Here is a 72,089-nt window from a genome sequence, read left to right on the forward strand (position 1 = left end):
CCTAGGACCCCTTCCATCGAGGGAGCGAGTGCGTCCTGAGCGCCACCTTTGGAGGGCACCGGCCCTGTCCCGACCTTGGGCCTCACGAGTCGGGCGGTTGCGCGTGAGGTGGTGCCTGTACCCGAGCCAAGGCCATCACTGGGGGGCGCATGCCTGCATTCCCGGCATCCTTCTTCTAGGGCGATCTGCAAAGCGCAGGGGCCATGCCAAGGGCTCCCCTGCTGATCCTTGTCGGTAGCTGGGCGCCATGCGGGAGGGCACCATCCTCAAACAGTGGGGCGAGTCCGCGTTAGGCCCCACCTCGGGCCGCAGGAGCGGGCGAGGGAGTTCCAGCCCCGGGGCTCTTGCTGGAGGTGGGCGAGTCTTCGCACGCCTCCCCAGCTGACTGGGGTGCAGAAGAAAGCCCACGCCGAGCGTTGGAGTCGGTCGATGTGTGGAGTAATAGTAGTAGATGCAGGCAGGAGTCGGTCTACTTGTCACGGGCGTGATGCCTATATTCATGATCATTGCCTTAGATATCGTCATAATTATGCACATCAATTGCTCAACAGTAATTCATTTACCCACCATAAGTTTTCTTTCAAGAGAGAAGCCTCTAGTGAAACCTATGGCTCCCGGGTCTATTTTCCATCATATATTTTCAGATCTATAAACCAAAAAACCCAAAAATACCTTGCTGCACTTTATTTATATTTACTTTAGTTTGCTCTTTTATTTATATTTTAAACGTACCTCTGTTAGATCTCACTCTTGTTCGTGACCATGAAGGGATTGACAACCCCTTTTTCATGTGGTGTGCAAGTGTTTGTTAGTTTGTGCAGGTGCATATATTGGGGACTTGCTTGTGCCTCCTACTGGATTGATACCTTGGTTCTTAACTAAGGAAAATAGTTATCTCTACTTTAATGCATCACCCTTTCCTCTTCAAGAGAAAATCAATGCAAGCTCAAGAAGTAGCCCCTACCTTACTCTAGGATGAAGACGCCAAGTCTTAAGCAAAAATTCAGGTGTATAAATAACCTGCTCCGAGCGGTGTTAAAACCTTACCAACTCTCCCCACCCACATCCACAATCGCCAGGACCTTGTCTACGATGGCTGAATAGGACAACGGCAAGGACAAGGCGTCAGTGCATACTCCTGAGGAAGTGGACTCCAACAGCAACTCCGGGTTAGGCTCGAGGCACTGGAGTGTTGCGGTTCCTCAAGGGTGTGTTTGGTTGCCCGCATTAGCCAGCCTGGCCCGGGCGGGAAGAATTTGGCCCGTTTGGTTTACTGCATTCACTGTGCGGCCCGCATCACATGAAACTTAAAGCATGTCCAGGCCTGGCCCAGGGGAAATGCACGATTCGGCAGTAGCTCGCGAGCCTGGCTCAAGCGAGGCAGGGGAGGGAAACGTGCTTCTCCCCTCGTGCAAGCAGGGGAGATGGCGCGAGCTCGCCGGCGTCGCCAAAAAATCGGCGGGAGGATTTCGGATCACCTCCCGCCGCTCCACCCCTATTTAGCCCCTCCCTCACCGCCCCAACTCCCGCCACCATTCTTCCTCCATTCGCACTTTCCCGCCAACGCGCATCGGCACCGACGAGCAGGTAAGCGGCGCATCTTCATCGGCCGGCGGTCGACGGCGTCGGAGCTCCTTCCCCGGCCAGCGTTCATCTTCCACCACCGTCCCCCCTCATCCTCAAGCTGCAGCCATGGCCTCTGTGAGTTCAATCCCCCTTTCTCTCTGTTCCTTCTAGCTAGATCTGAGCTGCAGCTAGGGTTTGATCTAGATGCATGGTTGATTAGTGGTCTAATCTGTGAGTTGATATGGTTGGTTGCTATGCTGCGGTTGCAATTTGTGGTAGGGCTAGATGTTCAAGCATGTGGTAGGCTAGATTAGTAGTAGAGTTTGAAGTTGAACCTTGTGCTTGTGTTGAATCATGCTTAGATCTGTGATTTGTAGCTATTGGTGGTCCATTTGTAGCATGTTGTTTGTTGTAGATGTATGTTCCTGCTCATAGATTGTCTGGTATGCTTAGTATGATAGTGATGAAGCATGTGCTTGCTATGATAGTGATGAACCATGTACATGTATGCTCCTGCTTTCATGGATTGTCCGGTATGTTGTGTGCTATGCTCACTGTCAATGCGTGCTACGATTGTAGGACATGACCACGCAGACGCAAGATCTTAGTCAGGCCCTTGTCGTGTCTGACAGCCAGTTTTCTCCATCGTTTGTCGAGGACTCGCATCCTATGTCCGAGATGGCACCTGATTCAGAGGTGTTCGAGTCTGATTCCCTCTATGTGCCAGTAGTGCTCGTTGAGCCAACTCCTGATGCTGCTGCTGCTGCTGCTGCCGCTGCAATCAAGCTAGCAGCAGCAAAGGCAAAGAAGGATGGTAGGTCCAACAATATGAAGTGGCAGCCGTTCATGTCCACGTTCGTGCTGAACAAGATGTGTGAGCTCATCTCTAGTGGAGTTAGGACTGACAAGGGCTTCAAGAAGGTGAACTTGCTATGCCGTATGATCATGCATGCTTTACTTCTCTTCTGCCCCATTGTTGTTTTTGTGTTACTTTGCTTGCTACTTGTGCTCCATTGATTTGCTGCTTCAACTCTTGCTCTTGTGCATTGCTAGGGCAAGTGGTATGACGTGTTCATCGGTGAGGTTCCAGGGGTTTATAGTTCATGGGAAGAAGCCAATGCACAAGTGGCATCGTATAGCAATAGCAACTATAGATGGTTCAAGACTAGGTAGGCAGCAGAACAAGCTTACTCCGCCTGGGTGCGAAAGCACGGAGGCAGCAGTGTCGACAGTGCCAAGGTTGGAGCTGTCAAAGTGGAAGCTGCTAAGGTGGATCGTCAGTTTGGCCTGAAGCTGAAGAACTTCACATCTTCGCCCAGTTCGTCACCATTGCTGTGTTATGGCATTGGTGTGCTAGGTGTGATCTTTGTGGGTAAGCTCACCAACTAGGGTACAAGGTAAGCACAACATGTACGCCGTATGCAACCAAACGCCATGTTCATGTGCCGCTAGGGCCAATGCAGCCAACCAAACAAAGTGCAGTTGGGTATTACCTAATGTAGGGACTAGGGATGCAGGCACCCAAACAAGTTGCATATGGCGTATTAGGACCTATTTTTCCTCAACCAGGCTGGGTTGAGAAGGGTATGCAATGCGACTACTGTTCCAAACTGGAACCAAACACGCCCCAAGGGAGCACGGTGACATGTTAAGCACCCTTGTTGGTCGGGGGGGGGGGGGGGGGGTAAACGGAGCACAGGAAGTAAGGTATGGTGAGAATGACCATACGGTTGCCCCTGTGTTCCACGTTAACATGGATATGCAGAGGTCGAATGGGGCGGAGTTGAACCTGGCTAGGCAGAGGGCGACCATGCGCTCAAGGTGGATCTTCGTCAGCTTGCTCTTCTCGGTGTAGATCTTTTGCATCGGAGGACTCTTCCATGAGCTCAAAAACATGTGGGGACTGATGGGGCGCCTCAGCGACACCTGCCTCCAGAACAACCGGTTCCACCTCGAGTTTGAGCGCTAGGGGGATCCCCGGTTCATCCTTAACAATGGTCCATGGACCCACAAGGGGATGCTTTCCTATGGCAGCCACCGCCCTATATTAGCCTCACCATGGAAGAGGAGGGCAGGAGGGCGACGACTAAAGACGACCATGGCAACGACGGCGGTCTAGTTTTTTTAGTTTCAAGTTTAGTTTGAATGTGTGGCCGTGAGACTTTGTGGACGTTTAAGTTTTAATGTAATATATATTGTTTTAGTTATTTGCAATGTTATTTTGGGTCGAAATTTAAAAGTCTAAAATGTGGAGACAAGTCTTAAATGCGGCAGACGGTTGGGCAAACTGATGACCGGACGGTCGCTTTCGGACGTTGTTGTTCGGTTTCTGACACAAATGAACACAACTGGACAAATCAAACATTACGCCAACTCCAACGCATGACCTCAAATCGTCCGACTTCATAAACTTGTGGCAAAACTTGGCCCAACCGACATACCCAAATGGACAACTTGCACTGGCGTCCGTTTATTGACTGACCCAACCCTAAATCTGGAGAAAATTTAAGCCACAAATGCGTCCGAAACGGGCAAAAGTAAACGCTCTCGTCGCCCGATGTGTCCGCCCATGTCCGCCCTGGGTCCACAAAACAGCGACCACACCCTCTCGTCTGGGTCCCCGCTGCAGGCGCCATCGAGCAGGCTGCCGTTGCACACGTCGCCGCATCTCGTCCCCGCGCACGTTGTCGCATCACATCCCGCCACCGCCATCACCGTCCTGGCCTGAGGAACATGAGCGCGGGCATGGCTTGGTAGTCTGGCCGGTTGCCGAGATAGGATTGTGTACTCCAGCTCTCTAAGGCGGGCGTAGCTGTCGTGGAACGGGAAGATGCGCCCCAAGTGGTTTAGCGGGTCACCGCCGAGGGCGATGAGCATGTCCGTGTGGCGGCTTCGAGGCGCGCCTCGATGTCGGTGCAGAGGCGGATGAGGCCGCCCCTCATCCTCGCAGGCTCGGGCCCCAGCACGACCATGTCGATAGCGGGGCTCAACGTAACACACGGGGCGAGGAGCGTGGTGAACAGTGTGTCAGCCTCGGGGAACAGGCTCAGCTACGACAACTTGGAGAGGTTGGCGTGGATGTAGGCGATCTTTTTCACCAGGGCGGCGACCTCCTTGCTCTACACCTCTATCTGGGCGTTGTGCTTATGTGGTAAGGTCGACACTGACGTCCAAAGCTCGGAGAAACTGTCCATGTTGGGCAGCAGCCATGCCTCGATGACCCAGAGGTCGAGGTCGATCCCCGTATAGAAGCACCGGCTTGGCCGACGAGGGCGACTCGTTACCGCCCAACGACGACATCGATGACGACACGGACTGGGGAGTGCAGCGTGCCACTGTGCTTGAGAGGTGACCGGAGACGCAAGAGTTGCCGGTTCGGTCCCCGCCGTGGCCAAGGAAGGGCAATATAAGAGTTGCCCATACCGAGGGGCTCCCTGGACTCCGCCTCCATTGTGTTCAACGAGTCGACGCGCCCGCCCAGTGCTAACTCTAGCTCGTCCTTCTCCGTCGCCACCCCTGCTGCCACCCGCCCAACATCCCGCCCACTCATGCACGTTGGGTGTAGATGCACCGAACAACCGTCTGCCCCTCGGATGCCCCCCCCCCCCCCCCCCCCCTCTCGCGATGCAAATGGAAAAATGTCCGCGTCCGTTTGGGATCTAGTCGTTGGAGTTAGCCTAAATCGGCGTCATTATTTTTTTAACGGAAAATCTTCTGATTTATTCATCTTCAATCATTATAGTACAATGAACACCAGAAAAAATAAAAATTACATCCAAGTCCTAAAACACGCCATTATGCTAACTTGACGATGTGGAGTACAGGATGAGCAACACCGCACCTGAAATGTTGATTGATGTGAGTGTACACTGGCGTGTCGTCTAGCCAAAAGCCAAGCATGAGAGCAACTCCAATGGGGCGACCCATTTCGTCTGCCGCCGTCCGTCTGGGTCCGCGCGAACGAAAGAGGAGGCCCAACGCGCCGACCCAAACCCAAATCGAGTCCGCTTCACGTCCGCGCTGAAGCATTTGCGGTCCAAATTTGCGCCCCAAATGTGTCAGCGCGGACGCGGAACGGACGCCACGCCCGCCTTCTCGGTGTCCGCTGCGGCCCCACCCGGCGATCGTCCAACTGCCTGCGGTCAGCCTGTTCAGCTTAATTTATGACCATGGGCCCATGCGTCAGCGGCGGCGATTGATACGTCTCCGTCGTATAACTTTTGATTGTTTCATGCCAATATTATACAACTTTCACATATTTTTGGCAACCTTTTATATGATTTATTAGACTAACCTATTGATCCAGTGCCTAGTGCCAATTCATGTTTTTGCATCATTTTGTATAATAGAAAATCCATATCAAATAAAGTTCAAACGTGATAAAAATTTACGGAGAATTATTTTGGAATTTATGTGATTTTTGGGAGGTGGAATCAATGCAAACGGGGGCCCACAGAGCCCACAACCCACCAGAGCGCGCCACGGGCCCCAGGCGCGTCCTGGTGTCTTGTGCCCTCCTCGAACATCGTTGGAGCCCTTCTTGTGGTGCAAGAAATATAGTTTATGGAAAAAAATCGTGTAAAAATTTCAGCGCAATCGGAGTTACGGATCTCCGAAAATTTAAGAAACCGTGAAGGGCCAGATCTGGGGGACGCGAAACAGAAGAGAACAGAGAGGGAGACCCAATCTTGGAGGGGCTCCTGCCCCTCCGCAGCCATGGAGGCCATGGAAAAGAGGGGGAACTCTCCTCCCATCTAGGGAGAGGCCAAGGAAGAAGAAGAAGGAGGGGTGGCTCTCTCCCCCTCTCTCCTGGTGGCGCCGGAACGCCGACGGGGCTAGGATCGTGACAGCGATCTACATCAACAATCTTGCTACCGTCAACACTAACTTTCCCCCCCTCTATGCAGCGGTGTAACACCCCTTCTCCTTGATGTAGTCTCTACTTAAACATGGTGCTCAACTCCGTATATTATTTCACAATGATATGTGGCTATCCTATGATGTTTGAGTAGATCCGTTTTGTCCCGTGGGTTAATCGTTATCTTGGTTGGTATGATTGTATATTTTATTTATGTTGCTGTCCTACAGTGCCCTTCGTCTCGCGCAAACGTGAGGGCCCCCCGCTGTAGGGTGTTGCAATACGTTCATGATTCGCTTATGGTGGGTTGCGAGAGTGACAGAAGCTTAAACCCGAGTAGGTGGGTTGTTGCATATGGGATAAAGAGGACTTGATGCTTAATGCTATGGCTGGGTTTCACGACCTTAATGATCTTTAGTAGTTGCGGATGCTTCCTAGAGTTCCAATCATAAGTGCATATGATCCAAGTAGAGAAACTATGTTAGCTCATGCCTCTCCCTCATATAGAATTGCAAGAATGATTATCAGTACTTGTTATCGATTGCCTAGGGACAAATGACTTTCTTGTTGACAAAAGCTATCCACTTTTATTTCCTTGCTTATTATTCGTAGTTTTATTCTCGCAAAGTACTCATAGTTTTATTCTTGCAAAATAGTTTCATACTTGTTCTAGGTAAAGCAAACATCAAGTGTGCGTAGAGTTGTATCGGTGGTCGATAGAACTTGAGGGAATATTTGTTCTACCTTTAGCTCCTCGTTGGGTTCGACACTCTTATTTATCAAAGAATGCTACAGACGATCCCCTATACTTGTGGGTTATCAGCGGTCGTACTTTTTTAAGTCAACAGTGCGGCAGGGCCATTCTCATTTGCTTCCAGCCAGCCCCCATCCCCATCTAGCCACACTCTGCTCCCCCATCGGCGGCAAACCCTAGCCATCCCAGCGAAGCTAGATGGGGCTCTTCTCCGGCCGGCAGCAGCAAGTCGAAGGGCAAGGCCCTCGCCATTCCTTTTCCCTCTGAGTTCCTCCCGCCTCCGCCGGCGCTAGCTCGCCGGCCGAGTGATGACCCACAAGTATAGGGGATCAATTTTAGTCCTTTCGGTAAGTAAGAGTGTCAAACCCAACGAGGAGCAGAAGGAAATGACAAGCGGTTTTCACCAAGGTAATGTTTGCAAGCACTGACAATATAAGTAACGAGTAGTTTGATAACAAGATAATTTATAACGAGCAAGTAACGGTAACGATAACAGAACTGCAGCAAGGTATGCCAATCCTTTTGAGGCAAAGGACAACCCAAAATGGTCTCTTATGATAAGAAAAGTGTTCTTGAGGGTACACGTGAATTCATCTAGTCACTTTCATCATGTTGGTTTGATTTGTGTTCGCTACTTTGATAATTTGATATGTGGGTGGACCGGTGCTTAGGTGCTTCTCTTGCTTGAACAAACCCCCTACTTATTATTAACCCCTCACAAGCATCCACAACTACGAGAAAAGTATTAATGATAAATTCTAACCATAGCATTAAACTTTTGGATCCAAATCATCCCCTTATGGAATAGCGCGTAAACTAGGGTTTAAGCTTCTGTCACTCTCGCAACCCATCATCTAATAACTACTCCACTATGCATTCCCTTAGGCCCAAGTATGGTGAAGTGTCACGTAGTCGACGCTCACATGAGACCACTAAGGGAATCACAACATACATATTATCAAAATATCAAAAACATATCAAGTTCACATGATTACTTGCAACAAGATTTCTCCCGTGACCTCAAGAACAAAAGTAACTACTCACAAATGATAATCATTCTCAAGATCAGAGGGGTATTAAATAGCATAATGGATCTGAACATATAATCTTCCACCAAATAAACCAAATAGTAATCAACTACAAGATGTAATCAACACTACTAGTCACCCACAAGCACCAATCTATAGTTCTGGTACAAAGATTGAACACAAGAGATGAACTAGGGTTTGAGAGGAGATGGTGATGTTCAAGATGTTGATGGAGATTGCCCTCCCCAAGATGGGAGAGTTGTTGGTGATGATGATGGCGATGATTTCCCCCTCCGGGAGGGAAGTTCCCCCGGCGGAATCGCTCCGACCAAGGGCAAAAGTGCTCCTGCCCAAGTTCCGCCTCGAGATGATGGTGCTTCATCCCGAAAGTTCTCCCCTTAATTTTTTCTCTAGGTCAAAATGACTTAAATACCAGAAGAGGGGCACCGGAGGTAGGCTGGGCTGAGCACAACCCACCAGGGCGCACCCTGGTGTCTTGTGCTCACCAGGTGGCCCCCTTTGGTAGTTATTCGCTCCATTATTTCTTATTTATTCCATAAAAATTCCTCTTGAAGTTTCAGCTCATTTGGAATTGTGCAGAATAGGTGGTCTGCCATAGCTTTTTCAGGTCCAGATTTCCAGCTGCCAGAATTCTCCCTGTTTTGTGAACCTTGCATATTATGAGAGAAAAAGCATTAGAATTACTCCAAAAAGCAATATTATGCATAACAACAGTATAAATAATAGTAGGTAAACATGATACAAAATGGATGTATCAACTCCCCCAAGCTTAGATCTGGCTTGAGCGAAACCGAAATCGAAAAACATGTCCATATGCTTAGAGAGAGAGGTGTCGATAAAAACAAAATACGGACATAGAAGCATCATGTAAATTATTATAACAGCAACAAACTTTAACATAAAACTTTTATCATAGAACTTTTATTATAGACTTCTCATGAACAAGTAACAATTCATCACAACATCGAAGTATAAAGCATAAACTCTATTGAAAACCAACAAACTATGTTCTTAGTCAACTTTGCAACTAAAATTCATCATCATCTTTTCACGAAGGGTCACGTGTCGGAGCCTTTTTTGGCAAGTCCACATACTCAACCATCATATAGTCTTCTATGATTGCTAACACTCACCGCATACACATGATCAAAACGTTTCAACCAGACACATAGAAAGATATGGGCTTATAGTTTTGCCTCCCAACATACTCACCTTGAGGGTGATGTCAACAATAATAACTCATGCTACTCATATCCAACTGGATATATGTGCCTAGATCTTTCCTCCACATGATGCTTGCCAAAAGAGAAAAAAAAGAATAGAGAGAAAACTTTGACTCTTGCATGAAAGTAAATACATAAAAGTAAAACATAGGCCCTTCGCAGAGGGGAGCAGAGGTTGTCATGCGCTTTTTGGTTGTATGCTCAATCCCTTAGTGCAAAAGAACGTCACATTATATTGCCCCTTGTGATAGCAACCTTTATTATGCAGTCTGTCGCTTTTATTCTTTGCCATCACAAGTTCGTACACCGCTCAATTTCCTCTTACACTAAATGATCTAACACTTTTAGAAGCAATTTTTTATTGCCTTATTGCACCGATGACAACTTACTTGAAGGATCTTACTCAGTCCTTAGGTAGGTATGGTGGAATCTTGAAAATAAGATTTGGGTTTAAGGGTTTTTGGATGCACAAGTAGTATCTCTACTTGGTGAGGATTTTTTTGGCTAGCAAAGATAGGGGGCAATCACCACATGTTGAAGGATCCATATCAATATAACTTCTGTATGAATGTGAACAAACATAAATCATTATGTTGTCTTCCTTGTCCAACGTCAACAATTTTGGCATATAATATTTTGATGGGGCTCACAATCACAAAAGATTTCCAAGATAGTGTATTTGCATATGAATCTTCTCTTCCCTTATTAATTCTTTCATGAATTGCATCATTGACCAATGATATGTTTGTCAATCTCCAATAAAATTTTCTACTTATACTTTTGCTTATGTGGTGTCATTACTTACCATAATATTAGCATATGATGCTTTTTATTTGTTTCCTTTCTTTTTATTGAAACATGAAAGTAAAGAAAGCAAAACTCAAACTAAACTTTATTACAAGGATATATCACCAAGCAAACTTTCAAAAAGAAAGGATTGAACTAAACGTTTATTCATCTAAAGAAAAAAGATAACTATGGATCGAACTAAGGTAAATAAAGGCAAAAGATAGTGGAGGTGATACAATACTGGGGCACCTCCCCCAAGCTTGCCACAAGCCAAGGGGAGTCCGCATACCTGATAATACATTTTCTTTGGGTGGTGAAGGAGGTGGTGGTGATGAAGTGGTGGCGATCTTGTCCTCGGGTTTCCATGGCAGGGGCTCACCATTATAAGAGGAGGAGTGAGTTTCTCAGGTCATTATAAAAGGAGGCCGAACTCATACCTTTAAACCTTGCCTCATATTCAAAGACTTTGTTTTGAAGGTCCTAGATCTGGCTCTGGAGGAAGTTGATTTGCTCATTGAAGGAGAAGACGATGTCCTTCATGGACTTGCCATCCACCTTGAGATCACGGGTGCAGTCCGCGATCATGAGGTGATTGGCATTGAGTCCACGTTCCACCATCCCCTTGCACCGGAAGACTTCCTGCTCCATAGCTTCAAGCCTAGCCTCCACGGATCCAGTCCCCTTGGGGCCTTGCACATCGCGGATGTGGAGCACCCCCTCACACATCTGGATAGCTTGAGGGTGCTGCATCACCTCCCGCAAATATGGGTTCAATACGTTCTCGAAGAACTTGTCCTTGGAGGAGCTTGAAGCAGCCATGGTCAATTAGATCTGTCAGAAAGCAGCAAGAAAAGAAAAAACAGAAGATTTCTCGGCGATACGGAGGCCAATAGGTTCGGGGGGTATATAAAGATTTTTTATCTTCGGAAAGAAGGAAACGGAATAAAAACAGAGTTCGGAAGGTACCCGAGGTGGGCACAACTCACCTGGGAGCGCCTGGCAAGCCAGGCACGCCGTGTTGTGATCTATAAGCCCAAAGTGCATCATCTAATTTCTTAGACCAATTCTTCGGGGACCTATTGACAGTCTTTTGTAGAATTCATTTTATTTCCTATTGCTAAGTTCAACCTGACCACTAGACTGAGGATGATAGGGTGATACAAATTCTATGGTTAATATCATACTTGGCAAGCATTTTACGGAAAGCACCACGGCTAAAGTGTGAACCACCATCGGTCATTAAATATATAGGGACTCCAAACATTGGGAAAATAACTTCCTTAAACATCTTAATAGAGGTGTTGTGATCAGCACTACTAGTTGGAATAACTTCTACCCACTTAGTAACATAATCAACAGGAACAAAAAAAACAGTATACCCATTAGAGGAAGGAAAAGGTCCCATGAAATCAAATCCCCAAACATCAAATGGTTCAACAGCAAGTGAATAATTCATAGACATTTCTTGATGCTTACCGATATTACCTATTCTTTGACATTCATCACAAGATAAAACAAACTTACATGCATCCTTGAAGAGAGTAGGCCAATAAAACCTAGATTGCAATACCTTGTGAGAAGTTCTATCTCTTGCATGATGTCCTCCATAAGCTTCGGAGTGACATGATACGTCTCCAACATATCTACAATTTTTTATTGTTCCATGCTATTATATTATCTGTTCTGGATGTTTTATGGGCTTTATTATGCACTTTTATATTATTTTTGGGACTAACCTATTAACTGGAGGCCCAGTGCAAATTGTTGTTTTTTGCCTATTTCAGTGTTTCACAGAAAAGGAATATCAAACGGAATACAAACGGAATGAAACCTTCGAGAGAATCTTTTGGAACAAACGCAATCCAGGAGACTTGGAGTGGACGTCAAGGAAGCAACAAGGTGGCCACGAGGTAGGAGGGCACGCCCAGGGGGGTAGGCACGCCCCCCACCCTCGTGGGCCTCTCGTGGCTCCACCGACCTACTTCTTTCACATATATATACTCATATACCCTGAAAACATCCAGGAGCACCACGAAACCCTATTTCCACCGCCGCAACCTTCTGTACCCGTGAGATCCCATCTTGGGGCCTTTTCCGGCGCTCCGCCGGAGGGGGAATCGATCATGGAGGGCTTCTACATCAACACCATAGCCTCTCTGATGATGTGTGAGTAGTTTACCACACACCTTCGGGTCCATACTTATTAGCTAGATGGCTTCTTCTCTCTCTTTGATTCTCAATACAAAGTTCTCCTCGATCTTCTTGGAGATCTATTCGATGTAATACTTTTTGCGGTGTGTTTGCCGAGATCCAGTGAATTGTGGGTTTATGATCAAGATTATCAATGAACAATATTTGATTCTTCTCTAAATTCTTATATGTATGATTTTATATCTTTGCAAGTATCTTCAAATTATCAATTTGGTTTGGCCTACTAGATTGATATTTCTTGCAATGGGAGAAGTGCTTAGCTTTGGGTTCAATCTTGCGGTGTCCTTTCCCAGTGACAGCAGGGGCAGCAAGGCACGTATTGTATTGTTTCCATCGAGGATAAAAATATGGGGTTTATATCATATTTCTTGAGTTTATTCCTCTGCATCATGTCATCTTGCTTAATGCGTTACTCTATTCTTATGAACTTAGTGCTCTAGATGCATGCTGGATAGTGGTCGATGTGTGGAGTAATAGTAGTAGATGCAGAATCATTTCGATCTACTTGTCACGGACATGATGCCTATATACATGATCATGCCTAGATATTCTCATAACTATGCGCTTTTCTATCAATTGCTCGGTAGTAATTTGTTCACCCACCGTAAGATATGCTATCTTTAGAGAAGCCACTAGTGAAACATATGGCTCCCGTGTCTCTTTTCCATCGTATATATATCTTTTATTTACATTGCATCTCGTTTACTATTTTGCAATCTTTACTTTTCAATCGATACAACAAAAATACCAAAATTATTTATCTTATTATCTCTATCATATCTCAATTTTGCAAGTGGCCGTGAAGGGATTGACAACCCCTTTATCGCATTGGTTGCAAGGTTCTTATTTGTTTGTGTAGGTACAAGGCGACTTGCGTGTAACCTCCTACTGGATTGATACCTTGGTTCTCAAAAACTGAGGGAAATACTTAAGCTACTTTGTTGCATCATCATTTCCTCTTGAAGGGAAAACCAACACATGCTAAAGAGGTAGCAAGAAGGATTTCTGGCGCCGTTGCCGGGGAGGCTTATGCCAAGTCAAGTCAAGATTTGATCTCTCGACAACTCACCGATTTCTGGCATCGTTGCCGGAAAGATCTACGCACAAGTCAAGATATACCAAGTACCCATCACAAACTCTTATCACTCGCATTACATTATTTGCCATTTGCCTCTCGTTTTCCTCTCCCCTACTTCTAAAACGATTTTCGAAAACCTTTGCCTTTTCTTCGCCCTCCTTTCGTTCGATCTTGTGTTACCATGTGCCTTCTTTTTGCTTGCATATTCGCTTGCTAAAAGTTTATGGATCCTCATTCCCTTGCTAATCTTTTTAAGAGATCCAATTATGATGAACCAATTTCTAGTGATTTGAATGCACTAGATTATCTTTATGAGGTTTTGCTTGAAATTCGTGAATCTGAAAATTGTGAAGAAGAAATTTATGAAGAGATTCACAATAGCTCCTTGAATAAAAAGCATGATTGCAATGATTTTACTATAAATTCTCTTGATGTAAATTGTGCTAATAATATGAAAAACCATAAGCTTGGGGATGCTAGTTTTGCTATGTCTATTGCTTGTTGCAATGATCATGATTGGGGTGATTCTTCTTATGATCTTGAAATTTTATTTAAGCCCCATGATGAATATGAGATTGATAATAGTGTTTGCAATAATATTGAAAGTGGGTTTGGAAGAGTGTCAACATTAGATCCCACATATTTGGAGAATGTTCAATCTTGTGAAATTTTTGATAAAAGTGGGTTTGGAGAGGTCATGACTTTAGTTAATGTTAATCCCACTATTTCGGAAGAGTGTCAACTTTGCATGCATGTGGATCATGTTGAAAATATTTTATGTGATAGCTATTTTGTTGAATTTGCTTATGATCCCACGTGTAATTATTATGAGAGAGGAAAATATGGTTGTAGAAATCTTCATGTTACAAAAGTACCTCTCGTTATGTTGAGATTGGTATTGTTTCTTTCTTCTTCCTTGCACATGGAGGTTTTTGCTTGTCTTGATAATTTGTTTGCCTATAAGATGCCTATGCATAGGAAGTATGTTAGAATTAGATGTGTTTTCACATGTTTTATGATGCTCTCTTTGTGTTTCAATTACTATCTTTCATGTGAGCATCTTCGAAATTATCCTTGCCTAGCTAGGGGCGTTAAACGATAGCGCTTGTTGGGAGGCAACCCAATTTTTTTTGTTCTTTACTTTTTGTTCATGTTTAGTAATAAATAATTCATCTAGCCTCTGGTTATATGTGGTTTTGTGTTTTAATTAGTGTTTGTGCCAAGTAAAACCTTTAGGATAACCTACGGTGATAGTTAATTTGATCTTGCTGAAAAACAGAAACTTTTGCATGCACGATATTAGTTTTCATAAATCACAGAAACGTGCTTTTCAGTTGATTCTTTTCTCAGAAGATTAATAAACAAATTACCTAGGACTTCCTAATTTGGTAGAAATTTTGTGGTTCTAGAAGAATTCGAGAGTTACAGATTTCTACACACTGTTCTGTTTTTCGACTGATTCTGTTTTTCGTGTGTTGTTTGCTTATTTTGATGAATCTATGGCTAGTATCGGGGGTATGAACCATAGAGAAGTTTTAATACATTAGGTTTAACACCAATATAAATAAAGAATGAGTTCATTACAGTACCTTAAAGTGGTGGTTTGTTTTCTTGCACTAACGGAGGTCATGAGATTTTCTGTTGAGTTTTGTGTTGTGAAGTTTTCAAGTTTTGGGTAAAGATTTGATGGATTTTGGAATAAGGAGTGGCAAGAGCCTAAGCTTGGGGATGAACAAGGCACACCAAGGTAAAATTCAAGGACAACCAAAAGCCTAAGCTTGGGGATGCCCCGGAAGGCATCCCCTCTTTCGTCTTCGTCTATCGGTAACTTTACTTGAGGCTATATTTTTATTCACCACATGATATGTGTTTTGCTTGGAGCGTCTTGTATGATTTGAGTCTTTGCTTTTTAGTTTATCACAATCATCTTTGCTGTACACACCTTTTGGAGAGACACACATGAATCAGAATTTATTAGAATACTCTATGTGCTTCACTTATATCTTTTGAGCTAGACAATTTTGCTCTACTGCTTCACTTATACCTTTTTAGAGCATGGTGGTGGTTTTATTTTGTAGAAATTATTGATCTCTAATGCTTCACTTATATTATTTTGAGAGTCTTTTAGAACAGCATGTTAATTTGCTTTGGTTATAAAATTAGTCCTAATATGATGGGCATCCAAGTTGGGTAAAATAAAAACTTTCATATGGAGTGCATTAAACACTATGATAAATTTGATACTTGATAATTATTTTGAGATATAAATGTGGTAGTTTTAGAGTCATGCTAGTTGGGTAATTATGAAATTGAGAAATACTTGTGTTAAAGTTGGCAAGTCCCGTAGCATGCACGTATGGTGAATGTTGTGTGGCAAGTTTGAAGGATGGGGTGTTCTTTGATTGCCTTCCTTATAAGTGGAGGTCGGGATCGTGCGATGGTTAACTCCTACAAACCCTTCCCTAGGAGCATGCGTAGTAGTACTTTGCTTCGAGGGCTATTAAACTTTTGCAATAAGCATATGAGTTCTTTATGACTAATGTGTCTATGGATTATACACACTCTTACCCTTCCGCAATTTGCTAGCTTCTATGGTACCATGCATTGCCCTTTCTCACCTTGAGAGTTGGTGCAAACATCGCCGATGCATCCAAACCCCGTGATACGATACGCTCTATCATACATAAACCTCCTTATATCTTCCTCAAAACAACCATCATACCTACCTATTATGGCATTTCCATAGTCATTTCGAGTTTTATTGCCATGCAACTTTTCACCGTTCCGTTTATTATGATATGCTCCATCATTGTCATATTGCTTTGCATGATCATGTAGTTGACATCGTATAAGCCACCTTTATATTTCTTTCATACATGTCGCTCTCGATTCATTGCATATCCGGTACACCGCCGGAGGCATTGACATAGAGTCATATTTTGTCCTAAGTATCATCTATTATATACTTAAAACAAGAGTCAAACAAGCCATCACGTTCGTCCACATATATTAAATTACCTCAATCGTCAATTTTATAGATTAATGGTTAAGATTTAAAAAAGCAGCATTACATACAAAAAAAGTTACATACAAACAAATAAGCATGTCACGTAAAAATAGATTGACACGTCTGTCCTTGAATCATATATTTTTGTATTAAAATAGTCTATCCAAGAGAATCACACCTGAACGTGCATAGCATTGGAAAGTACAGCCGCTAGCTCCCTTAGAACAAGACTCGGTTGTCAAAGAGCTAAAAAAAGCACCGCTCCCATACAAGGGAATGTGAGCGGCCAAAGAAAAAAGAAAAGAGTCCGATCACAATACTACTGATGATGTCATCTATGATTTGGGGGAAAATATTGGGATATGGTTTTAGCAAATTAATCAATTCAGGCTCCTTTTTACAGATAATCTCTGGATAACTACACTAGCACTCCACGTTATCATAACAAACTTTCTCTACCCATGACAAAAATCTTTCTTTATCCAATTAGAAACCTAAAAAAAATGTTCATTGTGTACGTACATGATCACATCCTTTCTCCACCCATGTGTACGTCGATGCGATGAGTGTGGGACAAACAAATTGGCAATATACTTTTGTTTAGTAGTATAAAAAGTATGCCTATAATAGTATGTTAGCGGCGCTAAATCATGAATGGACAGCCGAGACCCAAAATACATGTATATCTATATAAGGGCAAAAATATATTTCTATCCTCGCAAGTTTTTTTAAAATGAATTATGAAGTGTGTTTTAGTTACAATGGTTGACTATATGGTAATGGTGAAAAATATATGAAAAGGTTGTGTGAGAAAACGTAATTCTATGAAGTTATGAGAAATCTATACCAATAATTATATAACCTTAGAGGAAGTGCAATAATGCTTTTTTTAGCATCAGTACAAACACAAGCGCTCATATAAACGCGCATACACTCACCCCTATGAACGCACACACGGACACCATACCCCTATGAGCATTTCGGAGAGACTGAGCCGGCATATTATCTCACCAGGATTTGAACCCTGATGGGTTGGGGATACAACTATCCACTTAACCATCTCAACCACATGTTGGTTCGTTGAAGTCCAATAATGCTGAGATGTACATCTTGCCCATATTTTTATATTATACCTGATGTAAACTAATCAAATTAAAGAAGATCGGAAAAGAAAAAAAATCAAATATAACAATGTATAGCAAATCCAGATGCGCAAATATGTCTGCCATCTTATGGTTATCACTTAAAATAAGAGTATGACAAGCTACTATACAAATAGACTAAATTATGTCTACCATCAATTACGTGGGGTAAAGATTTAAAAGTCTAATACTTAGTACAACAATGTTGATGTTGAATCAATCATAAGCAAAATATTCTATCTGGCTAGAAAATATATTGGCATCAGGGTTACATCATCAGGTCAATATTGAATCAAACTGACCATTGCGACCATTGCAACATTGATATGCCATTGTTCCTCTACCGGCAAAGCGGCCATGATGCCGCGAGCATGGCAGCGACACCCCCAGGGCTCCGCGTCTTGGCAGTTTGTCCTTCGGACTGGCAGGGCATCTACCATAACATCTCTGATAGGTGAGATATTCAACAGCTTGCGCAGCAGCCAAATTACGATCGCAAGAGTTACAGCTCCATGACAAATTCACGAGCCGACGTTTATGCAAACAAAGAGACAAGAAAGAGGCAAACAAAGAGACGACTAAAAGAAGTACTTCTATGTCACAGGTGCTTAAGCTTACAGCTAGCTAGCAAGCTTAGTGGGTACTGCTCTGCTCCAGGAAATCGAATGTGATTATCAATTTCATACTTACGTGACCAAACAATGGGTTCTCAATACAGGAAAAATCAAACTTGGCAACTTGATTATGCCCTCCTAAATAATTTGAAGTTAACCATTGATAATATGATGCCTTGTTGTCCATCCTTTCTACCACACTGCAGTTGTAAATATAGTAACAGAGATAGACTGATGGCGATGACATGTGAACAAACAAATAACGGACTGACGAGTGAACATATAGATTCTACATATGTGTACTCTTTCTTTATAGTGGAAGTATGTCTCCAATTTAAGTGATGAAAGCAGCTACCACAATTCTTCGACAAATAACCAAAACCTGCAAGAGTATTGGCTACAATTATTTTTTACAAATGGGTTTCACTGTATATTTTCAATAAAATTATGTAATTTTGCAAGTCTAACATCCTATACAAACATATATTGGGTACAATTATTTTCCACAAACAGGTTTCCACACACTGTGTATCGTCAATAATATTATGTAATTTTCCAAGTCTACCATCCTATGCAAACATCTCAATACTAATTTAGGTATAAAATACATTTTAAGAAATCTAGCCGCGCAAATGCGCGGGTCACACCGCTTGTTGAGTTGTAATTCTTGAGTTGTAAATAAATAGAAGTGTGATGATTTCCATTATTAGATCATTGTCCCATGTGAGGAAAGGATGATGGATACTATGATTCCCCCATAAGAAAAAAGGGGGAAAAAGAAGCCAAAGAAGCCCAAATAAAAAAATAAGAGAAAAAGAGAGAAGGGACAATGTTACTATCCTTTTTCCACACTTGTGCTTCAAAATAGCACCATGATCTTCATTATAGAGAGTTTCTTATTTTGTCACTTTCATATACTAGTGGAAATTTTCCATTATAGAACTTGGCTTGTATATTCAAATGATGGGCTTCCTCAAAATGCCCTAGGTCTTCCAGAGCAGGCAAGTTGGATGCACACCCACTTAGTTTCTTTTTGATGAGCTTTCATACATTTATAGCTCTAGTGCATCCGTTGCATGGCAATCCCTACTCCTCGTATTGACATCAATTGATGGGCATCTCCATAGCCCGTTGATTAGCCGCGTCAATGTGAGACTTTCTCCTTTTTTGTTTTCTCACATAATCCCTATCATCATACTCTACTCCACCCATAGTGCTATGTCCATGGCTTACGTTCATGTATTGCGTGAGGGTTGAAAAGGATGAAGCGCGTTAAAAAGTATGAGCCAATTGCTTGGCTGAAACCGGGGTTGTGCATGATGGGAGCATTTTGTGTGAAGAAAATGAAGCATGGCCAAACTATATGATTTTGTAGGGATAAGCTTTCTTTGGCTATTTTATTTTGATAAGACATAAACTTCTTGGTTAGCATGCTTAAAGTATTACTATTTTATGTCAATATTAAACTTTTATCTTGAATCTTTTGGATCTGAACATCCGTGCCACAATAAAGAGAATTACATTGAAAATTATGTCAGGTAGTATTCCACATAAAAAATTCTGTTTTTACCATTTACCTACTCGAGGACGAGTAGGAATTAAGCTTGGGGATGCTTGATACCTCTCCAACGTATCTATAATTTTGCTTGTTCCATGCTATTACGTTATCTGTTCTGGATGTTTAATAGGCTTTATTATGCACTTCTATATTATTTTTGGGACTAACCTATTAACCGGAGGCCCAGTGCAAATTGCTATTTTTTTTTGCCTATTTCAGTGTTTCACAGAAAAGGAATATCAAACGGAGTCCAAACGGAATGAAACCTTCGGGAGAATCATTTTTGGAACAAACGCAATCCAGGAGACTTGGAGTGGACGTCAAGGAAGCAACAAGGTGGCCACGAGGTAGGAGGGCGCGCCCAGGGGGGTAGGCGCGCCCCCCACCCTCATGAGCCCTCGTGGCTCCACCGACCTACTTCTTTCGCCTATATATACTAATATACCCTGAAAACATCCAGGAGCACCACGAAACCCTATTTTCACCGCTGCAACCTTCTGTACGCGTGAGATCCCATCTCGGGGCCTTTTCGGGCGCTCCGCCGGAGGCGTAATCGATCACGGAGGGCTTCTACATGGACACCATAGCCTCTCCGATGATGTGTGAGTAGTTTACCACAGATCTTCAGGTCCATAGTTGTTAGCTAGATGGCTTCTTCTCTCTCTTTGATTCTCAATACAAAGTTCTCCTCGATCTTCTTGGAGATCTATTCGATGTAATACTTTTTGCGGTGTGTTTGTCAAGATCCGATGAATTGTGGGTTTATCATCAAGATTACCTATGAACAATATTTGATTCTTCTCTGAATTCTTATATGTATGATTTGATATCTTTGCAAGTCTCTTCGAATTATTAGTTTGGTTTGGCCTACTAGATTGATCTTTCTTGCAATGGGAGAAGTGCTTAGCTTTGGGTTCAATCTTGCAGTGTCCTTTCCCAGTGACAGCAGGGGCAGCAAGGCACGTATTGTATTGTTGCCATCGAGGATAAAAAGATGGGGTTTATATCATATTGCTTGAGTTTATCCCTCGACATCATGTCATATTGCTTAATGCATTACTTTGTTCTTATGAACTTAATACTCTAGATGCATGCTGGTTAGCGGTCAATGTGTGGAGTAATAGTAGTAGATGCAGGATCATTTCGATCTACTTGTCACGGACGTGATGCCTATATACATGATCATGCCTAGATATTCTCATAACTATGCGCTTTTCTATCAATTGCTCGACAGTAATTTGTTCACCCACCATAAGATATGCTATCTTGAGAGAAGCCACTAGTGAAACCTATGGCCCCGGGTCTCTTATCCATCGTATTATATCTATTTTATTTACATTGCATCTCGTTTACTATTTTGCAATCTTTACTTTTTAATCTATACAACAAAAATACCCAAAATATTTATCTTATTATATCTATCATATCTCACTTTTGCAAGTGGCCATGAAGGGATTGACAACCCCTTTATCGCGTTGGTTGCAAGGTTCTTATTTTTTTGTGCAGGTACAAGGCGACTTGCGTGTAACCTCCTACTAGATTGATACCTTGGTTCTCAAAAACTGAGGTAAATACTTACGCTACTTGCTGCATCACCATTTCCTCTTCAAGGGAAAACCAACGCATGCTCAAGAGGTAGCATGGCATTTTTGTAGGATTTGTCACTGTTCGTGCTCAGGTACACAACGTCTAATAATACCATCTACTCCTTCTTTATAAAGATGTGGGTCATCCCAAAAGTAAGTCTTAAATCATAGACTTTTTTTCTTTTGTTGGTATGTAAAGCTAGGGGGAATGTATTTAGTAACAATATAATTAGCATAGTCAGCATACCAAGGTGTACTACTAGAAACATTTATTGCAACTAACTGCTCATCAGGAAAACTATCATTAATAGGTTGTGGGTCATCAAGAGTATTTTCAAGCCTAGACAAGTTATCAGCCACAGGGTTCTCCGCTCCTTTTCTATCAGTGATATGTAAATCAAATTCTTGTAGCAAGAGAACCCATCGAATAAGCCTAGGTTTTGCATCTTTCTTCTCCATAAAATATTTTATAGCAGCATGATCAGTGTGAACAATTAATTTTGAATCTACAATATAGGATCTAAATTTATCACAAGGAAAGACAACTACTAAAAATTCTTTTTCAATAGTTGCACAATTTCGTTGGGCACTGTCTAGAGTTTTACTAGCATAGTGAATAACATTTAGTTTCTTATCAACTATTTGTCCTAGAACAGCACCAACATCATAATCACTAGCATCACACATAATTTCTAAAGGAAAATTCCAATCAGGTGGTTGAACAACAGGTGCAGAAATCAAGGCTTTCTTTAGTGTTTCAAAGGCAACCAAACAATCATCATAAAAAAAGGAATATCCTTTTGCAAAAGATTTGTAAGAGGCCTAGAAATTGTAGAAAAGTCTTTCATAAATCTCCTGTAGAAACCAACATGACCTAGGAAACTACGTATACCTTTAATATCTTTAGGACATGGCATTTTCCCAATTGCATGATCCTTAGCCTTGTCCACCTCAATACCTCTTTCAAAAATTTTATGGCCCAAAGCAATACCTTCGTTAACCATAAAGTGGCACTTCTCCCAATTCAAGACAAGATTGGTTTGCTCACATCTCTATAAAACTCGATCAAGATTGCTTAAACAATCATCAAAAGACTTCCCATAAATAGAAAAGTCATCTAGGAAAACCTCAACAATCTTTTCACAAAAATCAGAGAATATAGCAGTCATACATCTTTGAAAGGTTGCAGGTGCATTGCATAAACCAAAAGGCATACGTCTATAAGCATAAGTTCCAAAAGGACAAGTAAAGGTGGTCTTTTCTTGATCAGGTTGAGAAACAAGTATTTGTGAAAAAATAGGATATCCATCAAGGAAGCAAAAATGTGTGTGCTTACATAATCTTTCTAGCATTTGATCAATAAAAGGCAGAGGGTAATGATCTTTTCTAGTTGCTTTGTTTAATTTTCTAAAATCAATTACCATTCTATAGCCTGTAACAATTCTTTTTGGAATTAGTTCATTCTTATCATTAGGAACAACAGTAATACCTCCTTTCTTAGGGACACAATGCACAGGACTTACCCATCTACTATGTGCTATAGGATAGATTATACCTGCTTCTAGAAGTTTTAATATTTCCATCCTTACCACTTCTTTCATCTTCAGATTCAACTGATGTTGGTGATCAACAACGGGTTTAGCATCAGGTTCCATATTGATCTTGTGTTGACATAGAGTGGGACTCATGCCCTTAAGATCATCAAGAGTATATCCAATAGCAGCTCGGTGCCTCCTTAGAACTTTCAACAATCTTTCTTCTTCATGTTCATCTTCGAGTTCCCAATCTTTAGAGTTGTTTTTAATTCTTTCTAAAAGATCCCACCGGAATTCAATAGTCTTCTTCTTAAAGGAACCAATACAAGAAGTATCGAGCATGGACCGATCATTATGAGAAAGCCGAGCATAAAAATTCTGAATAATAATTTCTCTTGAGAGCTCATGATTGGGGCATGAATATAACATTGACTTAAGCCTCCCCCAAGCTAGAGCGATACTTTCTCCTTCACGAGGCCAAAAATTATATATATAATTCTGATCACGATGAACTAGATGTATAGGATAATTTTTTTGATGGAATTCCAATTTCAATTGATTCCAATTCCAAGATCCAATATCATCGCATAACCTATACCATGCCAATGCTTTTCCCTTCAAAGATAAAGGGAAAACATTCTTCTTAGCTTCATCTCCGGGTAAACCTGCAAGCTTAAAAAATCCACAAATTTCATCCACATATGTTAAGTGCATATCAGGATGTTTGGTTCCATCTCCTGCATAAGGATTAGCTAGTTGTTGTTCTATCATACCTGAAGGAACTTCATATTCAATATTTTCAGTAGGTGCAGTATGTTGAGAGTAACTAACTATGGTTCCAGTACCCCAAACAAACCCCCCAAAGGATTGTTCTCCATAGTAACAAGTGACAATAAATTTCAGCACGTAGTAATAATTTTTTCCTTACCAATTTCCACTTACCAAGAGTGCTTCACTCCCCGGCAACGGGACCAGAAAAGAGCCTTGATGACCCACAAGTATAGGGGATCAATCGTAGTCCTTTTGATAAGTAAGAGTGTCGAACCCAACGAGGAGCAAAAAGAAATGACAAGCGGTTTTCAGCAAGGTAATGTCTGCAAGCACTGAAAATACAAGTAACGAGTAGTTTGATAGCAAGATAATTTGTAACGAGTAAGTAACGGTAACGGTAAAAAAAGTGCAGCAAGGTAGCCCAATCCTTTTGAGGAAAAGGACAGCCCAAAACAGTCTCTTATGATAAGCAAAGTGTTCTTGAGGGTACACGGGAAATTCATCTAGTCACTTTCATCATGTTGGTTTGATTTGTGTTCGCTACTTTGATAATTTGATATGTGGGTGGACCGGTGCTTAGGTGCTACTCTTACTTGAACAAACCCCCTACTTATGATTAACCCCCTCGCAAGCATCCGCAACTACGAGAAAAGTATTAAGAATAAATTCTAACCATAGCATTAAACTTTGGATCCAAATCAGCCCCTTATGGAATAGCGCATAAACTAGGGTTTAAGCTTCTGTTACTCTCGCAACCCATCATCTAATAACTACTCCACAATGCATTACCTTAGGCCCAAGTATGGTGAAGTGTCATTTAGTCGATGTTCACAAGACACCACTAAGGGAATCACAACATACATATTATCAAAATATCAAACACATATCCAGTTCACATGATTACTTGCAACAAGATTTCTCCCGTGACCTCAAGAACAAAAGTAACTACTCACAAATGATAATCATGCTCAAGATTAGAGGGGTATTAAATAGCATAATGGATTTGAACATATAATCTTCCACCAAATAAACCATATATATATAGTAATCAACTACAAGATGTAATCAACACTACTAGTCACCCACAAGCACCAATCTATAGTTCCGGTACAAAGATTGAAGACAAGAGATGAACTATGGTTTGAGAGGAGATGGTGCTGTTGAAGATGTTGATGGAGATTGCCCTCCCCAAGATGGGAGAGTTGTTGGTGACAATGATGACGATGATTTCCCCCTCCCGGAGGGAAGTTCCGCCGGTGGAATCGCTCCGCCGGGGGGCAAAAGTGCTCCTGCCCAAGTTCCGCCTCGAGACGGCGGCGCTTCGTCCCGAAAGTCCTCCCCTTATTTTTTCTAGGTCAAAAAGACTTAAATACAAGAAGAGTGGCACCGGAGGTGGGCAGGGCTGAGTGATACGTCCATTTTGGATCATGCTTTTATATCAATATTTATTGCATTATGTGCTGTTATTACACATTATATCTCAATACTTATGGCTATTCTCTCTTATTTTACAAGGTTTACCATGAAGAGGGGGGATGCCGACAACTGGAATTCTGGCTGGAAAAGGAGCAAATATTGGAAATGTATTCCGCACAGCTCCAAAAATCCTGAAACTCCATGGAAGTTATTTTTGCAATTAATAAGAATTATTGAGCGAAGAAAACACAAGAGGGGGCCCACACCCTGGCCAGGAGGGTGGGGGCGCGCCCCCTGTCTCCTGGGCCCCCTGTTGGCCCTCCGGTGCCCATCTTCTGCTATATGAAGGCTTTTACCCTGGAAAAAATCAGAGGCAAGCTTACTGGACGAAACTCCGCCGCCACGAGGCGGAACCTTGGCGGAACCAATCTACGGCTCCGGCGGAGCTGTTCTGCCGGGGAAACTTCCCTCCGGGAGGGGGAAATCATCACCATCGTCATCACCAACGATCCTCTCATCGAGAGGGGATCAATCTCCATCAACATCTTAACCAGCACCATCTCCTCTCAAAACCCTAGTTCATCTCTTGTATCCAATCTTGTATCCAAACCACAAATTGGTACATGTGGGTTGCTAGTAGTGTTGATTACTCCTTGTAGTTGATGCTAATTGGTTTAATTGGTGGAAGATCATATGTTCAGATCCTTAATGCATATTAATACTCCTCTGATTATGAACATGAATATGCTTTGTGAGTAGTTACGTTTGTTCCTCAGGACATGGGTGAAGTCTTGCTATTAGTAGTCATGTGAATTTGGTATTCGTTCGATATTTTGATGAGATGTATGTTGTCCCTCCTCTAGTGGTGTTATGTGAACGTCGACTACATGACACTTCACCATTATTTGGGCCTAGAGGAAGGCATTGGGAAGTAATAAGTAGATGATGGGTTGCTAGAGTGACAGAAGCTTAAACCCTAGTTTATGCGTTGCTTCGTAAGGGGCTGATTTGGATCCATGTGTCTAATGTTGTGGTTAGGTTTACCTTAATACTTATTTTGTAGTTGCGGATGCTTGCAATAGGGGTTAATCATAAGTGGTATGCTTGTCCAAGTAAGGGCAGTACCCAAGCACCGGTCCACCCACATATCAAATTATCAAAGTACCGAACGCGAATCATATGAGCGTGATGAAAACTAGCTTGACGATAATTCCCATGTGTCCTCGGGAGCTCTTCTCTCATTATAAGAAATTGTCCAGGCTTGTAATTTGCTAAAAAAAGGATTGGGCCACCTTGCTGAACTTTATTTACTTTCATTGCTTGTTACCCATTACAATTTATCTTATCACAAAACTATCTGTCACCTACAATTTCACTGCTTGCAGAGAAAACCTTACTGAAAACCGCTTGTCATTTCCTTCTGCTCCTCGTTGGGTTCGACACTCTTACTTATAAAAAGGACTAAGATAGATCCCCTATACTTGTGGGTCATCAAGACTCTTTTCTGGCACCGTTGCCGGGGAGTGTAGTGCTTTTGGTGAGTGGAACTTGGTAAGGAAACATTTATATAGTGTGTTGAATTTTTCTGTCACTTGTTACTATGGAAACTAATCCTTTGAGGGGCTTGTTCGGGGTATATTCACCCCGACCAGAAGAGCAAAGAGTTGCTCCTCAACCTACTGAACCTACTGAAAATATTTACTTTGAGATTCCTTCGGGTATGATAGAGAAACTGCTAGCTAATCCCTCTGCAGGAGATGGAACATTGCATCCCGATTTACACCTTATCTTTGTGGATGAAGTTTGTGGATTATTTAAGCTTGCAGGTATTCCCGATGATGTTGTTAAAAGGAAGGTCTTCCCTTTATCTTTGAAGGGAGATGCATTGACATGGTATAGGCTATGTGATGATACGGGATCTTGGAATTATAAACGATTGAAGTTGGAATTTCACCAGAAGTTCTATCCTATGCATCTTGTTCATCGTGATCATAATTACATATATAATTTCTGGCCTTGCGAAGGAGAAAGCATCGCTCAAGCTTGGGGAGGCTTAAGTCAATGTTATATTCATGCCCCAATCATGAGCTCTCAAGAGATATGATTATTCAAAACTTTTATGCTCGGCTTTCTCTCAATGATCGCACCATGCTCGATACTTCCTATGCTGGTTCTTATATGCTGAAGACTACTGAATTTAAGTGGGACTTATTGGAAAGAATTAAACGCAACTCTGAAGATTGGGGTTCTGATGATGGCAAGGAGTCAGGTATAACACCTAAGTTTGATTGTGTTAAATTATGGGTACCGATGCTTTTCGTGGATTTAGCGCTAAGTATGGACTTGACTCTGAGATAGTAGCTGCTTTTTGTGAATCTTTTGCTACTCACGTTGATCTCCCTAAGGAGAAGTGGTTCAAATATAATCCTCCCATTGAAGTAAAAGTAGTTGCACCTATTACAGTTGAGGAAAAGACTGTCACTTATAATGATCATATTGTTCCTACTAGTTATGTTGATAAACCACCTTTTCCTGTTAGGATAAAGGATCATGCTAAAACTTCAATTGTTGTTCGTAAGACTAATACTAGAACTTATACACCTCCTGAGCAAATCAAAGTTGAACCTAGTATTGCTATGGTTAAAGATCTCTTAGATGATAATTTAGATGGGCATGTTATTTACTTATGCGAACAGGTTGCTAATATTGCTAGACCAGATGCTAAGATACATAGACCTATTGTAGGCATGCCTATTATTTCTGTTAAAATAGGAGAACATTGTTATCATGGCTTATGTGATATGGATGCTAGTGCTAGTGCAATACCCTATGACTTATATAAAGAAATTATGCATGATATTGCACCCGTTGAATTGGAAGGTATTGATGTTACTATTAAGCTTGCCAATAGGGACACAATTAAACCAGTTGGGATTGTTAGAGATGTCGAAGTCTTGTGTGGGAAGGTTAAATATCCTGCTGATTTCCTTGTTCTTTGTTCCCCACAAGATGACTTTTGTCCCATTATTTTTGGTAGACCCTTCTTGAATACTGTTAATGCTAGGATTGATTGTGAAAAGGATACTATTACAATCGGCTTAGGGGATATGTCTCATGAGTTTAATTTTGCTAAGTTTCATAGACAACCCCGTGATAAAGAATCACCTAGTAAGGATGAGATTATTGGTCTTGCTTGTATTGTCGTGCCTCCTACTGATCCGTTAGAACAATATTTGCTAGACCATGAAAATGATATGTTTATGAATGAAAGAAGGGAAATAGATGAAGTGTTCCTTCAACAGGGTCCTATTCTGAAACACTACTTACCTATTGAAATCCTAGGGGATCCCCCTCCACCCAAGGGTGATCCCGTGTTTGAGCTCAAACCATTACCTGATAATCTTAAGTATGCTTATCTTGATGAAAAGAAAATATATCATGTTATTATTAGTGCTAACCTTTCAGAGCAAGAAGAAGAAAGATTATTGAAAACTCTGAAAAAGCACCGTGCTGCTATTGGATATACTCTGGATGATCTTAAGGGCATTAGTCCCACGTTATGCCAACACAAAATTAAAGTGGAGGAAGATGTCAAACCAGTTAGAGATCCTCAACGATGATTAAATCCTAAGATGAAAGAAGTGGTAAGAAAGGATATACTAAAGCTCCTTGAGGCAGGTATAATTTATCTCGTTGCTGATAGTGAATGGGTAAGTCTTGTTCATTGTGTTCCTAAGAAGGGAGGTATCATTGTCGTTCCAAATGATAAAGATGAATTGACACCGCAAAGAATTATCACAAGTTATAAGATGGTAATTGATTTTCGTAAATTAAATAAGGCTACTAAGAAAGATTATTACCCCTTACCTTTTATTGATCAAATGCTAGAAAGACTATCCAAACACACACATTTCTGCTTTCTAGATGGTTATTCTGGTTTCTCTCAAATACCTGTGTCAGCGAAGGATCAATCAAAAACTACTTTTACTTGCCCTTCCGGTACTTTTGCTTATAGACGTATGCCTTTTGGTTTATGTAATGCACCTGCTACCTTTCAAAGATGTATGATGGCTATATTCTCTGACTTTTGTGAAAAGATTTGTGAGGTATTCATGGATGATTTCTCCGTTTATGGATCCTCTTTTGATGATTGATTGAGCAACCTTGATCGAGTTTTGCAGACATGTGAAGACACTAGCCTCGTCTTGAATTGGGAAAAGTGCCACTTTATGGTTAATGAAGGCATTGTCTTGGGCATAAGATTTCTGAGAGAGGTATTGAAGTTGATAAAGCTAAAGTTGATGCTATTGAAAAGACGCCATGTCCCAAGGACATAAAAGGTATAAGAAGTTTCCTTGGTCATGCTGGTTTTTATAGGAGGTTCATTAAGGACTTTTCTAAAATCTCTAGGCCTCTGACTAATTCATTGCAAAAAGATATTCCTTTTGTCTTTGATGATGATTGTGTAGAAGCATTTGAAATACTTAAGAAAGCTTTGATCACTGCACCTATTGTTCAGCCACCTGATTGGAATTTACCCTTTTAAATTATGTGTGATGCTAGTGATTATGCTATAGGTGCTGTTCTAGGGCAAAGAGTTGATAAGAAATTGAATGTTATCCAGTATGCTAGTAAGACTCTTGATACTGCCCAGAGAAATTATGCCACTACTGAAAAAGAGTTTTTAGCAGTCGTATTTGCATGTGATAAGTTTAGGCCTTATATTGTTGATTCCAAAGTTACTATCCACACTGATTATGCTGCTATTAAATACCTTATGGAAAAGAAAGGTGCTAAGCCTAGACTCATTAGATGGGTTCTCTTGCTCCAAGAATTTGATTTGCATATTATTGATAGAAAAGGAGCTGAGAACCCCGTTGTAGACAACTTGTCTAGGTTAGAGAATGTTCTTGATGACCCACTACCTATCGATGATAGCTTTCTTGATGAACAATTAGCGATTGTTAATGCTTCTCGTACTGCTCCTTGGTATGCTGATTATGCTAATTACATTGTTGCTAAATTTATACCACCTAGTTTCACATACCAGCAAAAGAAAAAGTTCTTTTATGATTTAAGACATTACTTCTGGGATGACCCACATCTGTATAAAGAAGGAGTATATGGTGTTATTAGACGTTGTGTACCTGAGCATGAACATGAACACATCCTACACAAGTGTCACTCTGAATCATATGGAGGACACCACGCTGGAGATAGAACTGCACATAAGGTATTGCAATTCGGTTTTTATTGGCCTACTCTCTTCAAAGATGCTCGTAAGTTTGTCTTGTCTTGTGATGAATGCCAAAGAATAGGTAATATTAGTAGACGTCAAGAAATTCCTATGAATTATTCTCTTGTTATTGAACCATTTGATGTTTGGGGCTTTGATTATATGGGACCTTTTCCTGCCTCTAATGGTTACACACATATTTTAGTTGTTGTTGATTACGTTACTAAGTGGGTAGAAGCTATTCCAACTAGTAGTGTTGATCATAACACCTCTATTAAGATGCTTAAAGAAGTTATTTTTCTGAGGTTTGGAGTCCCTAGATATCTTATGACTGATGGTGGTTCACATTTTATTCATGGTGCTTTCCATAAGATGCTTGCTAAGTATTATGTTAATCATAGAATTGCATCTCCTTATCACCCGCAGTCTAGTGGTTAAGTAGAGTTGAGCAATAGAGAGCCCAAAATAATTTTGCAAAAGACTATCAATAGATCTAGAAAGAATTGGTCTAAGAAACTTGATGATGCATTATGGGCCTGTAGAACTGCATATAAAAATCCTATGGGTATGTCTCAGTATAAGATGGTTTATGGAAAAGCATGTCACTTACCTCTTGAACTTGAACATAAAGGATATTGGGCTATTAAAGAGCTCAACTATGACTTCAAACTTGTCGGTGAGAATAGGTTGTTTGACATTAGCTCACTCGATGAATGGAGAACCCAGGCTTACGAGAATGCCAAACTATTCAAATAAAAAGTTAAACGATGGCATGATAAAAGGATACAAAAGCGTGAGTTTAACGTAGGTGATTATGTGTTATTATTCAACTCTCGCTTAAGATTTTTTGCAGGAAAACTTCTCTCTAAATGGGAAGGTCCTTACGTTATCGAGGAGGTCTATCGTTCCGGTGCCATAAAAATCAACAACTTTGAAGGCACAAGTGCGAGGGTGGTGAACGGTCAAAGAATCAAACATTATATCTCGGGTAATCCTATCAATGTTGAAACTAATATTATTGAGACCGTAACCCCGGAGGAATACATAAGGGACACTCTCCAGAATGTTTCAGACTTCGAAAAGGAATAGGTATGTGGTACGGTAAGTAAACCGACTCCAAAACAGTTCTAATAGCAATTTTTCTCCGTTTTAAAATATTTAAGAATTTTGGAAATAAAGAAGTAATCCGGGAAGGACACGAGGCCTCCACGAGGGTGGAGGGTGCGCCCACCCTTCCTGGGCGCGCCCCCTGTCTTGTGGCCACCTCGTGTGCCTCCCGGACTCCATTTTCTTGCACATTACGTATTTTAGTCGGTAAAAATTCATTATATAATCTCCCGAAGGTTTTGACCACCGTATCATGCAATTATCCTCTGTTTTTGTTTTGAGCTATTTTCTAACAGATCTAGAGCACCATGACGTCTCCAAGCGCTCCCAAGGACAAGTTTTTTGAGAGGGTTATCAACCCCTATCTCGCGGAGGTGCTGCAACACCCTCAAACCATTGAGATGCATGAGGGGGTGCTGCACATCCACGATGTGGAGGGACCAAGGCGTACCGGAAGCGTGGAGACAAAGCTCGAAGCCATGGAGCAACAAGTTTTCAAGTGCCAAGGGATGGTGGAGCATGGACTCAACGCCAACCAGATGATGATCACGGAGTTCACCAACAACCACAAGCTAGATGCCAAGATCATTGGGGATACCATCTTCAAGCTTCAAGAGAAAATCAAACACCTCCAAGCCCAGATCTATGACCTGCAAAACCAAAACTGTGAGTATGAATATAGATTCAAGAGGATGAGTTTGGCTGTAGCTTTGAGGATTTCGGAGACTCGATCATCCTTCTATGATGGTGAGCCTATGCCTTGGAAGACGGACGACAAGCCTGCATCATTAACAACTCCTACTTCACCACCACCGAGGACATAATTACATGGGTATGGGCACTCCCCTTGGCAACTGCCAAGCTTGGGGGAGGTGCCCCGGTATCGTATCACCATCACACTCCTATCTTTATCATTTTACTTAGTTTGATCCTTTTAGTAATATCTTGATCTAGTAGATTCAAGTTTTGATATCAAGTAGTTTTGAATTTTTCTTTGAGATCTCTTTATGTAATTGAGTCTGTGAGCTATCTATAATAAAGATTAGTGTTGAGTCAAGGGCTTTGCTATCTTGCTATGATCTTGAGAAAGTAGAAAGAATAAAAGGAATAAAAGAGTTCAAATTGATCTTATGGATAGTAATAACTTCACATATGAAAAGTATGAGACATAAAAGTTGTTGAGAGTTGACAAACATAGTTTTGGTCATCGTTGCAATTAATAGGAAGTAATAAGGAAAGAGAGGTTTTCACATACAAATATACTATCTTGGACATCTTTTATGATTGTGAATCACTCATTAAGTATGACATGCTAAAAGAGTTGATATTGGCCAAGGAAGACAACGTAATGGTTTATGTTTTCTCACATCTCAGTTAAAGTATATTGTCATTGATCTTCCCAACATGTTGAGCTTGCCTTTCCCCGTCATGCTAGCCAAATTCCTTGCACCAAGTAGAGATACTACTTGTGCTTCCAAATATCCTTAAACCCAGTTCTTGCCATGAGAGTCCACCATACCTACCTATGGATTGAGTAAGATCCTTCAAGTAAGTTGTCATGTTGCAAGCAATAAAAATTGCTCTCTAAGTATGTATAACTTATTAGTGTGAAGAAAATAAGCTTTATACGATCTTGTTATGAAAGCAATAAAAGCGACAGACTGCATAATAAAGGTCCATATACAAGTGGCAATATAAAGTGACGTTCTTTTGCATTAAGATTTTGTGCATCCAACCCTAAACGCACATGACAACCTCTGCTTACCTCTGCGAAGGGCCTATCTTTTACTTTATGTTTTTACTTTATGCTTGAGTCAAGGTGATCTTCACCTTTCCCTTTTTCATTTTATCCTTTGGCAAGCTCCTCGTGTTTGAAAGATCTTGATATATATATATATATATATATATATATATATATATATATATATATCCAATTGGATGTAAGTTAGCATGAACTATTATTGTTAACAGCACCTAAAGGTGAATACGTTGGGAGGCAACACAATAAGCCCCTATCTTTCTTAGTGTCCGGTTGAAACTCCATAACCACAAGTATTGCGTGAGTGTTAGCAATTGTAGAAGACTATATGATGGTTGAGTATGTGGACTTGCTGAAAAGCTCTATTCTTGACTCTTTCTGATGTTATGATAAATTGCAATTGCTTCAATGATTGATATTATAGTTTGTTAGTTCCCAATGAAGTTTCTGAACCATACTTGACATTGTGAATTGATTGCTACTTGAGCATAAGAAACCATATGAAAAAATCCATATATGTTGTTGTTATAAGAATGACCATGATGCCCTCATGTTCGTATTTTATTTTTATCGACACCTCTAGCTCTAAACATGTGGACATATTTTTCGATTTCGGCTTCCGCTTGAGGACAAGCGAGGTCTAAGCTTGGGAGAGTTGATACGTCCATTTTGCATCATGCTTTTATATCAATATTTATTGCATTATGGGCTGTTATTACACATTATATCTCAATACTTATGGCTATTCTCTCTTATTTTACAAGGTTTACCATGAAGAGGGGGGATGCCGGCAGTTGGAATTCTGGCTGGAAAAGGAGCAAATATTGGAAACCTATTCTACATAGCTCCAACAATCCTGAAACTCCACGAAAGTTATTTTTGGAATTAATAAGAATTATTGAGTGAAGAAAACACAAGAGGGGGCCCACACCCTGGCCAGGAGGGTGGGGGGCGTGCCCACCCCTACTGGGCGCGCCCCCTATCTCCTGGGCCGCCTGTTGGCCCTTCGGTGCCCATCTTCTGCTATATGAAGGCTTTTACCGTGGAAAAAAAATCAGAGGCAAGATTACGGGATGAAACTCCGCCGCCACAAGGCGGAACCTTGGCGGAACCAATCTAGGGCTCTGGCGGAGCTTTTTTGTCGGGGAAACTTCCCTCCGGGAGGGGGAAATCATCACCATCGTCATCACCAATGATACTCTCATCGAGAGGGGGTCAATCTCCATCAACATCTTCACCAACACCATCTCCTCTCAAAACCCTAGTTCATTTCTTGTATCCAATCTTGTATCCAAACCACAAATTGGTACCTATGGGTTGCTAGTAGTGCTAATTACGCCTTGTAGTTGATGCTAATTGGTTTACTTGATGGAAGATCATATGTTCAGATCCTTAATGCTTATTCATACTCCTCTGATTATGAACATGAATATGCTTTGTGAGTAGTTATGTTTGTTCCTGAGGACATGGGTGAAGTCTTGCTATTAGTAGTCATGTGAATTTGGTATTCGTTCGATATTTTGATGAGATGTATGTTATCTCTCCTCTAGTGATGTTATGTGAACGTCGACTACATGACACTTCACCATTATTTGTGCCTAGAGGAAGGCATTGGAAAGTAATAAGTAGATGATGGGTTGCTAGAGTGACAGAAGCTTAAACCCTAGTTTATGCATTGCTTCGTAAGGGGCTGATTTGGATCCATATGTCTAATGATGTGGTTATGTTTACCTTAGTACTTCTTTTGTAGTTGCGGATGCTTGCAATAGGGGTTAATCATAAGTGGGATGCTTGTCCAAGTAAGGGCAGTACCCAAACACCGGTCCACCCACATATCAAATTATCAAAGTACCGAACGCGAATCATATGAGCGTGATGAAAACTAGCTTGACGATAATTCCTATGTCTCCTCGGGAGCTCTTTTCTCATTATAAAAAATTGTCCAGGCTTGTCCTTTGCTACAAAAATGATTGGGCGACCTTGCTGCACTTTATTTACTTTCATTGCTTGTTACCCGTTATAATTTATCTTATCACAAAACTATGTGTCGCCTACAATTGCAGTGCTTGCAGAGAAAACTTTATTAAAAACCGCTTGTCATTTCCTTCTACTCCTCGTCGGGTTCGACATTCTTACTTATCGAAAGGACTACGATAGATCCCCTATACTTGTGGGTCATCACTGAGCACAACCCATCAGGGCCTGCTTGGGGGCCCTGGCACGCACTGGTGTCTTGTGCTCACGAGGTGGCCCCCTCCGGTAGTTATTTGCTCCATTATTTTTTATTTATTCCATAAAAATTCCTCGTGAAGTTTCAGCTCATTTGGAGTTGTGCAGAATACGTGGCCTGACGTAGCTTTTTCAGGTCCAGATTTCCAGCTGCCGGAATTCTACCTCTTTGTGTGAACCTTGCATATTATGAGAGAAAAGACATTAGAATTACTCCAAAAAGCATTAGTATGCATAAAAATAATATAAATAACAGTAGGTAAACATGATGCAAAATGGACGTATCACCGAGGCAGCGCATCAGTGTGGCAGTGCACCAGGCAGAGTGACACTGGCAGCACCGCGTGCCTCTCCCGTCCCTCGACGCCACCCTGCCGTACGACTGGCACCTGTATCCGGAGAGGACCCAGTGCCGATGGCGCCACGGTAGGCTAGGTCGCCCGCGGAGGAGGTACGGCGCCGGCAGGCGCTCCTGACGGCGGAGCAGCGCCGCGACCCTGCCTACGCATCTGACTCGCTCAACGGGACTCGATGGTTCGCCTTCGAGCACGAGGAAGGCGAGGCGACGCGGCGTTCGCGAAGTCGACCGCAGTGTGTCGCCACCCCCGATCGTCGTCCGCGAGGAGGACCAGGAGGCGGAGGTCGCCTACCAGGCGGTCGTTGCGGCGGTCTTCCGATAGAGCGAGGTGGACGAGCGGCGCAGATGGCGGCGAACGAGGAAGAGGAGGCGGCGTACGAGGCGGCCATGGCCCTCTCCGCGGGGGGCGACTGCGTCCTGCCGCCGGTGGCCCCGCCGTCCCCTGTCAAAACCGAGCCGGAGCCGGAGTCGTCCCCCATCGAGCGCTACTCCTGGACGGGAGTAGTGCGCGAGTGGGTCAGCGCGCCGCCGGTTTGGATGGGGACGATGCCGGCGCAGGAGGCGGCATACCTCGAACAGTGGCGCCAGCGGCGGCTTGCCGAGGAGCGCCGCCACGGCATTAATGAAAATTAAAAACAAACTAAACTACGAGGCGGCGCGGCTCTTGCCGTCCTTCGTGGTCGGCTCTAATGTTTAATTAATATTATTTTTATTTTAGAAATGCTTCTATTCCTTTTTTTCTCGCGCTGTCAAAATGGGTCGGGCCAGCGTTGGGCGTATGCGTAGACCTAAATGCGGAAGCGGACGTTCATGTTCGCCTGTCCGAGCCAAACGGACAAAAAGCGAATAAAATCGCCGTGTCGGCCGTTGGAGTTGCTCTTAAGCCATCGTAACGATTTATTTTTCAACCTGACCCCTGCTCCCTCGAAAAAAACTGACTCCTTGTAGCAGCGGTTGGGAGATCCATAGCAATGAGCGTTGTGGTGGGCAAGTCCTCGCCGGTGGTCGTGTACCCCGCCGAAACCCGGGCGCCAGCCGGCGACGTGCACCTCTCGTCTTTCGACCAGCGCGTCCCCCCTTTCGCGGTCACATCGCTCCTCATGTTCGACCATCCGATCGACAATCCCGTTGAGACCATAAAGCGGGCGCTGTCGCGAGCGCTCGTCCACTACCGCCCTGTGTCCGGCCGCCTCGCCGGTGCCGAACACCGCATCGCGTGCACCAACGAGGGCGTGCCGTTCGTGGGGGCGTCCGCGAGCTGTGCCCTGGATCTGGAGGAGATCACCCCGGCGCTGCTCGCGGATCTCGCCGTCGGCTACGCCGCTCCTTTCTGCCGGCGCACCGACCCGCTGCTGCAGATGCAGGTCACGGAGTTCTCCTGCGGCGGCTTCGTCGTCGGGGTCACGTGGAACCATGTCCTGGCCGACGGCACCGGGATGGGGCAGTTCCTGCAGGCCGTCGGCGAGCTCGCCCGCGGGATGCCGCGGCTGTCCGTCGTCCCGGTCAGGTCGGCCGCCGCGGTCCGGGATCTCCCACCGCCCACGGCCACGGCGGAGAGGCGCTCCTTGATGAAGCCCAAGGAGAAGGAGGGCCAGGGCGCCTTCCTCGACATCACCGTCCCGTCGAGCCTCATCGGCCGCGTCAAGGCCCAGTGCGCCTGCACGCTGTTCGAAGTCGTCGCGGCGGTGCTGTGGCGGTGCCGGACCCGCGCGGCCGTCCAGGATCCCGACGCCCCCGCGCCGCTCGTCTTCCCCAACAACGTGCGCGAGCTCTTCGGCGCGCAGGACGGCTACTACGGCAACTGCACCATCATGAAGTCGGTGCGAGCGACGCGCGCCCAGGTGGCCGACGGCGACATCAGGGACGTGGTGCGGCTCATCAGGCGCGGCAAGGAGACTCTGCTGGAGGCCGAGGCCGGCGGCGGCGCGGAGACCGGGGGAGACTTGTACAACAGGCTGGCCGTGTCGAGCTGGCGGCGCATCGGGTTCGACGCGGCCGACTTCGGCGGCGGCACGCCGGCGCGGGTGATGTGGCACGAGGACCGGATGGTGGTGCCGGAGTGCATCGTGTGCCCGCCGTGGAAGGGCAAGGACGGGGTCAACGTGCAGTCGCTCTGCGTCAGGCCGGAGCACGCCGCCGCCTTCCTGGCCGAGATTGCGGCAATGTGATGTGATCCCCTGCTCGTTCTTCACCCTGGAAGTAATGTACCAGCACTTTCGTCTCAGGGGAGAAACCAGATTTTCTACCGTGCGCGAGGCAACACCGAGGAATGGCTCTCGTAACGCAATATTTGGGCAGAATTCAGGTTTCACGTTTCAGAGATTATGTATGCTTCTACTCCCTCGTTCAGGTATGCAAGACTTTGATCTGAAGAAAGTTCGTCAAGGTGAGTGACCATTTCTCAAGGCTGAAATTCAACCAATAAGACTTGACGAAACTAAGAAACTTGGGTCGCGATTTTAACAGTTCAATGTAGCATATGGTGAGGAACTGACAAGTGCATAGTCCATTTTCTTTGTGCCGCTCTGCTACCACTCTTCCAGCGCTCCAGCGCGTGCTCCGCGAGCCGCCGCGCGCGCCCCTCTCGCACTGTCCCGCTCCGCTCTCGCCGCGGCGAGCTCGGCCTTCGTCTCCTCCAGCTGCTTCTCTAGCGCCGCGACCTCCGCGTCCCGCGCCGCCAGCTTCTCTTCCAGCTCCAGCGCGTAGCCCAAGGACGACGACACGTAGTTCGCCGCCTGCACACAAATTACCATGATCGATCGGACTCCGGACATGCGCCCACCAGTGAAGAACTTGACACCGCATTTGCTACCATGTCATACCTGGAGAATCGCAACATAGCTCGCCGCGACTACATCGGACGGCTCGGTCGATGCAAACGCGCGCTGCTGCGGTGGCGCGACATCTCCGTCATACCATGTCATACTGCGCATTTGCTACCATGTCATACCTGCAGCAGCTCCCGTGCCATCTCCGTCGTGGCTGATGGGGAATCCCGGCGGTGGCGAGCGCATGCCGGACAGCGGCGTGTTCAGTAGGGAACGAGGCGGGCCCTCCTCGCTGTTGACTTCCTCCAGATTCCTCTTCTTTACGCACAACGGCGGCGACCCTGGTGCGTGGCTGCCCGCCTCGGCTTTCACCTTCTTTGCCGACGCCGACGCCTGAGCGGCCGCCGTCTCCGCCAGCATATGCTTCATCATCTCGTAGACAGAGGGATCCATGCCTAGCACACGAACACGATAGGTAGCAACATCAGAGCTCGATTAAAAACAGGGGAATCGGAGTGGTTACGGATGGTGTTCAATTACCTTTGGAATCGGAAGCAATGCGAGTAAAAGAAGCCGGCGGCGGCGGCCGCCGCGCAGATGCAGCAGGTGCCATGGCGGCTGCGAGGTTGCTGTCGGAGAGACATGTATCGATGTCAACGGCGGCGCTGGCGTAACTGCGCAGTAGCTTCGCCGCGTGTTTCTTCTCCTCGCTGTCAAGTACCGGCACCATGAAAGAGCTCTTGGACGGCTCGCCCCACTCCACGGGGAAAGGCCACGGCTCCGGCGACGACAGGAAGAAGAACGAGTTCTTCCAGTCCTTGATGCAGCTCGGCATCCCCTTGAAGCGCATGCCGGAGTTGTCCCTGGATCGGAAGAAGTAGCACCCTCGGTGCTTGCGGTTGACGATCGACAGCAGGAAGAAGTGCCGGAACACGGGCAGCGACGGCGGCACGTCGGCGGAGTGGCAGAGCACGACGAAGCCCGCCAAGATGCGCCACCCGTTGGGCGCGAGCTGGGTGGGCGCGATGCCGAAATGGGCGAGCACGTCGCAGAAGAAGCCGTGCAGCGGGACGCGCATGCCGGCCTCCAGCGCCTCCGCGTACAGGCAGACGCACCCCGGCGGCGGGGGCGAGCTCGCGCGCAGGTCGCCGGCGGGGCGCGCGGTGTACCGGTCCTTGGGGACGCCGTACTTGTCGCACACCGCGTCGACGTCGTGCTGCGTCCGCAGGAACGAGACGGCGCCCTCGGTGTCGCCTTGTCTGCGGAGGGCAGGGTGGTGGTCCGGCTCGAGGGAGGACGAGGAGGACGAAGGCATGGCGTCCTGCTTGTCTTCTGACGTTTCCTCTCGCAGTGGCAGGAGTGTAGCAGTGGAGTGGAGTGGTTTCCCGAGGAGCCTAGCCTGGTGGTGGTGGACGGATAGTCAAAATGAATCAAAGCTTGCGATAAATCATTTGACCGTCCATCCTGCAAACGCCCAGGTCCGTTGGCAAACGAGGATACTCCGCTCGATTTTTTGTGGAAAGAGACCGCCTGGCGCCAACGAATTGCCAAAAGAGACCAACTGCGGATGAAATTAACAAAAAAGACCGCCTTGATCATGGCGGCAGGCGCGCGACAGGCAACACGTGGCACCTGCCGCCATGCCAGGAGGCGGCGGGCCCTGTCGCCACGGCAGGAGGTGGCCACCCAAGCAAAACGCGATTGGTACAGTGCATGTCGCTCGGACGGAACAGGGCGGGCCAGGTGGGCCATGCCGCCACCGCGCAAGGCGGCCCCTTCTGGCGCCGTCGCTCGCAGGCCGATAGGCCGTGCAGGTCGTGGGGCCAGCCGGTGGGCCACGCCGCCGCCACAGCAGGCGGCACTGCTGTTGGTGCTGCGAGCCGAGATTAGCAAACAACGCTGATTCCGATAACAAACTGCGTTCATTCCGATGCTGCGAAACTTGCTGTTGCAGCGGAGGTGACAACACCAAATTCGATGGCAATGCTTTTTTTTTTTGCTTTCTGCCACAAGTTCTGATAATCTGGAATCGTATTCCCGCCTGCTTGCGTGATTTGCGCTTCTGTATGTAGCCGAAGCGACAACACTCACGCGTCCTGATTTGTACGTGTGATTTCGTGCCGCACACCCAAGAGCATTGATGTTGCTGCGTGTGATGAGACACCACGATGCTGGAATCCGAGGCCACGGTAGGTGAGTTCTAACTCATTCTACCGACAATATAGCGGTCCTCTCTATTAATACACTCTCTCTCGGAAATCTCTGGTAGCCTTCTCTACCTCTCTGCTCTCTTTAAGTCCACAAGAATACACAGAAAGAAAAACCTGGTAGCCATTTTCATTCGTGATTTTGGCTGGAGTTGGATTTAGAAGATGGTGAAGTTGAAGAAAAGGTAGATTAAGGTAAGATCTATCCATTTTTGTTGGTTCACTTTGCATGCATGATATTTTTGTTCTGTTTGATTAGTTCCTAAGTGTGTATTCTATATTGTTTTATGCATTATTTCAGCAGTTGGAGGAGTTATTTGGAGTTTCTGGAGTAGGATTTACCGTGCAAAGTGAAGTACGAACGGGAAGAACGAGGTATGATCTTTGCAATATATGATTTTTTTGTGCATGCACGGTGGTAATTAGTTAGTCTTTTAGCTCGTCATTAGCTATGCGATGTAAGTGCTTAGAGGTTAGAAAAATTTGCAGATGACAGATGCAACATTTATACTATTTTTTTGAGAAGAGTAGGTTGAATATGTTGTATCAATGTTAGCTGCGTCCATTAGTATTGAGATGTGAGAAGATCTTAATACGGTAATTAAGAAAAAAATTGCACTGCAATTGTTCATTGCATGTGGCATGTTATTTCATGTGGTACGTTTATTACTAAGTCTATAGTTAGGAAACCGTAGGTCTACATACATGCAAGTGCTATTTTCATACTTTTGATAGCAGAAAGAAAAATCCGTGTGTAATATTGATGTTCATGTGATAATAGGTTGACTCCGTTCATATAATACAGGTGACAAATATTTATTCGAACTATTTTGACGCTTAATTGCATTTGCAAGCACATCCATATTGGAGCTGAGGTATAAATGACGCCGTAATTTTGTTAATATTTTTTATATTGATGTAATGTTGTGAATAATATGCATGCCGCTGCGAATATTAATATTTGTAAATAAATGAATATTATTGTATGATATGAAAAAATTCTATAAAACCGGAAGATATTGAATGTTTTACTTATATGATATTAAAATGTTATTATCATACTATTATGTTTAGTGGTTGTTCGGATAGCGAGTAATTACGTTCAGTTTTTACCAATAATCGTTTTTCCAAAAGTTCTGTTTTTGCATGTTACGAGAACTGATACGTCTCCAACATATCTATAATTTTTGATTGTTCCATGCTATTATATTATCCATCTAGGATGTTTTATATGCATTTATATGCTATTTTATATATTTTTGGGACTAACCTATTAACCTAGAGCCCAGTGCCAGTTTCTGTTTTCTCCTTGTTTTTTAGTTTTACAGAAAAGGAATACTAAACGGAGTCCAATTGACGTGCCAATTTTTGATGATTTTTTGTGGACCAAAAGAAGCCCCTGGAGTGAAAGAGTTGGGCCAGGAGAGTCTCGGGCTGCCCACGTGGGTGGCGGGCGTGCCCACCCCCTGCCTCGTGGACAGCCCGGAGACCCCCCCTGATGTGAGACCTACGCCAAAAATTCCTATAAATACTGAAACCTCCAGAAAATAACCTAGATCGAGAGTTCCGCCGCCGCAAGCCTCTGTAGCCACCAAAAACATCTCGGGAGCCCGTTCCGGCACCCTGCCGGAGGGGGAATCCATCACCGGTGGCCATCTTCATCATCCCAGCGCTCTCCATGACGAGGAGGGAGTAGTTCACCCTCGGGGCTGAGGGTATGTACCAGTAGCTATGTGTTTGATCTCTCTCTTGGTACGATCTTGATGTATCGCGAGCTTTGCTATTATAGTTGGATCCGATGATATTTCTCCCCCTCTATTCTCTTGTAATGAACTGAGTTTTCCCTTTGAAGTTATGTTATCGGATTGAGTCTTTATGGATTTGAGAACACTTGATGTATGTCTTGCATGTGCTTATCTGTGATGACAATGGGATATTCACGTGATCGACTTGATGTATGTTTTGGTGATCAACTTGCGGGTTCCGTAACATTGTGAACTTATGCATAGGGGTTGGCACACGTTTTCGTCTTGACTCTCCGGTAGAAACTTTGGGGCACTCTTTGAAGTTCTTTGTGTTGGTTGAATAGATGAATCTGAGATTGTGTGATGCATATCGTATAATCATGCCCACGGATACTTGAGGTGACATTGGAGTATCTAGGTGACATTAGGGTTTTGGTTGATTTGTGTCTTAAGGTGTTATTGCAGTACAAACTCTTGAATAGATCGATCAGAAAGAACAACTTTGAGGTGGTTTCGTACCCTACCATAATCTCTTCGTTTGTTCTCCGCTATTAGTGACTTTGGAGTGACTCTTTATTGAATGTTGAGGGATAGTTATATGATCCAATTATGTTATTATTGTTGAGAGAACTTGCACTACTGAATGTATGAACCTTAGGCCTTGTTTCCTAGCATTGCAATACCGTTTACGCTCACTTTTACCACTTGTTACCTTGCTCTTTTTATATTTTCAGATTACAAAAACCTATATCTATCATCCATATTGCACTTGTATCACCATCTCTTCGCCGAACTAGTGCACCTATACAATTTGCCATTGTATTGGGTGTGTTGGGGACACAAGAGACTCTTTGTTATTTGGTTGCAGGGTTGTTTGAGAGAGACCATCTTCATCCTACGCCTCCCACGGATTGATAAACCTTAGGTCATCCACTTGAGGTAAATTTGCTACTGTCCTACAAACCTATGCACTTGGAGGCCCAACAACGTCTACAAGAAGAAGATTGTGTAGTAGACATCAAGCTCTTTTCTGGCATCGTTGCCGGGGAGGTGAGTGCTTGAAGGTATATCTTTAAATCTTGCAATCGAATCTTTTAGTTTCTTGTTTTATCACTAGTTTAGTTTATAAAATAAAACTACAAAAATGGAATTGAGTTTACCTCATACGCTTCATCTTTTTAATATCTTTCGTGAGAATGATGGAAAGGAAAATTGTGCTCAAGTGCTAGAAGAAGAAGAAGTCTATAAAATGTTTGGCACTAAATCTTTGAATGATGAGCATGATTGCAATGTTGTTAGTATGAACTCTTTGAATATCCATAGTACTAATGATGATTGCACTAGTCATGATGAAAATGTCTCTTATAAGCATGTCAACTATTGTGGAGTGCATAGAGTTTGCAAGTACACATCAAATAGGGAAGATAGATTTTGCAAGAGGCATAAGTATTTAGAAACTAAATGGTTGCAAGAAAGGCCAGATGCTTGTGCTGAAAATTTAAAATTTCTTTGCCATCCTTGTGAACTTTGCAATGAACATGATCATTTAAATCCCCAATGCAAATTGTTTCATGATCGTATCGTGTCCAAAAACTGTGATGACTTGATTTCCCTTGCACATCATAATGAACTTAGTTTGCTTTTGGGTTATGAAGAAATGAAACGTATAACTAAGGATATACCAGAATTTGTCCTTGATAAAGTTCTTGATTTTGATCTAGAAGATTTTTTTTGTATTGTGCGGTGAATTGCATTGAAAATCCTTATATTGCCAATTACATAAAGAAAACAAAACAAATAGAAGATGAAGAGAATACTAATTAAAGGTAAGATACTTCCCAATATTCTCCTATTATTTCTTATGATGAATCAGGTAATGAGGAGGAACTCTCTATTAAACCAATATCATTAATAAGGAGCTCAAAAAATAGGGTTAAACCCACACATGATGTGAAGAAGAAAAAGAAAAGACGGAGAAGCAAAGGTAGAAAGGTATCCCTCCCAAATGATGTTGCTCCTATTACTCATTGTGATGATGATAATTGCTATACTATTGGTGCTATCCATACTATTAATGATGAGAGTGATTATGCTTATGATATGAAAAGGCCCAAGCTTGGGGATGCCATGTTTGATGAGAATGACATGTTTGAGAATATATTTTGTGCAGTTAATGTTTGTCCCAAGCTTGGGGTTGCTATGTTTGATGAAGATGATATTTTTAGCCTCCAAGTTTCGATGAGCAAATTTATTATGATGATAGCATGCCTCCTATTTATGATGGTTATATTGATGAAAGTGGGTTTGGAAGAATGTCAACTTTAGGAAGTAATGATCCCACTATTTTGAAGGGTGTTGATCTTATAATATTTATGAAAGTGGATTTGGAGAGGTCATGACTTTATTTAGTGATGAATCCACTATTTTGGAAGAGGTTTCAATTGATTATGATGAGAACAAAGTTGCTACTTATGATGATTATTGTGATGAAACTTATGTTATAAAAAGTAGTGATGATTATATTTATAAAACTTTTCATGATTATGATTACCCTTTTTCTGAACATTACTCTTTTAATATGGAAACAATTTACAGTATTTGAGTCTCATATGATACTCCCACTATTCCGAATGAGAAGAATTTTGCTTATGTGGAGAGTAATAAAAATTCTATGCTTGTAGATCATGAAAAGAATGATTTATGTGATGTTTATATTGTTGAATTCATTCATGATGCTACTGAAAATTATTATGAAGGAGGAACATATGCTTGTAGGAATTGCAATAATATCAAGTTTCCTCTCTATGTGTTGAAAATCTTGAAGCTATGCTTGTTTTGCCTTCCTATGCTAGTTGATTATTGTTCCCATAAGTTGTTTGCTCACAAAATCCCTATGCATAGGAAGTAGGTTAGACTTAAATGTGCTAGTCATATTCTTCATGATGCTCCCTTCATGTTTCAATTGTTATCTTTCATGTGAGCATCATTTGAAATCATCATGCCTAGCTAGGGGCGTTAAACTTTACCGCTTGTTGGGAGGCAACCCAATTTTATTTTTGTTCTGTGCTTTTTTCTCCTGTTTAGTAATAAATAATTCATCTAGCCTCTGTTTAGATGTGGTTTTATGTTTCAATTAGTGTTTGTGCCAAGTAGGACCTTTGGGAAGACTTGGGTGAAGTCTATGTCATCTTGCTATAGAAAACAGATACTTTTGCGCTCACGAGATTAGCTGCCATTTTTTACTGGAGAGTGATTTTAGGTTGATTCTTTTTGAATATGATTAATAGACAAATTCCTCATGTTCAACAATTTAGTTCAGAATTTTTGGAGTTACATAAGTATTCGAATGATACAGATTACTACAGACTGTTCTGTTTCCGACATATTCTGTTTTCATTGTGTTGTTTGCTTATTTTGATGAATCTATGAGTAATATCGGAGGGTATGAACCATAGAGAAGTTGGAATACAGTAGGTATTACACAAATATGAATTTAGAATGAGTTCACAACAGTACCTAAGTGGTGATTTATTTTCTTATACTAACGGAGCTTATGAGTTTTCTGTTGAGTTTTGTGTAGTGAAGTTTTCAAATTTTGGGTAAAGTATTGATGGACTATGAAATAAGGAGTGGCAAAAGCCTAAGCTTGGGGATACCAAAGTCACCCCAAGGTAATATTCAAGGATAACCAAGAGCCTAATCTTGGGGATGCCCCGGATGGCATCCCCTCTTTCGTCTTCGTTCATCGGTAACTTTACTTGGAGCTATATTTTTATTCACCACATGATATGTGTTTTGCTTGGAGCGTCATTTTATTTTCTTTTGTTTTGATTTATGTTTCAATAAAATACCAAGATCTGAAATTCTTAAATGTTATAGAGTCTTCACATAGTTGCATAATTATTCGACTACTCATTGATCTTTACTTATATCTTTCGGAGTAGTTTGTCATTTGCTCTAGTGCTTCACTTATATCTTTTGGGGCACGACGGTGGTTTTATTTTGAAGAAATAGATGAACTCTCATGCTTCACTTATATTATTTTGAGAGTCTTTAGAACATCATGGTAATTTTCTTTGGTTATGAATTCAGTCCTAATATGATAGGCATCCAAGAGGGATATAATAAAAACTTTCATATAAAGTGCATCGAACACTATGATAAATTTGATACTTGATAATTGTTTTGAGATATAAAGGTGGTAATGTTAGAGCCATGCTAGTTGGGTAATTATGAAATTGAGAAATACTTGTGTTAAAGTTGGCAAGTCCCGTAGCATTCACATATGGTGAACGTTATGTGACAAATTTGAAGCATGGGGTGTTCTTTGATTGCCTTCCTTATGAGTGGAGGTCGGGATCACGCGATGGTTAACTCCTACCAACCCTTCCCCTAGGACCATGCGTAGTAGTACTTTGCTTCGAGGGCTATTAAAATTTTGCAATAAGTATATGAGTTCTTTATGACTAATGTGAGTCCATGGATTATAAGCACTCTTACCCTTCTGCAATTTGCTAGCCTCTACGGTACCGTGCATTGCCCTTTCCCACCTTGAGAGTTGATGCAAACTTCGCCGATGCATCCAAACCCCGTGATACGATACGCTCTATCACACATAAACCTCCTTATATCTTCCTCAAAACAGCCACCATACCTACCTATTATGGCATTTCCATAGCCATTCCGAGATATATTGCCATGCAACTTTCCACCATTCCGTTTATTATGACACGCTCCATCATTGTCATATTGCTTTTGCATGATCATGTAGTTGACATCGTATTTATGGCAAAGCCACCTTTATAATTCTTTCATACATGTCGCTCTTGTTTCATTGCATATCTCGGTACACCGCCGGAGGCATTCACATAGAGTCATATCTTGTCCTAAGTATTGAGTTGTAATTCTTGAGTTGTAAATAAATAGAAGTGTGATGATTTGCATTATTAGAGCATTGTCCCATGTGAGGAAAGGATGATGGAGACTATGATTCCCCCACAAGTCGGGATGAGACTCCGGACTTTATGAAAAATAAAAGAGGTCAAAGAAGCCCAAAAAAAGAGGCAAAAGAATCCCACCAAAAAAAGAGAGAAAGAAAAAATATGAGAGAAAAAGAGAGAAGGGACAATGTTACTATCCTTTTACCACACTTGTGCTTCAAAGTAGCACCATGATCTTCGTGATAGAGAGTCTCCTATGTTGTCGCTTTCATATACTAGTGGGAATTTTTCATTATAGAACTTGGCTTGTATATTCCAATGATGGGCTTCCTCAAAATGCCCTAGGTATTCATGAGCAAGCAAGTTGGATGCACACCCACTTAATTTCTTTTGTTGAGCTTTCATACATTTATAGCTCTAGTGCATCCGTTGCATGGCAATCCCTACTCCTCGTATTGACATCAATTGATGGGCATCTCCATAGGCCGTTGATTATCCACGTCAATATAAGACTTTCTCCTTTTTTGTCTTCTCACACAATCCCTATCATCATACTCTACTCCACCCATAGTGTTATATCCAGGGCTTATGCTCATGTATTGCGTGAGGGTTGAAAAGTCTAAAGCGCGTTAAAAAGTATGAACCAATTGCTTGGCTGAAACCGGGGTTGTGCATGATGGGAGCATTTTGTGTGACGAAAATGAAGCATGGCCTAACTATATGATTTTGTAGGGATAAGCTTTCTTTGGCTATGTTATTTTGATAAGACGTGATTACTTTGTTAGTATGCTGGAAGTATTGCTATTTTTATGTCAATATTAAACTTTTATCTTGACTCTTATGGATTTGAACATTCATGCCACAATAAAGAGAATTACATTGAGAATTATGTTAGGTAGCATTCCACATCAAAAATTCTGTTTTTATCATCTACCTGCTCGAGGATGAGCAGGAATTCAGCTTGGGGATGCTAGATATGTCTCCAACGTATCTATAATTTTTGATTGTTCCATGCTATTATATTATCCATCTAGGATGTTTTATATGCATTTATATGCTATTTTATATGATTTTTGGAACTAACCTATTAACCTAGAGCCCAGTGCCAGTTTCTGTTTTCTCCTTGTTTTTGAGTTATACAGAAAAGGAATACTAAACGGAGTCCAATTGACGTGCCAATTTTTGATGATTTTTTGTGGACCAAAAGAAGCCCCTGGAGTGAAAGAGTTGGGCCAAGAGAGTCCCGGTCTGCCCACGAGGGTGGGGGCACACCCACCCCCCTGGGCACGCCCCCTGCCTCGTGGATAGCCCGAAGACCCCCCTGACGTGAGACCTACGCCAAAAATTCCTATAAATACAGAAACCTCTAGAAAATAACCTAGATCAGGAGTTCCTCCGCTGCAAGCCTTTGTAGCCACCAAAAACCTCTCGGGAGCCTGTTCTGGCACCCTGCCGGAGGAGGAATCCATCACCGGTGGCCATCTTCATCATCCCGGCGCTCTCCACGATGAGGAGGGGGTAGTTCACCCTCGGGCTGAGGGTATTTACTAGTAGCTATGTGTTTGATCTCTCTGTCTCTCGTGTTCTTGAGATGGTATGATCTTGATGTATCGCGAGCTTTGCTATTATAGTTGGATCCTATGATGTTTCTCCCCCTCTATTCTCTTGTAATGAATTGAGTTTTCCCTTTGAAGTTATCTTATCGGATTGAGTCTTTATAGATTTGAGAACACTTGATGTATGTCTTGCATGTGCTTATCTGTGGTGACAATGGGATATTCACGTGATCTACTTGATGTATGTTTTGGTGATCAACTTGCGGGTTTTGTAACATTGTGAACTTACGCATAGGGGTTGGCACACGTTTTCGTCTTGACTCTTCGGTAGAAACTTTGGGGCACTCTTTGAAGTTCTTTGTGTTGGTTGAATAGATGAATATGAGATTGTGTGATGCATACCATATAATCATGCCCACGGATACTTGAGGTGACATTGGAGCATCTAGGTGACATTAGGGTTTTGGTTGATTTGTGTCTTAAGGTGTTATTCTAGTACGAACTCTTGAATAGATCGATCAGAAAGAATAACTTTGAGGTGGTTTCGTACCCTACCATAATCTCTTCGTTTGTTCTCCGCTATTAGTGACTTTAGAGTGACTCTTTTTTGCATGTTGAGGGATAGTTATATGATCCAGTTATGTTATTATTGTTGAGAGAACTTGCACTAGTTGTAAGTGCATCTAGTGCCCCTTAGTGATTTTGGTGTATTGAAGACTTATAGGTTAAGGGACTGATGCGTTTGTGAGTGTACACAGGTCTATAAGTCTATGAGGAGTTTGATATTTATAGAGAAAGTCGACCCCTAAAAATGAAGTTCTTCAACTGAAGACTTTGGATTTCTGAAGACTTTCTGAAGACTTTGAAAGTGAAGAAATTGGTGTGACCTTGAAGACTTGGTATTCATTCGAGGAACATGAAGCGTGAAGACTTTTGTTTTATAGTTTCATTTTCTCTTTCTTGAGTCATATGAAACACCGTACTGCTAAAGGGGGTCGAGGAAATACTAAGGAAAATTTTCCATGTGATGCTCAACTCAAAGTCCTACACCTACCAATCCTTTCGAGTGAAGCCATTGGAAATCTCGCATAGTCCAGTCATATTCTTCAGTGCCAGAGACAAAGTTGTTCTGGTCTCTGAGGAATTTGTTCTGACTGAGGAGTTAGGAATTCGCCAGTGCAGATTGCCTACACAGTGAGGAACATGATAGCCCTACGGTATTTGAGAGTCAAATATTCCGACCGTTGATGTGCTACACGCCAGCTGTCCCAAAATATCTACCCACCTAACGGTCATATCAGACAAGGACATTTATGTCTTATCATGTCGGGCTGCTCCCTAGGCTATAAATAGCCGCCCCCTACAACCACTAGCTGGTTGGCTGCTCCGAGAGAAACTGACACTTGTCATTTGAGAGCAACCCATCCTCCGAGGACTTTGAGCGAAAATCATCAAGTGAGGAAAACCCAAACCCCAAACCTACAAACCCCAAAGTGATTGAGCGTCACTGAAGAGGTTGATCCTGCATGGATCCGACGCTTGTTTCCTTTGAAGACTGTGCTTCTTCCAGACGGTTAGGCGTCAAGGTCTAGAGCATCCAAGAGGAATTGTGGATCGCCGAGTGACCGAGTTTGTGAAGGTTCGGAAGTCACCTGAAGACTTACCACGAGTCATTGGGCGAGGTCTGTGTGACCTTAGCTCAAGGAGAATACGGTGAGGACCGTGTGTCCGGGACTGGGTGTCCTCGAGTTTAAATACTCATCCGCTCCAACCAGATGTACAACTGAGACAACAGTTGGAACTGGTCTACCAAATCATTGTCTTCACCGAGCTTACTGGTTCTATTTCCTCAACTCTTTAATTTCCTCATCTCGGTTGTTGTGTGCTCGTTCATATCTGTTTGAAGACTTTGACTGAAGACTTTCTCAATTTCCTCGGTTCAATTTCTTCAGTCTGTCCGTCTTCATCTTGTGTTATCAGGTGTTTACGCTTCATGTACTCTGTTCTTGTCTTCATTTCATCATGATGACTATGCTTGTGTTCTGCTATGTTTACTTTTGAGTACTTATTCCGCTACAAGTAGTTCTTCATTTAGGAATTTCCTCACCAGCAAATTCCTCAGTGAAGAATTCATAAAAATCGCCTATTCACCCCCCTCTAGTCGATATAACGCACTTTCAATTGGTATCAGAGCAAGGTACTCCCTTGTTCTGTGTGATTTTTGTTTAACCGCCTGGAGTTTTAGTTATGTCGACCGTAGGTATGATCAAGGTCTCTGCTGGGTGTCCTACCTTCAATGGAACGGACTACCCCTACTGGAAGAATAAGATGCGAATGCATCTTGAGGCAATTGACAATGATCTCTGGTATGTTGTGGAAAATGTTGTTCCCTCAGTCACACCTTCCCTGAATGCTACTGATGTGAAGAGATTCAAGCAACTCGATTCTCAAGCGAAGAATATCATATGTGGCCATCTGAGCAAAGGGCAATATGGTAGAGTGTGTGCTTTGGAAACTGCTAAGCTTATCTAGGATAGGCTCTCCAAAGTAAATGAAGGAGTCTCAACTCAACGTGACTCTCGTGTTGACGTCCTTCGCATTCTCTTCAACTGCTTCAAAAGACTCGACAATGAAAATGTTCAGCAAACCTTCGATCGCCTCACTGATATCTCAAATGAGCTTCAAGCGCTTGGCGCCACTAATATCACCAACCATGAGGTGGTGAAGAAATTGCTGAGATCGCTCGATTCTTTATTTGACACTTTGGCACTGATGATTCAAGAGCGTGCTGATTACAAGTCACTTGATCCTGCTGATATCCTCGAGAGGCTAAACACTCATGAGTTCCAGCTTGCTGAGAAGAGAGATCTCTATGGTTCGAGCTATGGTAAACCACGTGCTTTGAAGGCCAAGGCAGTCTTTGAGTCTGAAGAAGAGGACTCCACTAGCAGCCTTGGTGATCCTGAAGAACTGAGCCAGGAACTAGCACTACTCGTGAAGAAATTTCAGAAGTTCTCAAGACGTGGTCGCTTTGGAAAATCCTCAAGGAGCAATGATTCCTCATCCAATGACTACAAGAAGAGGCTATGTCACAAATGCAAGAAACCTGGTCATTACATTCAAGATTGTCCTTAATGGGATAAGGAATTGAAGAAGAAGAAATACAAGGATTACAGTTCTGATGATGCCAAGAAGAAGAAGAAATCTTCAAAGTCTTCATCATCAAAATCCTCGAAGTCTTCATCTCAAAAGAAGAGAAGCTCCAAGAAGGCTCGGGCATTCATAGGCAAGGAAATGGATTCTGAGGCTGAATCTGAGGATCACGAGGAAGAGGAGGCATCCAAGGAGTCCGAGTCTAGTGTGGCAAGCCTGGCTCTTGCTACCGCGTTCGTCGGCAAGTCTATCTTCAACTCTGAAGAAAATGGCAACACCAACAATGCTGATGAAGGCAATGATGACTACGCTCCCACCTATTGCTTCATGGAAAAGGGTGCCAAGGTAACTAAATACCCCTCCTCTCAATCAAGTGAGGATGAATCTAATGAAAATCTTAAGCCTAGCTACTCTAAACTTGCTAAAATTTCTATGAAACAACAAAAGGCTATTGAAAAGCTTCAAAACATGCTAGACAAAAGTGATGATATGTTGGGTGAAGAAATGGATTGCACTAAAAACTTAACTGAAAATCTTCAGAGACTTCAGTCTAAGTTTGACAATCTTCAAAGTTATCATAACACTCTCTTATCTGATCACGAGAAGCTTTCTTATGAATTTCTTCAAAGAAAGCAAGATCTTGAGAAGCTAAGAGTGAGTTATGAAGGTCTTCAGAAGGAGCATGATTCATTACTAGCTCAACAAATCAGCGCTACTCAGGAAGAATTTGATCCGCCATGTCTAAAGTGCATTGAACGTGAATATGCTAATTCTTCACCTGAATGTTCAAATGCTTCTAATGTTACAAATTCTTCATCTATCTCTGTTATCACTAATTCCTCATCTAAGGACATTGCTAATATCACTGATGATGCAGGGCTGAAGGAATTGTACATGACATGCATGTACAAAAGCCTCAAAGGGCATCAGACTCTTTGTGATGTGCTTAAAAAGCAGATCCTCAACAAGAACCCTAGGAAAGAGGGTATTGCCTTTGAGAGGAAACTCAATGCTGATGGAACATATTGGAAGCCTGAGCAGTACCCCAAAACCTCATGGGTTGCTGCAAAGGGATCTCTAGTTGATCCATCCAATTTATCTGGCTTTACATGTGAATCTCCTCATTCTTCTCATGAGTCACTTGACTCCAACTATAAACTGTTCAAGAATCAGAATGGTGAGGTATTTGCTAGATATGTTGGCACTAACTGCAGGAACGGTTCCCCTATGAAGAAATCTGGGTTCCCAAAATTTATCTTGAAAGTCTTCAGGTGAATGCCCTCATGACACCACCAGTGAAGAACAGGAACCCCAGATCCAATTCTTCATATGGACCTAAGTCTTCATATGGATCCAATTCCTCAAAAGGATCAAAATCCTCATATGACCATCATCGTGCTAACCCTTCTGTTTCGCAGGGTAGAGCTAAGGGCTATGAATATGAGCATGATTCCTCAAATCATTATGTTCATAAGTCCTCGAAGAATTTCTCTGCTTATTCATATGCTTACCCTAACCCCTCTTATGTGAAACAAAGCGGACTGGCTTCTATGCCGCCTTTCTCATATGGTGCACGTAGAGTGATGAATTCTTTGCCACCCCTTCAGATGTGGGTGGTGAAGAAAAAGAACTAATCTCTTATGCAGGGTCAGGTCTCCAGACGTGCACAAAATGTCTGAAAAATTTGCTGGAGACCTGAAAGTGCCTGAAAGGATGCAGGCTAATCATGATGAAATGAACTTTCATTTCACACGTCCTCATACTCATTTATCTGTGTTGTTGCTTGAAGAAATTGATCTAATGACATTGATGTCATATTCTTCACTGATGAAGTATATGAGTTCGTAAGTTGCACTAATTCATCTGCAAGATGATCAACCCAATGCAAACGAGTGGGTCCTCGATAGTGGATGTACAAATCACATGATTGGTGACAAGAATCTCTTGATGGAAACTCCTTTATCACCGTCACATCTGAAGCATATCATCTTCGCTGACAAAGGAAATAGTCAGGTATTGGGTCTAGGTAAGGTTGCAATCTCAAAGGATCGACACATGGACAAAGTCATGCTTGTCGAGTCCTTAGGATATAACCTCATGTCTGTCTCAATGCTTTGTGATCTTGATATGGTTGTTGTCTTTGGAAAATATCGTTGCGTTGTGATCATGGAAGCTGACAATTCCAAAGTCTTCGAAGGCATTAGGAGAGGAGACTTGTACATTGTTGATTTCTCTACAGGACCACAACCGGCCGTGTGCTTACTTGCAAAAGCTTCAGAAGGCTGGCTATGGCATCGACGACTTGGTCATGCTGGCATGAGGAATTTGCACACGCTTGCAAAGAAGAAGCATGTCATTGGCATTGAGAATGTTAAATTCCTCAAGGATCACTTATGCGGAGCCTGTGAAGCTGGAAAGATGACCAAGGCCAAGCATCCAGCAAAAACTATCATGACTACCACTCGACCATTTGAATTGCTTCACATGGATCTCTTTGGTCCTAATCATTATTCTGCTGTTACAAATGATGCATATATATATGGCTTTGTTATCATTGATGATTACTCTCGTTACACATGGGTGCACATTGTCACTAACAAACATGAGGTGCAGGAAGTCTTCAAACGATTTTCCTCGAGGGCTTCAACCAACTTTGGTGTGAAGATCAAACACATCAGAAGTGACAATGGGACTGAGTTCAAGAATTCCGGTCTTGATGGCTATCTTGATGAACTTAGTATTACTCATGAGTTATCTGCTCCTTATACTCCTCAGCAGAATGGCGTCGTGGAGCGCAAGAACAGAACCCTCGCTGAAATGGCTCGCACTATGCTTGATGAATACAAGACACCTCGTCGGTTCTGGATTGACGCAATTGATACCGCTTGCCACATCATCAATAGAGTATATCTTCACAAATTCTTCAAGAAGACTGCCTATGAACTCCTCACTGACAAGAAACCCAATGTAAGTTACTTCAAAGTCTTCGGTGCTAAATGTTGGATTAGAGACCCACATCACAATTCTAAATTTGCACCGAAAGCACATGAGGGTTTTATGCTTGGTTACGGAAAGGACTCGCACACCTACAGAGTATTCAACATCGTTCTTCACAAGGTTGTTGAAACTGCAGATGTGCGGTTTGATGAAACTAATGGCTCGCAAAGAGAGCACCTACCTTCTATGATAGATGAACCAGCACCTGAGGATTCTATCAAGTTCAAGGCTACTGAGGATGTCATTCCTACTGAAGAATCTATGAAGAATTCTTCCAGAACGTGATGAACATCAAGCTGGCGCACCTGAAGAAAATGGTGCTGAAGAAAATGCTCCTGAAGGAAATGCTGATCAAATTCCTCGAAGACAACCCACTCATCCTCGCATTGCAAACGAAGTGCAAGTCAAGAAGATCATCGATGACATTAGAGCACCAGGTCCTCTCACTCGCTCAAAGGATTCACATTTATATAACTTTTGTGGGCACTTTGCTTTTGTCTCTATCATAGAGCCCACTAAGGTAGATGAAGCATTTCTGGAGCCTGAGTGGATTCAAGCTATGCAAGAAGAATTACATCAGTTCGAGCTCAACAATGTCTGGGAACTGGCCAAATGTCCAGATCCTCGCAAGCACAACATCATTGGCACAAAATGGATCTACCGCAACAAGCAAGATGAAAATGGCCTTGTGGTGAGGAATAAGGCACGTCTTGTAGCTCAAGGCTACACACAGGTTGAGGGTATTGACTTTGATGAAACTTTTGCACCTGTTGCTAGACTTGAGGCTATTCGCATATTACTTGCTTACGCTAACCATCATGATATCACTTTATATCAAATGGATGTGAAAAGTGCATTCCTCAATGGTAAGCTTGAGGAAGAAGTATATGTTGCTCAACCCCCAGGTTTTGAAGATCCAAAGAATCCCGACAAAGTCTTCAAACTCAAAAAGGCCCTTTATGGCCTCAAGCAAGCCCCTCGGGCGTGGTATGATACTTTGAAGGAATTCCTCATGAATAAAGGCTTCAAACCCGGTTCACACGACCCAACTCTTTTCCCTAAATCTTATGATGATGAATTGTTTGTGTGCCAAATATATGTTGATGTGTAAGTGCATCTAGTGCCCCTCAGTGATTTTGGTGTATTGAAGACTTATAGGTTAAGCGACTAATGCGTTTGTGAGTGTACACAGGTCTATAAGTCTATGAGGAGTTTGATATTTACAGAGAAAGTCGACCCCTAAAAATGAAGTTCTTCAACTGAAGACTTTGATATTCTGAAGACTTTCTGAAGACTTTGAAAGTGAAGAAATTGGTGTGACCTTGAAGACTTGGTATTCATTTGTGGAACATGAAGCGTGAAGACTTTTGTTTTTGTAGTTTCATTTTCTCTTTCTTGAGTCATAGGAAACACTGTACTGTTAAAGGGGGTCGAGGAAATACTAAGGAAAATTTCCATGTGATGCTCAACTCAAAATCCTTCACCTACCAATCCCTTTGAGTGAAGCCTTTGGAAATCTCATACAGTTCAGTCACTTTCTTCAGTGACAGAGACGAAGTTCTTCTGGTCGCTGATGAATTTGTTCTGACTGAGGAGTTAGGAATTCGTCAGTGCGAATTACCTACACAGTGAGGAACATGATAGCCCTGAGGAATTTGAGAGTCAAATTTCCGACCGTTGCTGTGCTGCGCGCCAGCTGTCCCAAAATATCTTATCCACCTAACGGTCATATCATTGAGGGGCATTTATGTCTTATCATGTCGGGCTGCTCCCTAGGCTATAAATAGCCGCCCCCTACAACCACTAGCTGGTTGGCTGCTCCGAGAGAACTTGACACTTGTCATTTGAGAGCAACCCATCCTCCGAGGACTTTGAGCGAAAATCATCAAGTGAGGAAAATCCCTAACCCAAACACCTACAAACCCCAAAGTGATTGAGCATCACTGAAGAAATTGATCCTGCGTGGATCCGACGCTTGTCACCTTTGAACACTTTGCTTCTTCCAGACGGTTAGGCGTCAAGGTCTAGAGCATCCAAGAGGAATTGTGGATCGCCGAGTGACCAAGTCTGTGAAGGTTTGGAAGTCTACTGAAGACTTACCACGAGTGATTGGACGAGGTCTGCGTGACCTTAGTTCAAGGAGAATACGGTGAGGACTAGGTGTCCTGAGCTACGTGCTCAGAGACTGGGTGTCCGGGACTGTGTGTCCTCGAGTTTAAATACTCAGCCGCTCCAACCAGACGTACAACTGAGACAACAGTTGGAACTGGTCTACCAAATCATTGTCTTCACCAACCTACTGGTTCTATTTCCTCAACCCTTTCATTTCCTCATTACTGTGTTGAGTGTTTGTTCATATCTGTGTTTGAAGACTTTGACTGAAGACTTTCTCAATTTCCTCAGTTCAATTTCTTTAGTCTGTTTGTCTTCATCTTGTGTTATCCTGTGATTACGCTTTCTGTACTCTGTGCTAGTCTTCATTTCATCATGATGACCATGCTTGTATTCTAGTATGCTTACTTCTGAGTACTTATTCCGCTGCTAATAGTTCTTCGCTAAGGAATTTCCTCACCGGCAAATTCCTCAGTCAAGAGTTCATAAAAATCGCCTATTCACCCCCCTTCTAGTCGACATAACGCACTTTCAATTGGTATCATAGCAAGGTACTCCCTTGTTCTGTGTGATTTTGGTTTAACCGCCTGGAGTTTTAGTTATGTCGACCGCAGGTATGATCAAGGTCTCGGCTGGGTGTCCTACCTTCGATGGAACGGACTACCCCTACTGGAAAAACAAGATGCGAATGCATCTCGAGGCAATTGACAACGATCTCTGGTATGTTGTGGAAAATGGTGTTCCCTCTGTCTCACCCTCACTGAACGCTATCGATGTGGAGAGATTCAAGCAACTCGATTCTCAAGCGAAGAATATCATATGTGGCCATCTGAGTAAAGGACAGTATGGAAGAGTGAGTGCTTTGGAAACTGCTAAGCTTATCTGGGATAGGCTATCCAAAGTGAATGAAGGAGTCTCAACTCAGCGTGACTCTCGAGTTGATGTTCTTCGAATCTCTTCAACTGCTTCAAAAGACTCGACAATGAAAATGTCCAACAAACCTTTGATCGCCTCACTGACATCTCAAATGAGCTTCAAGCCCTCGGTGCCACTGACATCACTGACCATGAGGTGGTGAAGAAACTGTTGAGATCGCTTGATTCCTCATTTGATACTCTGGGTCTGATGATACAAGAACAGGCTGACTACAAGTCTCTTGATCCTGCCGATATCCTCGAAAGGCTAAATACTCATGAGTTCCAGTTTGCTGAAAAGAGAGATCTCTATGGTTCGAGCTATGGAAAACCACGTGCCCTGAAGGCCAAGGTTGTGTCTGAGTCTGAATGTGAGGACTCTGGTAGTAGCCTTGGTGATCCTGAAGAATTGAGCCAGGAGCTAGCACTGCTCGTGAAGAAATTCTAGAAGTTCTCAAGACGTGGTCACTTTGGAAAATCCTCAAGAAGTAGTGATTCCTCATCAAGTGACTATAAGAGAAGACTGTGCCACAAATGCAAGAAACCTGGTCATTATATTCAAGATTGTCCTCAGTGGGAAAAGGAATTGAAGAAGAAGAAATACAAGGATTACAGTTCTGATGATGCGAAGAAGAAGAAGAAATCGTCAAAATCTTCGTCATCAAAATCCTCGAAGTCTTCATCTCACAAGAAGAGCAGCTCCAAGAAGGCTCGGGCATTCATTGGCAAGGAAATGGACTCTGAAGCTGAATCTGAGGAAAATGAGGAAGAGGAGGCGTCTGAAGAATCCGAATCTGGTGTGGCGAGTCTGGCCTTCGCTACTGCTTTCGTTAGCAAGTCCATCTTCAACACTGAAGAAACTGACTCCACCGACAAGCCTGATGAAGATAATGATGACTACGCTCCCACCTATTGCTTCATGGCAAAAGGTGCAAAGGTACTCAAATACACCTCCTCTGAATCTAGTGAAAATGAATCTGATGAGAATCTCAAGCCCAGCTACTCTAAACTTGCAAAGATTGCTGTAAAACAACAAAGGGCTTTTGAAAAGGTTCAAAACATGCTAGACAAAAGTGATGATATGTTGGGTGAAGAAATGGATCGCACTAAAGCCCTGACTGAAAATCTTCAGAGACTTCAGTCTAGGTTTGATAACCTTCAAAGTCATCATAACACTCTCTTATCTGATCATGAGAAACTTTCTTATGAATTTCTTCAAAGAAAGCAAGATCTTGAGAAGCTAAGAGTGAGTTATGAAGATCTTCAGAAGGAGCGCGATTCATTACTTGCTCAACAAATCAGCACTTCTCAGGAAGAATTTGTTCCTCCATGCTTAAAGTGCATTGAACGTGAATCTGCTAATTCTTCACCTGAATGTTCAAATGCTTCAACTGTTACAAATTCTTCACCTGCCTCTGCTATCACTAATTCCTCATCTGAGGACATTGCTAGTATCACTGACGATGCAGGGCTGAAGGAACTGTACACGACAGGCATGTACAAAAGCCTCAAAGGGCATCAGATTCTTTGTGATGTGCTCAAAAAGCAGATCCTCAACAGAAACCCTAGGAAAGAGGGTATTGCCTTTGAGAGGAAACTTAATGCTGATGGAACATATTGGAAGCCTGAGCAGTACCCCAAAACCTCATGGGTTGCTGCAAAGGGACCTCCAGTTGATCCATCCATGTTATCTGGCTTTACATGTGAATCTCCTCATTCTTCTGATGAGTCATTTGACTCCAACTATAAACTGTTCAAAAATCAGAATGGTGAAGTATTTGCTAGATATGTTGGGACTAACTGCAGGAACGGTTCCCCTATGAAGAAAATCTGGGTTCCCAAAAGTTATGTTGAAAGTCTTCAGGTGAATGTCCTCATGACACCACTGTGAAGAATAGGAACCCCAGAACAAACTCTTCATATGGACCTAATTCTTCATATGGATCCAAGTCCTCATATGGACCAAATTCCTCACGTGGATCAAATTCCTCAAATGGATCAAAGTCCTCATATGATTATCATCGTGCTAACAACTCTGTTTCGCAGGGTAGAGCTAAGGGCTACGAATATGCACATTATTCTTCAAATCATTATGTTCATAAGTCCTCGAAGAATTTCTTGCTTATTCATATGCTTACCCTAACCCCTCTTATGTGAAACGAAATGGTTTGGCTTCTATGCCACCATTCTCATATGGTGCTCGCAGAGTGATGAACTCTTTGCCACCCCTTCAGATGTGGGTGGTGAAGAAAAAGAACTAATCTCTTCTGCAGGGTCAGGTCTCCAGACGTGCCTTAACGTCTGAAGAATTTGCTGGGGACCTGACAAAATTGCCTGAAAGGACGCAGGCTAACCATGATGAAATGAACTTTCATTTCACACGTCCTCCTACTGCTATATCTGTTTACCGCTTGATGAAATTCATCTGATGAACTTGATATCATATTCTTCACTGATGAAGCATATGAGATTGTAAGTTACACTAATTCATCTGCAGGATGATCAACCCAAAACCACTGAATGGGTCCTCGATAGTGGATGTACAAATCACATGACTGGTGACAAGAATCTTTTGATGGATGCTCCTTTATCACCGTCACATCTGAAGCATATCATCTTTGCTGACAAAGGCAAAAATCAGGTATTGGGTCTTGGTAAGGTTGCGATCTCTAAGGATAAACACATGGACAAAGTCATGCTTGTTGAGTCCTTAGGATACAACCTCATGTCAGTCTCAATGCTTTGTGATCTTGATATGGTTGTTGTCTTTGGCAAGTATCGCTGTGTTGTGATTATGGAAGCTGACAATTCCAAAGTCTTCGAAGGCTTTAGGAGAGGAGATTTGTATATTGTTGATTTCTCTACAGGACCACAACCAGCCGTGTGTCTACTTGCAAAAGCTTCAGAAGGCTGGCTATGGCATCGACGACTTGGTCACGCAGGCATGAGGAATTTGCACACGCTTGCGAAGAAGAAGCATGTCATTGGCATTGAGAATGTCAAATTCCTCAAGGATCACTTATGCGGAGCCTGTGAAGCTGGAAAAATGACCAAGGCCAAGCATCCAGCGAAGACTATCATGACCACTACTCGTCCATTCGAATTGCTTCACATGGACCTCTTCGGACCAAATCATTACTCAGCATTCTCTAATGCTGCATCTCTATATGGTTTTGTCATTGTTGATGATTACTCTCGATACACATGGGTACACATTGTTACTTACAAACATGAAGTGCAGGAAGTCTTCAAACGATTTTCCTCGAGGGCTTCAACCAACTTTGGTGTGAAGATCAAGCACATCAGAAGTGACAATGGAACTGAGTTCAAGAATTCCGGTCTTGATGACTATCTTGATGAACTTGGTATTACTCATGAGTTATCTGCTCCTTATACTCCTCAGCAAAATGGCGTCGTGGAGCGCAAGAACAGAACTCTTGTTGAGATGGCTCGCACTATGCTTGATGAATACAAAACGCCTCATCGTTTTTGGATTGATGCAATTGATACTGCGTGCCACATCATCAACAGAGTATATCTTCACAAATTCTTCAAGAAGACGGCCTATGAACTCCTCACTGACAAGAAACCCAATGTGAGTTATTTCAAAGTCTTCGGTGCTAAATGTTGGATTAGAGATCCTCACCACAATTCTAAATTTGCACCGAAAGCACATGAAGGTTTTATGCTTGGTTACGGAAAGGACTCGCACACCTACAGAGTCTTCAACATCGCTCTTCACAAGATTGTTGAAACTGTAGATGTGCGGTTCGATGAAACTAATGGCTCGCAAAGAGAGCACCTACCTTCTGTGTTAGATGAACCAGCACCTGAGGATTCTATCAAGTTCAAGGCAACTGAGGATGTCATTCCTACTGAAGAACTTGCTGAAGAATTCATTCCAGTACGCGAAGAACGTCGAGCTGACGCACCTGAAGATAATGATGAAGACAATGGTGCTGAGGAAAATGATCAAATACCTCGACGTCAACCAGCTCATCCTCGCGTTGCAAAAGAAGTACAAGTTGACAAGATCATCGATGACATTGAAGCGCCAGGTCCTCTCACACGCTCAAAAGCTTCACATTTATCTAACTTTTGTGGGCACTATGCTTTTGTCTCTATCACAGAGCCCACTAAGGTAGATGAAGCATTTTTGGAGCCGGAGTGGATTCAGGCTATGCAAGAAGAATTACATCAGTTCGAGCTCAACAATGTCTGGGAACTGGTCAAACGTCCAGATCCTCGCAAGCATAATATCATTGGCACAAAGTGGATCTACCGCAACAAGCAAGATGAAAATGGCCTTGTGGTAAGGAATAAGGCACGACTAGTAGCTCAAGGCTACACACAGGTTGAAGGAATTGATTTCGATGAAACTTTTGCACCTGTTGCTAGACTTGAGGCTATTCGCATATTACTTGCTTATGCTAATCATCATGATATCATCTTATATCAAATGGATGTGAAAAGTGCATTCCTCAATGGTAAGCTTGAGGAAGAAGTATATGTTGCTCAACCCCCAGGTTTTGAAGATCCAAAGAATCCTGACAAAGTCTTCAAACTTAATAAGGCCCTCTATGGCCTCAAGCAAGCCCCTCGGGCGTGGTATGATACATTGAAGGAATTCTTCGTGAAGAATGGCTTCACACCCGGTTCACTCGACCCTACTCTCTTTACTAAATCTTATGATGGTGAACTGTTTGTGTGCCAAATATATGTTGATGATATTATCTTTGGCTGTACTGACCAACGTTATAGTGATGAATTTGCCTATATGATGAGTGAAGAATATCAAATGTCTATGATGGGAGAGTTGAAATTCTTCTTAGGTCTTCAAATTCGTCAACAGCGCAATGGCATATTCATATCTCAGGAGAAATACCTCAAAGATGTACTGAGGAAATTCGGCATGCAAGATTGCAAAGGCGTCAAAATTCCTATGCCCACAAAAGGCCATCTATGCACTGATGAAAATGGTATTGACTTCGATCACAAGGTATACCGCTCCATGATTGGTTCTTTATTGTACTTATGTGCATCTAGGCCAGATATAATGCTTAGTGTTTGCATGTGTGCCCGATTTCAAGCTGCACCGAAGGAATCACACCATAAGGCTGTGAAGCATATTCTTCGATATCTAGCTCACACACCAACACTAGGATTATGGTACCCCAAGGGCTCTGTTTTTGATCTCATTGGATATTCTGACTCTGACTATGCTGGTGATCGTGTGGACCGCAAGTCAACTTCTGGCACTTGTCATTTCCTCGGACGATCTTTGGTCTGTTGGTCCTCGAAGAAACAGAACTGCGTATCACTGTCTACTGCGGAAGCTGAATACATTGCTGCTGGCTCTTGCTGTGCTCAACTGCTTTGGATGAAGCAAACACTCAAGGACTATGGCGTCAACGTGAAGAATGTGCCTCTCCTCTGCGACAATGAGAGTGCCATCAAGATTGCTCACAACCCAGTTCAGCACTCGAAGACAAAGCACATTCAGATTCGTCATCATTTTCTTCGTGATCATGTGTTGAAGGGCGACATCTCCATCGAGCACGTGAAGACTGAAGAACAGCTAGCTGATATCTTCACTAAGCCCTTGGATGAGAAGAGATTTAGCAAGTTGCGGTGTGAGCTAAATATCTTAGAATCTTCGAATGTTCTTTGAAAAGGACACACATCCTAACACTTATGCAAAATTGATGACTTAGATGTGCAACACATGAAGAAACGTTTTTCTTCAATCAATGAAGAATAACACTCTAAGTGTGAAGAAATTAATGAAGAATTTGATTCTCAGAACCCTACGACAATTGTACGCGGTGTCTGAAATCATCATTCTTATACGGTGGGTCACGCCACCACAAAAAGTTGAAAATCTTCAATTTGAGTTTTTCCTCAGTTTTGAAATTCTTCAGTTTTTCAAATTCTTCAACTTTGCAAAATCTTCACTGTTCCTTCGTTTTTCTTCATTGGCTATATATATATATATATATATATATATATATATATATATATATATATGAGTTTATGTCCTCTACAGCATTCACTTATAGCTATTTCTTCAAGTTGCTTTTTCTGCTAAGTGAATGTGATCGGACCCTTCCCCCTCTATGCTATACTCAACCCAATCTATTCACAAATTCTTCATGTGCGTTCTATTTGAAACTCGTTCAAAATCTTCACTGTGTCCTTGTCAGCTGAAGAAATTGCGAACGAAACTTTAAAACAAATCTTATCCAAATTTTCGGTTTTGCCGCTCAAACTGTTCCGCATCCCACGATGCATTATTCTATTCACCCACGATCGTACACGATCTCCACTACACAGTACGTGGGTGACACATGTCGCGTGAAGGAGAAAGGGCAGGGGCACGTTCGTCCTAAATCTTCGGGCGAACAGTTTTTCACCGTGTCTATAAATACCCCTCTCCCTTCCTCACTTCATTTACTCCGCTCGACCTCTCTCTCCCGCTCGAGCTCCTCAAACCCTAGCGCCACCGCTACTCCATCGTCGCCGGTGAGGAAGAGCTTCGCTGCCTCGACCTCGTCGCCGCCGTACTCACGCCGACCGCGGAAATCTTCACTCCGCCGCCGCCGTAGCTGTCTTCCTCCGCCGAGTTAGGGCAAGGAAGATCTAACCTGACGAACTTCCCATCTGTTCTTCTCAGTTCGTCGTGTTCTTCATTTCGGGTAATTAAAAGTTACTTTTATTACTCGCTTTGATTCTCAAGCTTTCCTGAAAATCTTCAAAGGTGTTTATTCTTCAAATCTTCACACATATGAACACCTCAAACAAACTATGCTCTTGATTCGTTTCTCTAAGCAATGATTTTCCTCAAGATTCCCTCAATTGTGTGGATCCTCGATCTATACAACTCTGGAACCTAAGACAAAGATCGCTTAGTGAAATTCTTCAAGGCTCATCTGGTCAAATTCCTCAAAACTTGTTCTTTTCAAAAACCTTCTCAGAACGCATATGACCTCTCCAAATTCCTCGCACCTGTACTCTGTTCACAGGTACTCATGTCTGCTGCTGAATCACTAGGTTCTCATCAACTTAACTCATTTGCAGCGTTCCTCGAAGAAAAACTGCATACTTCTTCAGAGAACTCATTTGTTCAAATTCCTCAACTGAAGAATATGGCAGACGGTAAGAAGCCGCAGAAAGGAGGAAAGAAACCTGAGGTTATGACTGCGTTTGAAATCCCTGAGGAAATTTATGCTGACTATTGCACACCTGATGAAGCAAAATATGGCAAAGAAAACAAAAATCAGCGCAAGGTGCGCATTCAGAAGATTGAACGGAGATGGGCAAGGGAATGGAGGGAATACAGATATGTGACTCCAAAGTACATGAAGAAATTCGCCCTCAATCCTCCGTGCCCAAGAGCTCCATTGGCACCTGGCCAAGTAGCTGATCCCACAAGCATCAAACGTGGTGAGGACTTTCCTGAAGAATGGGCTAAGCGCCAAGCCAAATTGGCAAGACAAGCCAAGGAGGCAGTGAAGAAATTCAATGAGGATTCTGCCACTGCTACTGCTACTGAGGCCTCGGTCCAACCGAGGAAATCCATGCCAAAGAAGCCTGCTCGTAAGCCAAGTGCTTCACCATCAGCGCCCTCACGGCCAAGTTCCTCAGCAGCGCCCTCACGGCAAATTCCTCACACTGCTCCTGCTCCTCCCAAGTCCTCAGCAGTTCCGACAAAGTCCTCAGCTCCTGTGCATCTGACTACATGTCAAAGGACTGCTGGTTTCTCAATTGCCTCTGGTGTCTCAGCAAGTTCCTCAGCTGCACCAATTTCATCATCTGGCCCGACTCTGCTGAAGACCAAAGCAACAGCTGGACGAGGTCCTCGGCCAAGTCCAAAGAAGAAACAGGTCGCATTCCATGTGCCTTCTGATGATGAAGCTTCTGATGATGAACTTGCAAAAATCATCAGAGATAGACAGGTGAAGGCCGCTAGAGCCAAAGGCACATCTGTGCCACTGCTGTTGGATCTGAGGAAAATCCTCGATTATATTGATCTCTGGCACAAGGATCCAAACACCCCCATGCCTGATTTCCATCTGACCGCTGGTCAAAATCACATGCTGACCCATTTCATCACTGTAGAGAAATGGAAGTTTGAAAAGGCAAGAGAGATCAAGAAAGCTCAATACAGAAAGGAGAAGTTCCTGAAGAAAAACGTTGTCAAAATGACACCTGAAGAACTTCTCAAGGTCCAGACTAAAATTCAAGACCTCAGCAAAAACTTCGATGCTTATTATGCTGATTGGCAAGGAGCCAAGGTCAGGTTCGTCAACCTGACGAAGAAATTCACCAATGTTGCAGCCTCAACGCAACATGAAATTCCTCAGGCTGAAGCCTCAGCTCAGCCGACTGAAGAACATGCCAACACCGCTGATGAAGTTCAGGCTGCTGATGAAAATGCTAGTTCCAGGGCTGATGATCCCATTCCAGCCGCTGAAGAAATTGCCAGGGCATCCACTAGTGGTGCGCCTGAAGAAACTGAAGAAGTCAGGGCAACTGCATCAGTTGCGCCTGAAGAAAATCAACCAGATTCCTCAGCTCCATCTGCACCTACACCAACACCAATTCTTCCATGTGCATTTGATGTGAAGAAAACCAAGGCTGCAGAGCGAGCTGCAGTGAAGAAAAGGAAGGCATCAGCTGTGTCAAATTCTTCGGCTGCGAAGAAAATGAAGCCAATGACCAGCTCACTCGAAAATCCAATTGATGCTGTTCCGATTTCCTCCATGCCGTCAAAGGACCTTGTTCCTTTTGGAGAAGACTATGAGATCCCCATCGGATCTGATGAAGAACATCATTCTGCTGCTTCGTCAGAGCAGATTGATGAAGAAATTGAAGTGGACGCAATCCCTTCAACGCCAGTCATTTCCTCACCTATGCCTCAGTTCACAGCTGAAGAGGCTGGTGTTGAGGAAATTGAAGATGAAGATGTGGATATAGGATGCACCACACCTGTGATGAATGATGACTTTTGGGAAAGTCAGCATCCCAATACTCCTCTCTTCACCCCGCTCCAACAGATTCCTCAGTCCCCTGCACCAACAGTTCAATGGGCTCTGAAGAAACTCAACCCACTCTCTCTGTGCATGAAGAAATTCCAGCCACTAGTGCTGATGAACCTGCTGCTGCTGATCCTCAGACTGCACCTGTTGAGGAACAAGAAATTCCTCAGCCTGAAGAACCTGAGCTCGCGATTCCTGAGGTGGTGATGCAACTCACTGACACCCCTCTGCCAAAGCAAAAGAATCCGTTCTCAAGCAAACAGAAGTTCAAGGCTGAAGATTTCTTTGACGAGCATGTATTCTTCACTGATTATAATCCATATGATTCTGCTCGCATAAGGAAGAGGCGTTTCTGGACTGCCAGCCAAGCCAATTTCTATTCCTCAGTGCTCTTCAACAAAGACAAAGTCTTCGATCATGCACATATTCCTCATGTGGACATGGAGTCTCTGCCCGGCTTTGAGCCAGTCCTCAGTGTTCTTCACGATGCAGGACTTCTGAATTTCTGCATTGATATCTGTGACTGGAATGAAGAACTCATTCTTCAATTCTATGCAACTCTGCACATCACCGGAGACGCTGAAGACGTGAACTCCTGGGTATTAGACTAGATGTCTGAAAATACTCACTACAAGGCACCTGCAACTGAATTGCTTCGTGCTCTACCACTCAGTCCTCCACTTGATGATGCTCGTTGTATCTACAACGAACCAGAACTTTCAAATCACTATATGCAAGTGCTGATGAAGCCATTGAAGCCAAGGCAGGCCCCACGAACCAAATTCCTCGTCAAGGAATTACTCTATGTGCCTCGGACTGTCTATCGAATTCTGACGAAGACAATGAGTCCTATCAAAGGCCACGACTCAAATGATGAAGAAGTCGTTGGCATCATGAAGAATATGCTTTTCAACATCATTCATGGCGTTCCCATCAACTTCCATGATTTCTTCATGAGGACTCTGGCCAATATTGCTATGTCACCATTCGAGCTGAAGCCCTATGCTCCTTGGATTATGAGATTCATCAGGGCAAGATCTTCACTGAATTACAAAGCTGACACTCTGAACCACGGTAGCTACTTGCCTCCCATTGAAGTCCTCAAACGGACAGTTTCATCAGCTGATGATAAAGGCAAGGCCGCTGCTGTGATCGATGAAGGCATTCGTCCTTTGGATGGTCAATTTCGCAAGGCTGCATCTTACTCTACCAATGACGATTCTGCCACACATGACTCTGCCGCCAATACCTCAGCCAAGCAAAATCCTCAAGCCACAGCACCCAGGGTGATGACTGACCGTGAGTTACTCCTCAGTCTTCATCAGAAGGTTGATCGCAATCATAAATGGGTCAAGCGTCAGTTTGGTTCAATTCTTCACAACATGACCTCAACACACAATGCAGTGAAGAAAAACCAATACTACCTCCATGAAACCTTCAACCGCACCTGGGCTGTTCTCTCTCATGTCTACAGCGCTGCTGATCTGAAGAATATGGGTCTCAAGGAAGAATTTGACTGGTCTGCACCTCCACCGAAGAAATTCAAGAAGGTCAAAGTTCCTTCCTTGGTGGCCAGCTCTTATTCTTCATCGCGTGACACTGATGAGTATGAAGATTTGGACGACACTGCGGCAGGCCCTGCTACAACAAACAACCCCGACAACGCTGGCGCTCCTCCATCAACTTGAAATTCTTCAGGGGCGTTAGTCCTCAGTTTCAATCCTTTTGGTCATTTGATGACAAAGGGGGAGAAATCTGAGTTAGTCTTCAAGCGGGTCTATATTAAGGGCATTTTTTAAGTTACAACTCTCGTTCTTCTGAAACTTTTATTTGGATCGAGTTGTAATCTTAAACCCGATGGTGCGCTGATACTTTTGTTGCATTATGCTCTGCATGCTTATTCCTCGTTAATGACATTGCACGCATGCTGAATCTCATCAGGCACCATATTTCATCATGCATTTCAAATTCTTCATATTATATATCAAATGCGTGTATGAATTACAAGATATAGGGGGAGATCTCCATGATTCAACTCTTCAAATGTGCATTGCCTCAAAAGCAAATTCCTCACTATGCACATCTTCAGGGGGAGTTCTTCTATATCTTGTAATCAAATTCCTCAATATCAGTGTATACACTTCATATGTTTATCCCCGTTGAAAACTTAACCTATGTTGTCATCAATCACCAAAAAGGGGGAGATTGTAAGTGCATCTAGTGCCCCTTAGTGATTTTGGTGTATTGAAGACTTATAGGTTAAGGGACTAATGCGTTTGTGAGTGTACACAGGTCTATAAGTCTATGAGGAGTTTGATATTTACAGAGAAAGTCGACCCCTAAAAATGAAGTTCTTCAACTGAAGACTTTGATATTCTGAAGACTTTCTGAAGACTTTGAAAGTGAAGAAATTGGTGTGACCTTGAAGACTTGGTATTCATTTGTGGAACATGAAGCGTGAAGACTTTTGTTTTCGTAGTTTCATTTTCTCTTTCTTGAGTCATAGGAAACACCGTACTGTTAAAGGGGGTCGAGGAAATACTAAGGAAAAATTTCCATGTGATGCTCAACTCAAAATCCTACACCTACCAATCCCTTCGAGTGAAGCCTTTGGAAATCTCATACAGTTCAGTCACTTTCTTCAGTGACAGAGACGAAGTTCTTCTGGTCGCTGATGAATTTGTTCTGACTGAGGAGTTAGGAATTCGCCAGTGCGAATTACCTACACAGTGAGGAACATGATAGCCCTGAGGAATTTGAGAGTCAAATTTCCGACCGTTGCTGTGCTGCGCGCCAGCTGTCCCAAAATATCTTATCCACCTAACGGTCATATCATTGAGGGGCATTTATGTCTTATCATGTCGGGCTGCTCCCTAGGCTATAAATAGCCGCCCCCTACAACCACTAGCTGGTTGGCTGCTCCGAGAGAACTTGACACTTGTCATTTGAGAGCAACCCATCCTCCGAGGACTTTGAGCGAAAATCATCAAGTGAGGAAAATCCCAAACCCAAACACCTACAAACCCCAAAGTGATTGAGCATCACTGAAGAAATTGATCCTGCGTGGATCCGACGCTTGTTACCTTTGAAGACTGTGCTTCTTCCAGACGGTTAGGCGTCAAGGTCTAGAGCATCCAAGAGGAATTGTGGATCGCCGAGTGACCAAGTCTGTGAAGGTTTGGAAGTCGCCTGAAGACTTACCACGAGTGATTGGACGAGGTCTGCGTGACCTTAGTTCAAGGAGAATACGGTGAGGACTGGGTGTCCTGAGCTGCGTGCTCAGAGACTGGGTGTCCGGGACTGCGTGTCCTCGAGTTTAAATACTCAGCCGCTCCAACCAGACGTACAACTGAGACAGCAGTTGGAACTGGTCTACCAAATCATTGTCTTCACCAACCTACTGGTTCTATTTCCTCAACCCTTTCATTTCCTCATTACTGTGTTGAGTGTTTGTTCATATCTGTGTTTGAAGACTTTGACTGAAGACTTTCTCAATTTCCTCAGTTCAATTTCTTCAGTCTGTTTGTCTTCATCTTGTGTTATCCTGTGATTACGCTTTCTGTACTTTGTGCTAGTCTTCATTTCATCATGATGACCATGCTTGTATTCTGGTATGCTTACTTCTGAGTACTTATTCCGCTGTTAATATTTCTTCGCTAAGGAATTTCCTCACCGGCAAATTCCTCAGTGAAGAATTCATAACAATTGCCTATTCACCCCCCCTGTAGTCTACATAACGCACTTTCATGATGATATTATCTTTGGCTGTACTGACCAACACTATAGTGATGAATTTGCCTATATGATGAGTGAAGAATATAAAATGTCTATGATGGGAGAATTGAAATTCTTTTTAGGTCTTCAAATTTGTCAATAGCGCAATGACATATTCATATCTCAGGAGAAATACCTCAAAGATGTATTGAGGAAATTCGCATGCAAGACTGCAAAGGGGTCAAAATTCCAATGCCCACAAATGGCCATCTATGCACTGATGAAAATGGTAAAGACTTCTATCAAAAGGTATACTGCCCCATGATTGGCTCTTTATTGTACCTATGTGCATCTAGGCCAGATATTATGCTTAGCGTTTGCATGTGTGCCCGATTTCAAGCTACACCGAAGGAATCACACCATAAGGCTGTGAAGCATATTCTTCGATATCTAGCTCACACACCAACACTTGGATTATGGTATCCCAAGGTCTCTTCATTTGATATCATTGGATATTCAGACTCTGACTATGCTGGCGATCGCGTGGACCGCAAGTCAACATCAGGCACATGACATTTCCTCGGACGATCTTTGGTCTGTTGGTCCTCGAAGAAACAGAACTGCGTATCACTCTCCACTGCAGAAGCTAAGTACATTGCTGCTGGATCATGCTGTGCTCAATTACTATGGATGAAGCAAACACTCAAGGACTATGACATCACCATGAAGAATGTGCCTCTCTACTACGACAATGAGAGTGCTATCAAGATTGCTCATAACCCAGTTCAGCACTCGAAGACAAAGCACATCTAGATTCGTCATCATTTTCTTCATGATCATGTGTTAAAGGGCGACATCTCCATCGACCACGTCAGCACTGAATATCAACTGGCCGATATCTTCACGAAGCCCTTGGATGAGAAGAGATTTAGCAAGTTGCGGTGTGAGCTAAATATCCTAGAATCTTCGAATGTTCTCTGAAATGGACACAGATCCTAACACTTATGCTGACTTGACGACTTAGATGTGCAACACACGAAGTAACGTTTTTCTTCAATCAATGAAGACTAACGCTCCAAGTGTGAAGAAATTAATGAAT

The 72,089-nt window shown here is 43.1% G+C and overlaps 1 protein-coding gene and 1 pseudogene across 1 annotated transcript; one reads left to right on the forward strand and one right to left on the reverse strand.

The window, feature by feature from the left end:
* The first annotated feature begins 36,817 nt into the window (after window positions 1-36,817).
* LOC123161240 (acyl transferase 15) lies at window positions 36,818-38,251 on the forward strand. Its single transcript, XM_044579097.1, has one exon. The coding sequence runs from the start codon at window positions 36,818-36,820 to the stop codon at window positions 38,012-38,014; it is 1,197 nt and encodes a 398-aa protein (XP_044435032.1). The 3' UTR covers window positions 38,015-38,251.
* Window positions 38,252-38,368: 117 nt separating this feature from the next.
* Window positions 38,369-40,036, reverse strand: LOC123161238 (uncharacterized; annotated as a pseudogene).
* Between the last annotated feature and the right edge of the window lie 32,053 nt (window positions 40,037-72,089).

Source organism: Triticum aestivum, chromosome 7B, assembly GCF_018294505.1.
Source record: "Triticum aestivum cultivar Chinese Spring chromosome 7B, IWGSC CS RefSeq v2.1, whole genome shotgun sequence".
Taxonomy (NCBI): domain Eukaryota; kingdom Viridiplantae; phylum Streptophyta; class Magnoliopsida; order Poales; family Poaceae; genus Triticum; species Triticum aestivum.

Excerpts from the sequence above, each read along its gene's own strand:
- LOC123161240 (XM_044579097.1), top strand. The coding sequence starts at position 36,818 with ATGAGCGTTGTGGTGGGCAAGTCCTCGCCGGTGGTCGTGTACCCCGCC.